General features: G+C 49.1%; 1 protein-coding gene and 1 pseudogene across 1 annotated transcript; both read right to left on the reverse strand.

The window, feature by feature from the left end:
• Positions 1 to 9,031: 9,031 nt before the first annotated feature.
• Positions 9,032 to 55,208, reverse strand: LOC109736176 (uncharacterized; annotated as a pseudogene).
• A 13,316-nt stretch (positions 55,209 to 68,524) lies between these two features.
• On the reverse strand, positions 68,525 to 69,634 carry LOC109736177 (uncharacterized). Its single transcript, XM_020295396.4, has 2 exons — positions 68,831 to 69,634; positions 68,525 to 68,724 (listed from the first exon to the last, which is right to left on the reverse strand). The coding sequence occupies exons 1-2, from the start codon at positions 69,536 to 69,538 to the stop codon at positions 68,704 to 68,706; spliced, it is 729 nt and encodes a 242-aa protein (XP_020150985.1). The 5' UTR covers positions 69,539 to 69,634; the 3' UTR covers positions 68,525 to 68,703.
• Between the last annotated feature and the right edge of the window lie 2,455 nt (positions 69,635 to 72,089).

A 72,089-nucleotide genomic window follows, 5' to 3' on the forward strand; every position in this document is an offset into this window, starting at 1 on the left:
CGCCCTGGTCACCTGCATGTGTGCGCCTCCAGGTTTGTAGCCTGACATGGTATGGGCCAGTCAGTTGGATAATGAAAAATGGCGTTTGTGCGCCGAGGCGTTTGAGCGCCGGGAAAATCAACTATTGTCTCCTCTTTCTTCTAGCTCCGTGTGTTTGTACGCCGAGGCGTTCGTCGCTGGACCGGGTATGTCCCAGCATTTGGTATTCAGAGCCACAAGATTCAGGGCCATGGCAGACGCGAAGGCGGCGCGCGTTGAGTCTGCGGCGAGCGCGATGGTCGTGGAGGCCTCGGCGGCGTGATACATCTCCAACGTATCTATAATTTTTTATTGTTCCATGCTATTGTATTATCTGTTTTGCATGTTTTATATGCATTAATATGCTATTTTATATGATTTTTGGGACTAACCTATTAACCTAGAGCCCAGTGCCAGTTTCTGTTTTTTCCTTGTTTTAGAGTTTCGCAGAAAATGAATACCAAACGGAGTCCAAACGGAATGGAACTTTCACGATGATTTTTCTTGGACTAGAAGACACCCAGAAGACTTGGAGTGCAAGTCAAAAGAGCAACGAGGCGGCCACAAGGGTGGAGGGTGCGCCTAGGGGGGTAGGGCGCACCCCCCGACCTTGTGGGCCCCTCGGTGACCCCCTGACCTAGATCTTCCTCCTATATATTCTCAAATACCCCAAAACCTTCGAGGGGAGCTACGAAACCACTTTTCCACCGCCGCAACCTTCTGTACCTGTGAGATCCCATCTAGGGGCCTTTTCCGGCATCCTGTCGCAGGGGGATTCGATCATGTAGGGCTCCTACATCAACACCATTGCCTCCTCGATGAAGCGTGAGTAGTTTAACACAGACCTACGGGTCCATAGCTAGTAGCTAGAAGGCTTCTTCTCTCTCTTTGATTCTCAATACAAAGTTATCCTCGATGTTCTTGGAGATCTATTTGATGTAATACTCTTTTGCGGTGTGTTTGCCGAGATCCGATGAATTGTGAATTTATGATCAGCTTATCTATGAATATTATTTGAATCTTCTCTGAATTCTTATATGCATGATTTGATATCTTTGCAAGTCTCTTCAAACTATCGATTTGGTTTGGCCAACTAGATTGGTTTTTCTTGCAATGGGAGAAGTGCTTAGCTTTGGGTTCAATCTTGCGGTGCTCGATCCTAGTGGCAGAAGGGGAACCGATACGTATTGTATTGTTGCGATCGAGGATAAAAAGATGGGGTTTTCATCATATTGTTTGAGTTAATTCCTCTACATCATGTCATCTTACCTAATGCGTTACTCTGTTCTTATGAACTTAATACTGTAGATGCATGCTGGATAGCGGTCGATGTGTGGAGTAATAGTAGTAGATGCAGAATTGTTTCGGTCTACTTGACACGGACGTAATGCCTATATTCCTGATCATTGCCTTAGATATCGTCATAACTTTGCGCTTTTTTATCAATTGCTCGGCAGTAATTTGTTCACCCACCGTATTATTTTCTATCTTGAGAGAAGCCTCTAGTGAAACCTATGGCCCCCGGGTCTATTTTCCATCATATAAGTTTCCGATCTACAATCTTAGTTTCCTATTTACTTTCTTTGCAATCTTTTACTTTCCATTCCATAAACCAAAAATATTACTTTGCTGTTTATCCATCTCTATCAGATCTCATGTTGCAAATAACTGTGCAGGGATTGACAACCCCTTTATCGCGTTGGGTGCAAGTTGGTGTTTGTTTGTGCAGGTATTCGGTGGCTTGCGCATTGTCTCCTACTGGATTGATACCTTGGTTCTCAAAAGCTGATGGAAATACTTACTCTACTTTGCTGCATCACCCATTCCCCTTCAAGGGAAAAACCAACGCAGCTCAAGGGAAAAACCAACCCTTTGCGTGGCGAGTCTGGCGGTGGCGGCGTTCGCTGGAGGTTGCATGATGAAGCTCCTTGCCGTGTGTCGGCCTGAGGAGATGCGCGACGCTGCGGCTGTCACCGGCATGTCTTTCCAGAGCCGGAGGAGATGGCATATGTCGCCGCAACCGAAGACGAGGAAGACGGTGTATGTCGCCGGAACGTCGGACATCGGTCACCGGCGGAAAAGGAGCTTGGCGTGTGTCGCCGAGGAAGAGGATGGAGGCTGCGTCACGAGTGGTGGAGGCCGTAGTGGTGGCCATGGCGGCGACATCGTGGTTTAGGAGGAGATTGTTAGGAATAAACCACGTTTCTCCCTGGTCACCTGCGTGTGTGCGCCTGGCTTGGTATGGGCCAGTCAGTTGGATAATGAAAACGGTGTCTGTCCACCGAGGCGTTGAGCGCCGGGAAAATCAACTGTTGTCTCCTCTTTTTCTACCTCCGTTCGTGTGAGAGAGAGAGAGAGAGCGAGAGGGAGCTGGTCCAGGGTTTGTCCCAATAGACAAGGCCTTACCGCCTAGCAGGAGGCGGCCGGATCCATCAACCTTTTCCACAAGAACGAAGCAGCCATCTTCCCATCCTCCCGGAGCAGACCACCTCCGCCGCCACGCTGAAACGCACCATCGAAACGAAGTTGCTCCATATGCCTGTCCTCCACAAGCCCCCCACCGACGCCGGCAAAGCCTCCGGCGAGCAGGAGCAAGGGCTGGGGGACTTTATTCCCTACTAAATCCGCCGACCACCGCTCCACCAAGAGGTCGACGAAGGGACCAAATATCCACAAAAGGAAACCTAAATCCCTACCGCCGACAAGAAGCCGGGGTCCGCCATGCCTCCCGGAGCCATAGTTCTTGATTCTTCATGACGTGCATTTAGTAAACTCCGTGATTTGGTTGACTAAGGGCATCTCTGAAGCGGACATTTAAATCGCCCACAATGCGCGGTCCGGACCACAGAAGTCATCCAACGCGAGGCTGTATCGGTTCGTCGAGCGGTCCGGACATAATTTTTCCAGAAAACATGAGACAAAGTGAGGGGAGAGGGTTTTGCGGAAGTCTTGACAGCAGATACATGGGGTTCCGACACCCCGGGCCCACCCAAAACCCCTCCTGACCCCGCGACTCCATGCTCCCACTTTCTCTCCTCAGTTTTTCTCTTTTGCCTTCGCCACCGCTCCACCACCCGGCCGCCACGCCGCACCCCTGTCGGAACTCGACGAGGCCGTCACCTCCAGCAGTACACCCGGGGTCCGCACCGCTTCTTCGCCGTCGACGTTCCACACCTCTCCTCTGACTGCCGCTCAGGTATCATCTGCTCCTAGGATGCTCACCATGCCCAGCTATTCTGCAGGCGCGCTTTCCAGTTGTTCGTGGATCCGCTAAACTATGGTATCCGGAAACCTTGTGGTAGGTGATGACCTGTTGTGTGATCATGCATAATATGATCGTGGAGGATGAGGGTGAGGATGCTACCGCGGGTCATGAATTTGAAAACATGGGTGATCCATCGAACTTCCCGACCAAAATCTGGCCACATTTGAAATTTTTGTTCAAATGCATCGACAAATTTGGCATCGAGCAACTCACAAGCAACTGAAGAAAGATCTGATTGAGCATCTGTGGACGGTCAAGGGGGACAACAATGTTGGAATGTAATATTTGAACTTTTTCCGTCTTTGCATTGATTGCAATTCTTTCTTCAACTACTATTCAAATTGGAATAGTTTTATTACTACAATGAAATCCAAAAAAATCGAAAAGAAAATAAAAGACTATTTTGATTCCTATATAACTCTTATGTATCAGAATATGAATTTTTTTGGTTGTTTGTGCGTAAACAATCTTCTTGCTTACCATTAGCATCTTCTGGAACTTTATCCAGAGCAATTGCAAGAATGGGGTTCATAGAATTACCGCTGCATGTGAACATTTCAACTATTTTAGACCATATGCTATTTGAACGTGCGTACTTTTAAAAAGTTGGGGTCGGATGTATGTGGGCAGTGTTGGATGGCCAGCTCCGGCATCAGTGTCTGTGGACTTGTCCCCCAGTCCGTGGACGGATGCCGGAGCAAATTTGTAGGTCAGCGTTGGAGATGCCTCTTAAGGAGTTAATTTGAACTGAGGGATACGTATGTGGATATAAATAGGACTCTACAATGTTGAACAGAGTTTCAATTGCTAAGAAAAGTTGAGTAAGACATTTAGTACTTGAGATGTTATTCGTACATTGATACTCTATTCCTTTAAATAAATGATTAATGTTATTCATTACTCTATTCGTTTAAATAAATGGTTGTGTGCATCATTTGATGCACAGGTTCCTCCTTTTCTAAAAAAAATGGAGAGATGCTCCATCCTACTCTTGCGGCGCCGTGGCCATGCGACACACATTCAGCCGGTATCTTTCAGGAAACGGCCATACTGCCTTCTCGTCACTACTACTATCAGCTGTGAGTCGGGGATTCTCAATCGCGTAACCTTCATAGAGTTGCTTTCTTACACAGGATCATGCTGATCGGCTGATGGCGACGCTACTTCTCATATCATATGTATAGTCCTTGTTGCTCCTTTTTGAGACATTCCTGTGTAATTCCACCTGAACATGTAATTAGTCATCTTTTCCATGTAACAACGGATGAGCCAGCGCACCTAACTAGAGTGAATTATACTAAAAAAGAATATAGAGAGAATTAGAGCAAGGCTAATAATAGATCCAGCAATCAGCTATATTAGACTGTCATGTCATTAAGAGACGGCATTATTAATAAATCACTCATATAAAATGGTTGACAATAATGTTGATTATTAAGTTAGTTATTTTTTTCAATTTCTCTCTCTTTCTCTCGTTACCCTTTTTACCTACGACCACGTGTAGAGATTAGCTCTCTTATGACAGCCCACTCTTTTCCTTTACTTTGACCCTCTCCTTCACATATCAAACGTGTCATGTAAGCAGCCTTATAGCCCCTTATTATAATTATTTGTGAAGAGTTGGGTGGAATATAGCCTTAAATTTTCAGATTTTTTTTTGAACTCTAGTTTTTGGAATTTGAAACTTGCAATGGGGGTTAGGTCTCTCTCAGTTGGTCATCATAACCTAATATATCATCTCATTCAATGCCAACTAAGAATATGTGGAAAGAGAGCATACTTGTATCATATCATGATACTATATATCATAATAAATAAAGTGCTAATATGAGCCATACAAAATCAAATGATAGCATCTAAAATACCAATATATGATGTTGTGCAGTGTGGAGATGGTATTATACACTAATATCGTATGCATGATAACAGTGTATGTCACTCCCCATTGTGGCCAACCTTAGATTTCTTTGCAACGTCCTTGTAGCTAATACATGTTACTAATTCATGAGAGCATTTCTTATTATACACTCCCTCCGTCCCTAAGTGTCTCAACTTTAGTACAACTTTATACTAAAGTTAATACAAAATTGAGACACTTATTTTGAGACCGCGAGAGTATATGGAAGAAAAAAAGAATTTCAGATCACATCTATGATTGTACTAAACAGCTCGTCCAAACAACGGTACCCAGGCATGTATACATAGAGCGATTTTTCTACCATGCAAGCTATATAGACAGAGTGTGTTGATTCCCCGCTCAATGTGTTGAAGATTCGTCTGTCTGGATTTTTCTTATATATGAATCAACATTAAGATACAATGGGAAAATAACAAAAGAGATGGAAATATATAAATTTTTAATAAGTGCGCTCTCTTTTCTGGTACATCATAAAATAGAACTTAAAATAAAATAGTGTAATGTTTTAGAACAAGACAAACGTCAACAAAACAAGGTGTGATACAAAGAGCTAGGTGATGACAGCCGGTGGATGTACATGCTAGAAAACCGTTCTCATCTGCATACATCATATATACCGTATCTTATTGTCACATATATCTCTTCATAGAATTCGCCTAGGGGTATCCAGTAATTATTAATAAAATATAGTGATAATAATAATAGTAGTAGTGGTGGTAGTAGTAGTAGTATAATTGATTCATCTATGTGGTACTGTGAGGAGTGGGAGTACATACTCACATACACACACAACCATTGAAAGAACACAACACAAAGACCGTACCATACTCTTCCTTCGTACAACAAAAACATGACGTTTTGAATATGGCTTCATTCAAAATTTTACAGAATCATACAAGCCCTTTATTGCTGCCTTTCTGGCATCTATATATCCCCTACGTTTTTACAACTATAAGTTACAAGCCTTTTATTTCTCTCGTTAACCCTACCCAAACTGGTAGTTGGCAAGCCTTGTAAATATGTACATTGTTCTTTGATTCATTAATACAAATGCAGTAGAGCCTCTCCCACTGTTTCAAGTGTCACAAAAAAAATGATTTGCAATACCATTTTCATCAAAAAAATACCATTTTCATCAAAAAAATACCATTTTTATTATTCAGATTAAAAACTGAAATAAAATCATATTTATAATTTTAACTCAAAAAATATTGTTATAATTTTATATTTTTCCCTTTTTGTTACAAACTACTCGAATATATCTTTTAGATCAGCTCTGTCTTAAAATATAAGACGTTTTGTAGGCTAAAAGCCTAAAACTATAGCCTAAAAAATGTTCTATATTTTGAGATGGAGGTAGTATATTTTATAAAATCTACAAATCGTCGTATTTTCGTAATACAGCAAGGGTATATTTACGAAAACACTAACGCCCCGTTAGACAACTCACCCACACGCCTGCATCATCGTCCAGCACCCTTTGCACGAATCTCGGCATGAAAAGGCTGATTTTGTGTGCCATGTAGGACAATCATGTGTGTGGGTGTGAGGGAGTTCGCCCGCATGCCGGTTTCTCTCCGCGGTCAACGCGATGAAACTGCTGTCGCGCCCGCACGCCGCGCACCATCTCCTATGACTGCCCATTCTCCCACTCTCCCACACCCAAGCTGTTATTTGCCAGGTTTTGGAATGGTACATGGCAACTGCCCCTATTTGTGAGCATGAGCAGATGGCAACTCTCTTTTATCCCGAACATGTTATTATTGCCACGTATGTTTTGTAGCGCTACATGGCAACTGTCTAGTGTTAGTAGGTGGCAACTCCTAAAGATACCACCATCGCCCACATGCCCGTCTCCTCTCCCACACACCAAAAGCTATCAGTTGCCATGTGTTTTGCAGGGTACATGGCAACTGCCCTATTTGTGAGCATGAGCAGATGGCAACTCTCTTTTTACCCCGAACATGTTATTGTTGCCACGTTTGTTTTGCAGCGCTACATGGCAACTGTCTAGTGTTAGTAGGTGGCAACTCCTAAAGATACCACCATCGCCCACATGCCCGTCTCCTCTCCCACACACCAAAAGCTATCAGTTGCCATGTGTTTTGCAGGGTACATGGCAACTGCCCTATTTTGTGAGCATGAGCAGATGGAAACTCTCTTTTTTACCCCGAACATGTTATTGTTGCCACGTATGTTTTGTAGCGCTACATGGCAACTGTCTACTGTTAGTAGGTGGCAACTCCCAATGATACCATCATCGCCCACATGCCTGTCTCCTCTCCCACACACCAAAAGCTATCAGTTGCCATGTGTTTTGCAGGGTACATGGCAACTGCCCTAGCGCGCTTGTAAGCAGATGGCAACTCTCTTTTTACCGAAACATGTTTTTTGCCATGTTTTTTAGTGCTACATGGCAACTGTCCAGTGTTAGTAGGTGGCAACTCCTAAAGTTTTTCAAATCATGGTATCTGTAGTAGACCAGACCATACATGGCAACAGCTGCAGTTGCCCAAAAAGGTATCCGACACTTTGACCTAAGATGGCAACTGCAGTTGAGCAACCATGGCAACTGTAGTTCAGCAACATGGCAACTGCAGTTCAGCAACATGGCAACATGGCAACCGAAGAGGTCCGGACCATGGCAATCGCGCCAGGACGCGTGGTTACTGACACGCGGGCGTGTGGCTCGCAGGCGGGGAGGGGCGACGACCGAGACGGGTCGTGCGGGCCGCACGCTCGCTCGCCCGGACGTGCTCGTGCAGGGGCGATCGCGCTGCACCGGACGTGCGGGCTGTGGCTGCGCGCGCCCGTACGCGATCGTGCGGGCGGGGTCGTCTCCGTGCCACACAGGGCGTGCGACACAACCACCCGATACACCACACGTGTGGCAATTATCGGCATCCGAAAACACTAACACCCACACGTGTGGGCGTTAGACAACTCACCCACACGCCTCCATCGTCGTACAGCGCCCTTTGCACGAATCTCGGCATGAAAAGGCTGATTTTGTGTGCCACGTAGGACAACTCATGTGTGTGGGTGTGAGGGAGTTCGCCCGCACGCCGGTTTCTCTCCGCAGTCAACGTTTCGCCAGTCGGGGCGTGGGATGAAACTGCTGTCACGCCCGCACGCCGTGCATCACTTCTGTTCCCCATCTCCTACGACTGCTCATTCTACCACTCTCCCACACCCAAGCTGTCATTTGCCATGTTTTGGAATGGTACATGGCAACTGCCCTATTTGTGAGCATGAGCAGATGGCAACTCTCTTTTTACCCCGAACATGTTATTGTTGCCACGTTTGTTTTGCAGCGCTACATGGCAACTGTCTAGTGTTAGTAGGTGGCAACTCCTAAAGATACCACCATCGCCCACATGCCCGTCTCCTCTCCCACACACCAAAAGCTATCAGTTGCCATGTGTTTTGCAGGGTACATGGAAACTGCCCTATTTGTGAGCATGAGCAGATGGCAACTCTCTTTTTACCCCGAACATGTTATTGTTGCCACGTCTGTTTTTGTAGCGCTACATGGCAACTGTCTAGTGTTAGTAGGTGGCAACTCCTAAAGATACCACCATCGCCCACATGCCCGTCTCCTCTCCCACACACCAAAAGCTATCAGTTGCCATGTGTTTTGCAGGGTACATGGCAACCGCCCTAGCGCGCTTGTAAGCAGATGGCAACTCTCTTTTTACCGAAACATGTTTTTTGCCATGTTTTTTAGTGCTACATGGCAACTGTCCAGTGTTAGTAGGTGGCAACTCCTAAAGTTTTCAAATCATGATATCTGTAGTAGACCAGACCATACATGGCAACAGCTGCAGTTGCCCAAAAATGGCATCCGACACTTTGACCTAAGATGGCAACTGCAGTTGAGCAACCATGGCAATTGTAGTTCAGCAACATGGCAACTGCAGTTCAGCAACATGGCAACATGGCAACCGAAGAGGTCCGGACCATGGCAATCGCGCCAGGACGCGTGGTTACTGACACGCGGGCGTGTGGCTCGCAGGCGGGGAGGGGCGACGGCCGAGACGGGTCGTGCGGCCCGCACGCTCGCTCGCCCGGACATGCTCGTGCAGGGGCGATCGCGCTGCACCGGACGTGCGGGCTGTGGCTGCGCGCGCCCGTACGCGATCGTGCGGGCGGGGTCGTCTCCGTGCCACACAGGGCGTGCGACACAACCACCCGATACACCACACGTGTGGCAATTATCGGCGTCCTATATTTAACCTGTCACGGATTTAGAAAATCATGTGGCTGACATGCGATTAGTCTCCTGCACACCTGATCCATGAAACAGAGATGAAATTACTCATTAATTAGCAAGCGTGAATGAGCGCATGTGCACGTGCGTGCGCTACTGTTGAGATGCACTTACACTGGATTTGTTGCAATAGAGGATGGCGTCATGGACGTCCGTGTCAGCACTGCCGTGGTACCCGACGCTCGACGTGGCCCCGCGCGCCGGGCTCGCCGCCAACGTGAACCTGCTGTGCCTCCGCGCGATCGCCCTGACCTTACAGCGGCATCACGAACCGCAGCACCTTCCAGGGCGACGACGACGCCACGCGGCGCCTCCTGGTCCTGGCACACAACGTCGACCGCGACATGGCGTGCTTGCTCGTCGGGCTGGAGCACGCACTCAGCGAGACTAGCGTGCTCCGCGCCGAGCGGGAGACCGGCGACGAGAAGGCTGACAACCACGGCGCGCTCGGGGCGTCCGCAGAGCGATGCCGACTGGTGATCACCGAGTCGTCGCCGTCTTCTTGATCTTGCGCGCCGGAGCCGCCTCCGGGCTCGCAGGGGAGGAGGCGGCTCGCGCTGATCTGCAGCATCGGGGACGGCGCGGCGTCTACTACCGGCAGGTCGGAGTCCAAGTCACTCGCCGCCGTGGCTAAGTCGATGGAGAAGAGATCGTCGTGGGGGTACAAGTCGATGAAGGAGGACGACCACGTTGAGATTCGGAAGGAATGACCGACGCTGTGGACGAGGCGGTCCAAGGACGGCGGCGAGTGCCGTGCGCTGTCGTCGAGCCACCCGAAGAAGAAGCTCTCGTACTCGACGAGGTGCCGCAACGACGTGCTGCCCTCCATGTGCTCACGCTCAGCGTTGGAGCTTGACGAGTGTGGTGGTGCATGATGCATCGGGCTGAGCACGGGCATGACACGCATATATGGGCAGGTGAGTCGTGTCGTCTGGTGCAAATCCGCTTTTTTGTTTTTGGAATCTACTACAGCGCGACGCCATGATCATGCATGCTCGTGGCCGCTAGCCAAATCGAGCGGTATGCACACCACGTCGCGCCAGAAGCATACATGGGAACGTTCAGTCAATAGAGGTGTTCGTACATGAACACGTTACCGTGTACCTCCAACACCGAGGGTGATGCATCACAGCTCACGTCGAAGGAGACTCGTCCGGAAGCGCGATACGCAAGCAATTCGGCGGGTGCTTTTCAGGACCTGAAACCCCACATGTCCGGGAGGGACCCATGAGGGCGCGTGGCGGCTATGGGCTGCCCTAGCTCGACCTGATCGCTCCTAGGGCCTCGAGGTTCGCCACCCTGCTTCACGAAGAACGAACGAAGAACGCGGAAGAAGAAGAACAAGGGAGAAGATAAAGGTAAAAAGTGACATATTGATAGATCGATTGTGTGTTGTTAAATCGGCCGTAGCCCCTTACATATATATGAGGCGGCTGGACTTTCCGTACAAGAAAATGACTCGAATCATGTCCAAATCATCAAAAGTTACCCTAACTCGCACTACGAGGGCCGGAGCTTCCGGTCTGGCCCGGAACTTCCGGGTTCAAATTATATCAAGTAGCCCTCTTGCATTGAATCTGCAGGTCGCATACGACTTCAGATCATAATGGTCCCAAAAGTAAAGTTGTAGATATTGCAATGGAGAAAAACTCTTTAATTGATCACTTTTTCATCAGAGGTCATATTGAGGCCCGCAAATCTGCAAATAATGTTCAAACTCCAATTTTCGGGCACACCGCGTGCAAACTTTCTGATTAGCCCGGAACCTCTCCGGAAGTTGCCCGGAACTTCCGGGGCAGACTTCTGCATCGCACTGTTTTGCCTCTAACTTTTAAATATGAACTTCGATTGGGTCAATTTTTATATCTAAATCGATCGTTTCGACGAGACGAAGACAATCCGCGTTGAAACTTTTCTCATATGAGGCCGTCTTGGAGGTTTAATTGGCCAAACAATACTCTGAATACAAAATCTTAGTACTTTGAGCATAGTTTCGGCCCTCGAGATGAGATCGGATGGCGATGGCCGAAACTTCAAAGATGCTCATGTCGACAATACGGAACTTTTTCATGTAGACCACTTCTCTATTTGAGGCCATCTTAATTAAGTTCTTGACCAAGCCAAAATTGGGTGTCAACACATGCCCCTCTATTTTTCGGCAAAACTTGTTGGGAAACGTAGCATGCAATTTCAAAAAAAATCCTATGCTCACGCAAGATCTATCTAGGAGATGCATAGCAACGAGAGGGGAAGAGTGTGTCTACGTACCCTCGTAGACCGAAAACGGAAGCGTCTGACAACGCGGTTGATGTAGTCGAACTTCTTCTAGCTCCGACGGATCAAGTACCGAACATACGACACCTTCGAGTTCTGCACACGTTCAGCTCAATGACGTCCCTCGTCCTCTTGATCCAGCAAGATGTCGAGAAAGTAGGCGAGTTCCGTCAGCACAACGGCGTGCTGACGGTGATGGTGAAGTGATCCGCGCAGGGCTTCGTCTAAGCACTACGAAGATATGACCGGAGGCGTAAACTGTGGAGGGGGGCGCCGCACACGGCTAACAATTGAGGTTGTATGTTCTAGGCGCCCCCATCCTCATATATATAGGTGGGAGGGAGAGGGGAGAGGCCAAGGGGCGCCCCAAGTGGGACCGAATCCCACTTGGGCTTCTGCCCTGGTTCGCCCCCCCCCCCTTCCTTGTATAGGCGACAGGGGAAGGAAGGGGGGGTGGCGCCCCCTTTTCCTTTCTCCCTTGTGGAGGGGAAGGAAGGAGGGACTTGCCCTCCCCCCTTTCCTTTCCCTAGGGCTGGCCGGCCTGGTGGAGGGGCGCACCAGCCCCTTGTGGGCTTGTCTGTCCCTCCCTTTGGCCCATTAAACCCATATCTTTGCCGGGGGGTGCCCGGAACCCCTTCCGGTGACCCTACATGTACCCGATACCCTCCGGAACACTTCCGGTGTCTGAATACTATCGTCCTATATATCAATGTTTACCTCTCGACCAATTCGAGACTCCTCATCATGTCCGTGATCTCATCCGGGACTCCGAACAACATTCGTTCACCAAATCACATAACTCATATAATACTAAATCGTCATCAAACGTTAAGCGTGCAGACCCTGCGGGTTCGAGAACTATGTAGACATGACCGAGACACCTCTCCGGTCAATAACCAATAGCGGAACCTGGATGCTCATCTTGGCTCCTACATATTCTACGAAGATCTTTATCGGTCGAACCGTTATGACAACATACGTTATTCCCTTTGTCATCGGTATGTTGCTTGCCCGAGATTCGATCGACGGTATCTTCATACCTAGTTCAATCTCGTTACCGGAAAGTCTCTTTACTCGTTCTGTAATATATCATCCTGCATACTCATTAGTCACTTTGCTTGCAAGGCTTCTTATGATGTGTATTACCGAGAGGGCGCAGAGATACCTCTCCGATACTCGGAGTGACAAATCCTAATCTCGATCTATGCCAACCCAACAAACACCTTCGGAGATACCTGTAGAGCATATTTATAATCACCCAGTTACGTTGTGATGTTTGATGGCACACATCAAAGGAATATGTATTTGACATGAAGAAAGCAATAGCAATAGAACTGAATGATCAATATGCTATGCTAACGGATGGGTCTTGTCCATCACATCATTCTCCTAATGATGTGATCCCGTTCATCAAATGACAACACATGTCTATGGTTATGAAACTTAACCATCTTTGATTAACGAGCTAGTCTAGTAGAGGCTTACTAGGGACATAGTGTTTTGTCTATGTATCCACACATGTATCAAGTTTCGGGTTAATACAATTCTAGCATGAATAATAAACATTTATCATGATATAAGAAAAATATAAAATAACAACTTTATTATTGCCTCTAGGACATATTTCCTTCAATCTCCCACTTGCACTAGAGTCAATAATCTAGTTCACATCGCCATGTGATTTAACACCAATAGTTCACATCTTTATGTGATTAACACCCATAGTTCACATCGCCATGTGACCAACACCCAAAGGGTTTACTAGTCAATAATGTAGTTCACATCGCTATGTGATTCACACCCAAAGAGTACTAAGGTGTGATCATGTTTTGCTTGTGGGAGAAGTTTAGTCAACGGGTCTGCCACATTCAGCTCCGTGTGTATTTTGCAAATTTCTGTGTCTACAATGCTCTACATGGAGCTACTCTAGCTAATTGCTCCCATGTTCAATACGTATCTAGGTTGAGACTTAGAGTCATCCAGATCAGTGTCAAAGCTTGCATCGACGTAACTCTTTACGACGAACTCTTTATCACCTCCATAACTGAGAAACATTTCCTTAGTCCTCTTTAAGGTAACTAAGGATAATTTTGACTGTTGTCAAGTGATCTATTCCTGGATCACTATTGTACCCCCTTGCCAAACTCATGGCAAGGTACACAACAGGTTTGGTACACAACATGGCATACTTTATAGAACCTATGGCTGAGTCATAGGGAATGACTTTCATTCTCTCTTTATCTTCTTTCGTGGTCGGGTTTTGAGTCTTTACTCAACTTCACACCTTACAAATACAGGTAAGAACTCCTTTGTCTGATCCATTTTGGACTCCTTTAAAATCTTGTCAAGGTATGTGCTCATTGAAAGTCTTATCAAGCGTCTTGATCTATCTCTATAGATCTTGATGCCCAATATGTAAGCAGCTTCACCGAGGTCTTTCATTGAAAAATTCTTATTCAAATATCCTTTTATGCTATCCAGAAATTCTACATCATTTCCAATCAACAATATGTTATCCACATATAATATCAGAAATGCTACAGAGCTCCCACTCACTTTCTTGTAAACACAGGCTTCACCATAAGTCTGTATAAAACCATATGCTTTGATCACCTTATCAAAGCGTATATTCCAACTCTGAGATGCTTGCACCAGTCCATAGATGGATCGCTGGAGTTTGCAAACTTTCTTAGCACCTTTAGGATCGAAAAAACCTTTTGGTTGCATCATATACAACTCTTCTTTAAGAAATCCATTAAGGAATGCAGTTTAGACATCCATTTGCCAGATTTCATAAAATACGGCAATTGCTAACATGATTCGAACAGACTTAAGCATCGCTAGGAGTGAGAAAATCTCATCGTAGTCAACACCTTGAACTTCTCAAAAACCTTTTTGCGACAAGTCGAGCTTTGTAGATAGTAACACTACCATCAGCGTCCGTCTTCCTCTTGAAGATCCATTTATTCTCAATGGCTTGCCGATCATCGGGCAAGTCCACCAAAGTCCACACTTTATTCTCATACATGGATCCTATCTCAGATTTCATGGCCTCAAGCCATCTGGCGGAATCTGGGCTCATCATAGCTTCTTCATAGTTCATAGGTTCGCCATGGTCTAATAACATGACTTCCAGGACAGGATTGCCGTACCACTCTGGTGCGGAACATGATATCTTCGACCTACGAGGTCCAGTAGTATCTTGATCTGAAGTTTCATGATCATTGTCATTAGCTTCCTCTATAGTTTGTGTAGGCATCATGGGAAAGGATTTCTATGATGTGCTCCTTTCCAAATTGAGAGAAGGTACAATTACCTCATCAAGTTCTACATTCCTCCCACTCACTTCTTTCGAGAGAAACTCCTTCTCTAGAAAGGTTCCATTCTTGGCAACAAAAATCTTGCCTTCGGATCTGTGGTAGAAGGTGTACCCAATTGTTTCCTTAGGGTATCCTATGAAGATGCAATTTTCCGATTTGGGTTCAAACTTATCAGGCTGAAGCCTTTTGACATAAGTGTCTCGACCCCAAACTTTAAGAAACGACAGCTTAGGTTTCTTGCCAAACCACAGTTCATACGATGTCGTCTCAACGGATTTAGACGGTGCCCTATTTAATGTGAATGCAGTCGTCTATAATGCATAACCCCAAAACGATAGTGGTAAATCGGTAAGAGACATCATAGATCGCACCATATCAAATAAAGTGCGGTTACGATGTTCGAACACACCACGCTGTGGTGTTCTAGGTGGCGTGAGTTGTGAAACTATTCCGCATTGTTTTAAATGAAGGCCAAACTCGTAACTCAAATATTCGCCTCCGCGATCAGATCGTAGAAACTTTATTTTCTTGTTACGACGATTCTCCACTTCACTCTGAAATTCTTTGAACTTTTCAAATGTTTCTGACTTGTGTTTCATTAAGTAGATATACCCATATCTGCTCAAATCATCTATGAAGGTCAGAAAACCCGCCGTGAGCCTCAATACTCATCGGTATGTATTATTCCCAATAAGTCACTAGCTCGCTCCATTGTTCTGGAGAACGGAGTTTTAGTCATCTTGCCCATGAGGCATGGTTCGCAAGTATCAAATGCTTCATAATCAAGTGATTCCAAAAGTCCATCTGCATGGAGTTTCTTCATGCGCTTTACATCAATATGACCTAAACGGCAGTGCCACAAATATGTTGCACTATCATTATCAACTTTGCATCTTTTGGCATCACTATTATGAATATGTATATCACTATGATCGAGATTCAATAAACCATTCACTTTATGTGTATGACCATAGAAGGTTTTATTCATGTAAACAGAACAACAATTATTCTCTGACTTAAATGAATAACCGTATTGCAATAAACATGATCCAATCATATTCAGGCTCAACGCAAACACCAAATAACATTTATTTAGGTTCAACACTAATCCCGAAGGTAGAGGGAGTATGCGATGGTGATCTTATCAACCTTAGAATCACTTCCAACACACATCGTCACCTCGCCCTTAACTAGTCTCTGTTCATTTTGCAACTCCTGTTTCGAGTTACTAATCTTAGCAACTGAACCGGTATCAAATACCCAGGGGCTACTACGAACACTAGTAAGGTACACATCAATAACATGCATATCAAATATACCATTGTTTACTTTGCTATCCTTCTTATCCGCTAAGTATTTGGGGTAGTTCCGCTTCCAAAGACCATTTTCCTTTATAGTAGAGGCACTCAGTTTCAGGCTTGGGTCCAGCTTTGGGCTTCTTCATAGGAGCGGCAACTTGCTTGCCATTCTTCTTGAAGTTCCCTTTCTTTCCCTTGCCCTTTTCTTGCGACTAGTGGTCTTGTTAACCATCAACACTTGATGCTCTTTCTTGATTTCTACCTTCGTTGATTTCAGCATCGCGAAGAGCTCAGGAATCATTTTCGTTATCCCTTGCACATTATAGTTCATCACGAAGTTCTAGTAGCTTGGTGATAGTGACTAGAGAACTTTGTTTAATCACTATCTTATCTGGAAGATTAACTCCCACTTGATTCAAGCGATTGTAGTAGCCACACATTCTGAGCTTATGCTCACTAGTTGGGCTATTCTCCTCCATCTTGTAGGAAAAGTACTTGTCAGAGGTCTCATACCTCTCGACACGGGCATGAGTATGAAATAAAAATTTCATCTCTTGGAACATCTCATATGCTCCGTAGCATTCAAAACGTTTTTGAAGTCCCGGTTCTAAGTCGTAAAGCATGGCGCACTAAACTATCAAGTAGTCATCATACCGAGCTTTGTCAAACGTTCATAACGTCTGCATCGGCTCCTGCAATAGGACTGTCACCTAGCGGTGCATCAAGGACATAATTCTTCTGAGCAGCAATGAGGATAATCCTATGATCACGGACCCAGTCTGCATCATTGCTACTATCATCTTTCAATTTATTTTTCTCTAGGAACATATCAAAAATAAACGGGGAGCTACATCGTGAGCTATTGATCTACAACATAATTTGCAAATACTATCAGGACTAAGTTCATGATAAATTAAGTTCAATTAATCAAATTACTAATGAACTCCCACTTAAATAGACATCCCTCAAGTCATCTAAGTGATACGTGATCCAAATCAACTAAACCATGTCCGATCATCACGTGAGATGGAGTAGTCACCAATGGTGAACATCTCTATGTTGATCATATCTACTATATGATTCACGTTCGACCTTTCGGTCTCCAGTGTTCCGAGGCCATGTTTGTACATGCTAGGCTCGTCAAGTTTAACCCGAGTATTCCGCATGTGCAAAACTGTCTTACACCCGTTGTATCCGAACATAGAGTCTATCACACCCGATCATCACGTGGTTTCTCAACACGATGAACTGTCGCAACGGTGCATACTCAAGGAGAACACATATACCTTGAAATTTAGTTAAGGGATCATCTTCTAATGCTACCGTCGTACTAAGCAAAATAAGATGCATAAAAGATAAACATCACATGCAATCAAAATATGTGACATGATATGGCCATCATCATCTTGTGCTTTTGATCTCCATCTCCAAAGCATCGTCATGATCTTCATCGTCACCGGCTCGACACCTTGATCTCCATCGTTGCGTCGTGGTCGTCTTGCCAACTATTGCTTCTACAACTATCTCAAACGCATAGTGACAAAGTAAAGCAATTACATGGCGTTTGCATTTCATACAATAAAGAGACAACCATAAGGCTCCTGCCGGTTGCCGATAACTTTTACAAAACATGATCATCTCATACAATAACATATATCACATCATTTCTTGACCATATCACATCACAACATGCCCTGCAAAAACAAGTTAGACGTCCTCTACTTTGTTGTTGCAAGTTTTACGTGGCTGCTACGGGCTTCTAGCAAGAACCGTTCTTACCTACGCATCAAAACCACAACGGTGATTTATCAATTTTGTTGTTTTAACCTTCAACAAGGACCGGCTGCAGTCAAATTTGATTCAACTAAAGTAGGAGAAATAGACACCTGCCAGCCACCTTTATGCAAAACTAGTTGCATGTCTGCCGGTGGAACTGGTCTCATGAACGTGGTCATGTAAGGTTGGTCCGGGCCGCTTCATACAACAATACCGCCGAATCAAAATAAGACAATGGTGGTAAGCAGTATGACGATCACCGCCCACAACTCTTTGTCTTCTACTCGTGCATATCATCTACGCATAGAACGGGCTCGGATGCCACTGTTGGGAAACGTAGCATGCAATTTCAAACAAAATTCCTATGATCACGCAAGATCTATCTAGGAGATGCATAGCAACGAGAGGGGAACAGTGTGTCTATGTACCCTCGTAGACCGAAAGCGGAAGTGTTGGACAGCGCGGTTGATGTAGTCGAACTTCTTCTAGCTCCGACCGATCAAGTACCAAACGTACGGCACCTCCGAGTTCTGCACACGTTCAACTCAATGACGTCCCTCGTCCTCTCGATCCAGCAAGATGTTGAGGAAGTAGATGAGTTCCGTCAGCACAACAGCGTGGTGACGGTGATGGTGAAGTGATCCGCGCAGGGCTTCGCCTAAGCACTATGAAGATATGATCGGAGGCGTAAACTGTGGAGGGGGGCGCTGCACACGGCTAACAATTGATGTTGTATGTTCTCGACGCCCCCCTCCTCATATATATAGGTGGGAGGGAGAGGGGAGAGGCCAAGGGGCGCCCCAAGTGAGGCCGAATCCCACTTGGGCTCCTGCCTCGGTTCGCCCCCCCCCCCTTCCATGTATAGGCGCCAGGGGAAGGAAGGGGGAGGTGGCGCCCCCCTTTTCCTTTCTCCCTTGTGGAGCGGAAGGAAGGAGGGACTTGCCCTCCCCCTTTTCCTTTCCCTAGGGCTGGCCGGCCTGGTGGAGGGGCGCACCAGCCCCTTGTGAGCTGCTCTGTCCCTCCCTTTGGCCCATTAAGCCCGTATCTCTGCCGGGGGGGTGCCCGCAACCCCTTCCGGTCACCCTACATGTACCCGGCACCCTCCGAAACACTTTCGGTGTCCGAATACTATCGTCCTATATATCAATCTTTACCTCTCGGTCATTTTGAGACTCCTCGTCATGTCTGTGATATCATCCGGGACTCTGAACAACATTCGGTCGCCAAATCACATAACTAATATAATACTAAATCGTCATCGAACGTTAAGCGTGCAGACCCTACGGGTTTGAGAACTATGTAGACATGACCGAGACACCTCTCCGGTCAATAACCAATAGCAGAACCTGGATGCTCATATTGGCTCCTACATTTCTACGAAGCTCTTTATCGGTCAAACCGTTATGACAACATACGTTATTTCCTTTGTCATCGGTATGTTACTTGCCCGAGATTCGATTGTCGGTATCTTCATATACCTAGTTCAATCTCGTTACCGGCAATTCTCTTTACTCGTTCCATAATACATCATCCTGCAACTAACTCATTAGTCACTTTGCTTGCAAGGCTTCTTATGATGTGTATTACCGAGAGGGCCCAGAGATACCTCTTCGATACTCGGAGTGACAAATCCTAATCTCGATTTATGCCAACCCAACAAACACCTTCGGAGATACCTGTAGAGCATCTTTATAATCACCCAGTTACGTGACGTTTGATACCACACAAGGTATTCCCCCGGTATCCCGGAGTTGCACAATCTCATAGTCGAAGGAAATATGTATTTGACATGAAGAAAGCAATAGCAATAAAATTGGACGATCAATATGCTATGCTAATGGATGGGTCTTATCCATCGCATCATTCTCCTAATATTGTGATCCCGTTCATCAAATGACAACACATGTCTATGGTTAGGAAACTTAACCATCTTTGTTTAACGAGCTAGTCTAGTAGAGGCTTACTAGGGACACAGTGTTTTGTCTATGTATCCACACATGTATCAAGTTTCCTGTTAATATAATTCTAGCATGAATAATAAACATTTATCATGATATAAGGAAATATAAAATAACAACTTTATTATTGCCTCTAGGGCATATTTCCTTCAAAACTTGTGTGCCAAATAATCTTTGGGTAACGTAGCATGCAATTTCAAAAAAAATCCTACGCTCACGCAAGATCTATCTAGGAGATGCATAGCAACGAGAGGGGGAGAGTGTGTCGACGTACCCTCGTAGACCGAAAGCGGAATCGTTTGACAACGCGGTTGATGTAGTCGAACTTCTTCTCGTTCCGATTGATCAAGTACCGAACGTATGGCACCTCCGAGTTCTGAACTCTTGATCCAGCAAAGTGTCGAGGGAGAGTTCCGTCAGCATGACGGCGTGGTGATGGTGATGGTGAAATTATCCGCGCAGGGCTTCGCCTAAGCACTACGTGAATATGACCGGAGGCATAAACTGTGGAGAGGGGCGCCGCACACTGCTAACAATGGCTGGTGTGTATTCTAGGCACCTCCCCCCTTCATATATATAGGTGGGAGGGAGAGGGAGCAGCCCTAGGGGTGCCCCAAGTAGGAGGGATCCTATTTGGGCTCCTGCCCTAGGCCGGCGCCCCCCTTTCCATCTTTTGGCGATGAGGGGAGGGAAGGAGGAGGTGCCCCCCCCCTTTCCTTTCTCCCACCAAGGGGGAAAGGCAGGAGGAGGTGGCGCCCCTTCCTTTCCTTCCTCTAGGGCCTGCGGCCAGGGAAAGGGGCGCACCAGCCCCTTGTGGGCTGGTCTATCCCTCCCTCGGCCCAATTAAGCCCATATCTTTGTCGGGGTTGCCCGAAACTCCTTTCCGGTGACCCGATATGTACCGGTACCCTCCGGAACACTTCCGGTGTCCGAATACTATTGTCCTATATATCAATCTTTACCTCTCGACCGTTTCGAGACTCCTCATCATGTCTGTGATCTTATCCGGGACTCCGGACAACATTCGGTCACCAAATCACATAACTCATATAATACAAAATCGGCATCGAACGTTAAGCGTGCGGACCCTACGGGTTCGAGAACTATGTAGACATGATCAAGACACCTCTCCGGTCAATAACCAATAGCGGAACCTGGATGCTCATATTGGCTCCCACATATTCTACGAATATCTATATCGGTCGAACCGTTATGACAACATACGTTATTCCCTTTGTCATCGGTATGTTACTTGCCCGAGACTCGATTGTCGGTATCTTCCTACCTAGTTCAATCTCGTTACCGGCATGTCTCTTTACTCGTTCTGTAATGCATCATCCTGCAACTAACTCATTAGTCACATTGCTTGCAAGGCTTCTTATGATGTGCATTACCGAGAGGGCCCAGAGATACCTCTCCGATACTCGGAGTGACAAATCCTAATCTTGATCTATGCCAACCCAACAAACACCTTTGGAGATACCTGTAGAGCATCTTTATAATCACCCAGTTACGCTGTGGTGTTTGATAGCACACAAAGCATTCCTCTGGTATCCAGGAGTTGCATAATCTCATAGTCGAAGGAATATGTATTTGACATGAAGAAAGCAATAGCAATAAAACTGAACGATCAATATGCTATGCTAACAGATGGGTCTTGTCCATCACATCATTCTCCTAATGATGTGATCCCGTTCATCAAATGACAACACATGTCTATGGTTAGGAAACTTAACCATCTTTGATTAACGAGCTAGTCTAGTAGAGGCTTACTAGGGACACGGTGTTTTGTCTATGTGTCCACTGTTGAATATATGGTTTTGTGCATGTATATTGTATAGCCTGGCCCACCTCCTAGTCATTGTATAGTTGAGGTTGTGGCCCACCTTGTACTATATATATACGTGCGCTTTGCACCGATCAATATATCGTGAAGAATTGCCAAACTCTCGTTTCCAACATGATATCATACCTAAGATCCTAATCCTAACCCTAACCCTGTCCCGCCGCCGCGATCCCATCGCCGCCGCCGCCCACCACCGCCGCCGCCGCCACCCCCTGCCGTCGTCGCTGCCGCGTACCCCATGCCGCCACGACCGCCGCCCCGTGTGCGCCGCCACCCCGCTTCCGCCCCCCTCCCAACCCGCCGCGCCGCCCTTCGGTCGCGCCGCCTCCCATCCGCAGCGCCGCTTCTCGCGTGATGCCGCCGCCCTCGTCTCCCCATGGCCTCCCATGCCTCCTCCGGCACCACCCGCAGCCGCCGCACCAATCCATTCGAAGGCCCCGATCCCGTCGTCATCCGCGACCTCAACATCCTCGCTCGGGTTCCCGTCGTCCTCGACCACCTCACCTCCACCTACTATGCATGGAAGACGTACTTCTCCCTTGTGTTCCGGGAGTACCACATCCGGGATCACATCGATGGCTCCGTGGATTCCCGCTTCATGGAGGACGATGAGGAGTGGATGTCCATCGACGCCACCCTCATTCGTTGGTTCTACACCACCATCTCGAAGGACCTCTTCCACATGGTGGTCTTCGCCGACGATGATGCTCACGCCGTTTGGACCAAGCTCAACGGCCTCTTCACTGACAACGCGCTCCAACGCAAGGTTTTCTTGCACGGCGAGTTTTTTGGGTGCCAGCGGCTTGACTCGTCTATCGACGATTACTGCATGCGCCTCAAGAAGCTTGTTGACGAGCTCCGTGACCTTGGTGAGAAGGTCTCCGACGAGCTCCTCCTCAGCACCCTCATCGCCGGCCTGAGCGACGAATTCGGGAACGCCGCCTCCAACATCCCCCTCATCACCAACCCGACGTTCCCCAAGATCGTCGCCTACCTGAAGTTGGAGGAGAGGCGGATGTGGATGTCACGCACCCGGGCCACCCACACCGCCCTCACCGCCGGTACTCGCGGCGGTGCACCGCCCACCGCCCCGCCGAGGCTCGCCCCGGGCCCCTTCCAGGCGCCGCCGCCGCCCAGGTTCCCCTGCCCGCAGCCGCAGCCGGCTCCTCCGCCGCCTCCTGCCGAGCAGCAGCAGCAGCGCCGCGGGGGCCGCGGCGGCCGCAAACAGCAGCAGTAGCAGCCGGCTGCGCCCGGCGGGGCACCGCGCCAGCAGCATCCGTAGCTCCCCCCGGCGCCCTGGCAGGCCGTCCAGAACCCCTGGACCGGGGTTCTGCACGCGTATTCCATGCCTATACCGCATGCCCCCGCTCCGGGCCTCTTCGGCGCCCGCCCGGCTGCTCATCTAGCGCTTCACGCGGGCCCTCAGGCGTACCATCCCGTGCCGCTCTACGGCCCCTCTGTGATCTATGGGCTGCCTCCGGCCGGTGGGTTTGTGGCGCCCCTGCCTCAGCCGGCGCCGTCCGCCCCGGCTCTCCCACCGGCGCCTTGGGACCCCGCGCTCCTAGCGGCCCTCCACACCGCCCCCACGCTGCAGCAGTACACTGGCGGTGGCGACTGGTATATGGACACCGGAGCCACGGCTCACATGGCCGCCAACCCCGGTAACCTTCTTGCCGCTCACCCCGTTCACACCGCTGCTCGCATTACCGTGGGTGACGGTTCTTCCATGCCTATTACTCATGTCGGCCATGCTGCTTTCCTTCTAACTCCATGCCATTATATCTTTCTAATGTGCTTGTCTCTCCTGACATCATTAAAAATCTTGTTTCCGTTCGTTCTCTTACACGTGAAAATCCTGTTACCGTTGAATTTGACATGTTTGGCTTTTCTGTTAAGGATGCCCGTACCCGGATGGTGCTCCACCGATGTGACAGCCCCGACGAGCTCTACCCGGTCCACTCATCTACCTCCTCCGTCGCTGCTCCCATGGCGCTTTCCGCCGGAGTGGACCTTTGGCACGCTCGTCTCGGTCATCCCAACATCGCCACCCTTCGTCATATTCTTAGGAGTTTTTCATTCAGGTGTAATAAGATCGACGATCACACTTGTCATGCTTGTCGTCTCGGCAAACATGTTCGTCTTCCTTTTAGCGCTTCCTCGCATGTCGCATCATACCCGTTTGAGTTAATTCATAGTGATGTTTGGACCTCTCCTGTTGCAAGTAACACGGGCTATCTTTATTACCTTGTCATACTTGATGATTTTTCGCACTATGTGTGGACCTTCCCGTTGCGGCGAAAGTCGGATTCTGTTGCCACTCTCACCGCTTTTTACTCCTATGTCTTCACGCAGTTTGGACGTCCCATTCATGCGTTGCAAATACACAACGGGAAGGAGTTTGATAACCTCGCGATCCGCAACCTTCTCGCCACACACGGCATGATCTTTCGTCTCACTTTCCCGTACACTTCGCAACAAAACGGCCGCGTTGAGCGTGTGCTTCGCACTCTTAATGATTGTGTTCGCTCCCTCCTCTTTCATGCCAACGTGCCACCACGTTTTTGGCCCGACGCGCTCGCCACCGCATCACTACTCATTAACATCCGTCCTTGTCGCACTCGCAGGAATTTTGCACCTCATCACCTCTTGTTTGGCACGCCACCTTCCTATGCTGAGCTCCGTATTTTCGGTTGCCTGTGCTACCCCAACATCGCTTCCACTGCTCCTCATAAGCTCGCACCTCGGTCTGTGGCCTGCATCTTTCTCGGCTATCCCCCCAACACCAAAGGCTACCGCTGCTATGATCCTATCTCACATCGGGTGATCACTTCACGACACGTTTACTTTGATGAGATGGTTTTTCCGTTTCAGCAGGTACCTTCGGATGTTGCGGCTTTGCCCGCTCCCGGTGACAGCCGCTCCCGTGCCTCTCTTGGGCCGCCTCCCGGCTTTGAGGGTGCCCCCCGCGTCACGGGTCGAGTTTCTCCCCGGTTGGCTGCCCTAGGGGCCGCACCTTCCTCGGCGCCCGCGACGCCCCTGGCGTCCCCGGCATCGACCACACCGGCGGCCTCACCCGCCGCCTCGCCCGCGGCGGCCTCGCCCGTGGCCGCTTCGCTCGCGGCAGTCTCGCCCGCCGCCGCGCCGGCGATCTCGCCTGCGGCCTCGCCCGCGGCGGTCTCGGAGGAGGCGGGCTCCTCTTCGTCGTCGCCCGTCTCCACTCCAGACCCGCTGCCCTGCCCGATGACTCGCTCTCGGGCTGGCACCCTCCGACCGAGCACACGGTACCCCAGCGATGAGTACCTTCTCGCTGCTTCCGTCTCTGAGCAGCCTCCTCTCCCATCGTCAGCTCGAGCCGCCCTTCGGGATCCTCATTGGCTCGCTGCGATGCAGGAAGAGTTCGACGCGCTCCAGCGGAACCGTACCTGGCAGCTCGTCCCTCGGCCGCCCCGTGCCAACATCATCATGGGCAAGTGGGTCTTTCGGCACAAGACTCGTCCGGATGGCACTCTCGAGTGCTATAAAGCTCGCTGGGTGGTTCGGTGTTTTCGGCAACGCGCAGGCGTGGACTTCACCAACACATTTGCCCCGGTTGTTAAACCGGGCATGATCCGTGCCGTGCTCCAGCTAGCCGTGTCCCGAGCTTGGCCTATGCATCAGTTGGACGTGTCCAACGCCTTCTTGCACGGCCACCTGGCTGAGCAGGTGTTCTGTGAGCAGCCCACCGGCTTCGTCGACGCCACGCATCCAGATCATGTGTGCTTGATCTCCCGTTCTCTTTACGGGTTGAAGCAGGCACCTCGGGCCTGGTACCAGCGCATTGCCACCTTCCTGCAGACGCTCGGATTTACATCGACTCGCTCCGATGTGTCCCTCTTCGTGTATCATCACGCAGTTGACACGGCCTACTTGCTGCTGTACGTCGATGAGATCATTCTGACGGCATCCACTGTCGCGCTTCTTCAGCGGTGCTCGTCTTCGCGATGAGTTTGCCCTGAAGGACTTGGGTCCTCCACATTACTTCCTTGGCATTGAGGTGGTTCGGCAGCCAGATGGGTTCTTCCTGCATCAGCAGTGCTATGCCCATGAGCTTCTCGACCGAGCTGGCATGCTTAACTGCAAGCCCGCTCCCACGCCCGTCGACACCAAGGCCAAGGTTTCCGCTTTGGAGGGTTCGACTGCATCTGATGCAGCATTCTACCGCTCCATTGTGGGCGCCTTGCAGTACCTGACCTTGACGCGCCTCGACTTGCAGTATGCTGTTCAGCAGGTCTGTCTTCACATGCATGCTCCGCGCGACTCTCACTGGACTCTGGTGAAGCGTATCCTCCGATACATACACGGCACCCAGTCCTTGGGACTTACGTTGACGGCCTCCGCCTCCACCGACCTCGTCGCCTACTCTGATGCGGACTGGTCCGGCTGCCCGGACACACGGCGCTCCACCTCGGGGTACTGTGTCTACCTTGGGCCATCCCTGATCTCTTGGTCCTCCAAGCGACAGCCCACCGTCTCCCGCTCGAGTGTCGAGGCTGAGTATCGAGCAGTGGCTAACACCGTTGCTGAATGCTCTTGGCTCCGTCAGCTGCTCCAGGAGTTGCTTTGTGAAGTTCACAAGGCCACGCTCGTCTACTGCGACAACGTCTCTGCCGTCTACCTCTCCGCCAACCCGGTCCACCATCGTCGAACGAAGCATATTGAGCTCGATATCCACTTCGTTCGTGAGCAGGTGGCTCTTGGGCGCATCCGGGTCCTCCACGTCCCGACGGCGCAGCAGTTCGCCGACGTCATGACAAAAGGACTGCCTACTTCTGTCTTCGAGGAGTTTAGGTCCAGTCTTTGCGTCTCCGGCGACGCTTCGACTGCGGGGGGGGGGGTGTTGAATATATGGTTTTGTGCATGTATATTGTATAGCCTGGCCCACCTCCTAGTCATTGTATAGTTGAGGTTGTGGCCCACCTTGTACTCTATATATACGTGCGCTTTGCACCGATCAATATATCGTGAAGCATTGCCAAACTCTCGTTTCCAACATCCACAAATGTATCAAGTTTCCGGTTAATACAATTCTAGCATGAATAATAAACATTTATCATGATATAAGGAAATATAAGATAACTTTATTATTGTCTCTAGGGCATATTTCCTTCAAAAATAACTTGCACGGAGTTTGTTCTAAGCACGATGTCAACACTCCACCGGCCATTTGTATGTGGTTAGGACGATAGATATATATCGGCCATTTTATTTCCTAGGGTGATAATTGTGTATTGGCCATTTAACTTAGCAACAAAAGTGAAGCTAATCGAACGTATGATGATTTGGTAATACCCTTTTATGATGTAAGAAATTATATTGCATCCATGGATTAAAATAAGCCCATTGAGGGTAACCAATCATACCTGACGACAAATTCCAGGGCATAGGCATTAATGGCATAGTTGATGAATATGGATAATGTGTGGACCGAAGATGTTGAAACCTTCGGCTTGGTCCTTCATAATTTTCACTCTTTTCCTTCTTCACCTTTGCCGCACTTCTTGTAATGGAACCTTGCACATAATTACTATTTTGAGTACTTCCTTTGGGAACCCATGCCATGTTCCTTTCTTCAAGTTCTTGTGCACTAAGTTTTTGTAATTTCTTATTTTGCCAATATGATAAGCGGAGTGGGCACCCTGACTGCGATTTTGTTTGAAGCAATGGCAATTCTTGTTTTACCTTGTGCACTCTCAACTTTTTCTCTTTAGATTTGGCACTTGATTGACTTGTCTCGTTGCCTTTAGTAGCCAATGTCAATACTTTAATTGGCTCTTTATTATTTGATATCAAATCTGAAGTAGCACACTTATGACCATCTTTCTTGACCCGGGATTGACCACCTCTTTCTTGTTCTTTGAGCTCCGGACCGATTCCTTATGATTGAAACGGTCTTTGTCGTGTGATTGTTCATCAAATGTTGATCTTTTTGGAGATGCGTATTGTTGGTGAGATGGTCAAAAATAAGATGGATAATGTGCCCTTGTATCATACCTGTCCCATGATGGATATGGATTTACATGAGCATAGGGAGGTATCCATGACATTGGCATTGGCGGCCCAAAGTAAGGATATGAATATGCTCCATTGAGATTCTCACCTTGCCAATACCGATCCTTGGATTTGCGCCTAGGGGGTGATCTTGATGCTTTTGCATTAGCTGGCCAATAAGCTATCTAATAATTGTGCAAAAGTGACTTTGGATTTCTTGCACTTGTGCTTATTGCGGCATTTATCTCCTTTGTCTTGACTTGCATCGATCTTTGAATTTTCTTGTTGCCCCGCAGTCCTTGGCGTCTTCACTGTAGCTTCAATGGAATTCTTGCCCTCGAGATTATGTTCATTGTGCTCTTCAACAACTTGATTACCTGAAAGATCGATCCCATTACCTGTAGTTTTTACCTTCTCTTTAAATGGATCGGCTTGAAGCAGCTGATGCAAAAACCTTTTGCCGTTGGGACCAATTGAAATAGACTCGTCATCTCTTGGTGTCTCGACAAATTTCAATCGTCCTTTATCAATGGCCGGTTTAACTATTTGACGAAACATGTTGCAATCCTCAATACTATGCTTGAATGAATCATGCAACTTACAATACATTCGTCCTTGGATAGATGGCTTGACATAGTGATCAAGAATTCTAATGTAATTATTTTTCAACAACAAATAAAAGATTTGATCACACATGTTTGAATCGAAGGTATACCTTTTGTTTTCTAGCCAATCTTGGTGTGCGAACGACTTTGGAGGTAAGCAAATGAATGGTTCAGATTTAGAATCTCCCCATTCCACTACTAGGGAAAAGCTTATAGCCAGACGCTTACTAGTAGCGCGGGTTTATACCCCCCGCTACTGCTACTTACTAGTAGCGCGGGTTTTTACCCCTCGCTACTACTAAGTTGATAGTATTAGCGCGGGTTGTTACCCCTCGCTACTACTAAGTTGATAGTAGTAGCGCGGGTTTTTACCCCTCGCTACTACTAAGCGGTCTCTACCGTGCCCCCCGGGGACATGCCATAGTAGTAGCAAGGGGTATAAACCCGCGCTACTACTAAGTTGATAGTAGTAACTTAGTAGTAGCGCGATTTTATACCCGTCGCTACTACTAAGTACGAGGTAGGAGAAGTCCCCATATCCTTGGCCGAATCCCTCACTCTCCCCCTCTCTCCATAGGCTCTCCCATGGTGCTCCTGCCCAAGCACATCTCCTCCTCCATGGCGTCCAACGAGTCCGCCTCCTCGCGTCGCTGGTGTCCAGGAGCTCGCCTGTCTCCCCCCTCGCCTCCATGCCACCACGACGGAGCACCTCACCACCCGTGACCAGCCCCGATGCACCCCCATCTCCTTCCTTTCTCCCTTGTTTCTCTTTTTCCCTCTCCCTCTCCCTTCGTTTTACTCACCTCCCATGCCCATGCCTGCGCAGGTCGTCGACATGGCCAACCAGGAGCTCTTCGCCTTGGCCGCGAAGAGGATCCTCACACCGTCATCTTGCTCTACACTGGATCCGGTCCCTCTCCAACAGTCGTCTCCGGATCTGTTCTGCCGCTACCCGTCCACACCTCCGGCGACCCCTGTCGTCGCAGGATCAAACCATTGACACCATTGACAGCATGCACGTGGTCGAGATTTCTTTTTTGGTTTTTGAAATTAATAGTAGTAGCGCGGGTCATACACACGGGCTACAGATAGTTAGTAGTAGCGCGTGTGGAACCCGTGCTACTACTAACACATGTACTAGTAGCGCGGGAAGCACCGCGCTACAACTAACAGTTAACTGTAGCGCCGTAGTAGTAGCGCGGGCACCCGCACTACTACTAGCTGTTTAACCCGCGCTACTACTAGGCTTTTTCCTAGTAGTGTTCGGCTATGCATCGTGTTTTGAACTCTATCTCCGATGTCTTTGGATAAGATATAATAATAGCATCAGATTTCTCAAAAGAATTTAACCTTGGCTTTATATTTCTGAAATGAAAATAGCTAGAACACATATGTCTCAATTGAGACCAAGTGTAGGCCAAGTAAGAAACAAGAAAAGCTACCCACTTAGATATAAACTTCACATAAAACAATGGGAAAAGCTTTGGCTGCAATAATAAGTCATTATCGGTCTCTTCGAATGGTACAATGTGTTGACCGATATGCTTTGTAACAGTTTTATTGCTAACAAGTAAATTACCCTTCATCATTGGTCTTTCAAAATTACTTATAAGATTTTTCCTAATAGATGCATCAACAATAAAGTTGTGACCAAATCTGAAAATAGGTAAATCACTTGTAGACATACCTCTTCATACACGTTGGGAGAGCATGATGGTTGTATCACTCGAATAATACTATGTTGCACTTTTGAATGACTCTCCAATGCCTTGGCATCCTTTTTTCTTTAATAGATTTGGTACACATACTATTTGATTCGGCTTTTTCAATAACCAAATTTTCTTTGTTACCTGAATCAATACTTTTCTCTTTTTGAATTTGCAAGGCTTCTCTCTCTTGTCTTATTTTAGCCCACATCTCAGTTTGGCAAGCTCTAAACTTTTTCATCTCAATTTGCATCCACTCCTCATGAGATTGCCCCCCAATGCTTTGAGACTCTTTCGGCAATGAGGTGCCAAAACTTTGCAATTGTTTAGTGGGTACATTGGTTGCTATAGAACTAGGCAAATGCATCATTTGTACAACTCTTGCTTTTACAGCAGCAAAGTCATGAGGCTTGCCGCCTTCTATTAATTCTTGGCGAATAGAGTTGCACAAATCCCAAGAGAATATAAGCTTGTCCTCAATTACCCAATCTGGATACGGTTGCCCCCCGATGCCTCTAGACTCTTTCGACAATGAGATTTTGCCAAAATTCTGTAATTGTGTAGGGGGAATATGATATGCTACGGTAGTAGGTGAACACACATGAGATCCTATAGAATATTCACTTATTCGACTATCAGCGTGAAGGTGCAAAGCCGACTTATGAATACCTACAGTTGCATATGGTGCCAAAAAATTAGTAGCATGAGGTGTAGCATGTGATTGTTGAGGGCAATTGGCTGAATAACTAGTAGTAGCATGGCCAATTCCCCTATCCACCGGCATGTTCATATTAACATGTTGCAAATTAGTTGCCGATGAATAAAAAGGTGAAACACTTTGTTGCCTGCTATTGAAAGTTCCTACGTGAGGTGTTTCAACTTGATTGACCGAACTCATCATGTTGTTCATCGGCATATGGATTTGTTGGGTTGCCGATGCATGAGGGTTGGGATACATATGTGTCATGTTGCTAAAATTGTAACTAGAAGCATGGAGATTATTCTGAATCGGCTGTTGCACATAATTAGATGCATGATTGATAAAACCAGGGCTAGCCGATGCATTATGCTCATTAAACGATCTAGCAATAACATATGCATTATTTTCATCTACATAAGTTAATTGGGTATACATATTACCTTCGTAGATTGCAAACCCTAGATGACGATCTCTTCGTAGCAAGAACGGGCCAGAAACCGTACAAAGCTTCGTCCCCGGCGGAGTCGCCAGAAGAGTGTGTTCACACATGAACACGTCACCGTGTACCTCCAACGCTGAGGGTGATGCACCGCAGCTCACGTCGAAGGAGACCCGTCTGGAAGCGCGGTACGCAAGCAATCCGGGGGGTGTTTTTCGAGTAGGTCAACCTGATCGCCCCTAGGGCCTCGAGGTTCACCGCCCTGCTTCACGAAGAACGAATGAAGAACGAGGAAGAAGAAGAACAAGGGAGAAGATAAAGGTAAAGGTAAAAAGTGATATATTGATAGATCGATTGTGTGTTGTTCAATCGGCTGTCACCTCTTACATATATATGAGGCGGCTGAACTTCCCGTACAAGAAAAGGACTCAAATCACGTCCAAATCATCAAAATTTACCCTAACTCGGCTACGAGGGCCGGAGGTTCTGGTCTGGCCCGGACTTCCGGGCTTAAAATATATCAAGTAGCCCTTTTGCATTGAATCTGCAGGTCGCATACGACTTCGGATCATGATGGTCCCAAAAGCAAAGTTGTAGATCTTGCAATGGAGAAAAACTCTTTGGTTGATCGCTTTTTCATCCGAGGTCATCTTGAGGTTGAATTCGGGGCCGCAAATATGCAAATAATGTTAAAACTCCAGTTTTAGGGCACACCGCGTGCAAACTTTCTGATTAGCCCGGAACCTCCGGGGCAGACTTCTGCAGCACACTGTTTTGGCTCTAACTTTCACATATGGACTTCGATTGGGACGATTTTTATATCTAAATTGATTGTTTCGACGAGACGAAGACAATACATGCTGAAACTTTTCCCATATGAGGCTGTCTTGGAGGCTTTGGCCGAACAATACTCTGAATGCAAACTATTAGTACTCTGAGCATAGTTTCGGCCCTCGAGATGAGATCGCATGGCGATGGCCAAAACTTCAAAGATGTTGTCGGGGAACGCAGTAATTTCAAAAATATTCCTACGATCACGCAAGATCTATCTAGGAGATGCATAGCAATGAGAGGGGAGAGTGTGTCCATGTACCCTCGTAGACCGAAAGCGGAAGCGTTTAGTAACGCGGTTGATGTAGTGGAACGTCTTCACGGTCCAACCGATCCAAGTACCAAACGTATGGCACCTCCGCGATCTGCACACGTTCAGCTCGGTGACGTCCCTCGAACTCTTGATCCAGTTGAGGCCGGGGGAGAGTTTTGTCAGCATGACGACATGGTGACGGTGATGATGAAGTTACCGGCGCAGGGCTTCGCCTAAGCACTACGACGATATGACCGAGGTGTGTAACTGTGGAGGGGGGCACAACACATGGCTAAAAGATCAACTTGTGTCTTCTAGGGTGCCCCCCTCCACACGTATATAAAGGAGGGAGGAGGGGAGGGCCGGTCGGCCCCTAGGGCGCGCCCAAGAGGGGAGTCCTACTAGGACTCCTAGTCATAGTAGGATTCCACCAAAAGGGAGAGAGGGGGAAGGAAGGAGAGGGAGAGGGAGTAGGAAAGGGGGCGCCCCCGCCCCTTCCCTTGTCTAATTCGGACTGCAAGGGGGCGCGGCCTGCCCTGGCTGCCCTCCTCTCTCTCCAATAAGGGCCACGGTGGCCCATTAGTTCCCCCGAGGGGGTTCCGGTAACCCCTCTGGCACTCCGGTTTTACCCGAAACTATCCGGAACACTTTCGGTGTCCGAATAACATGGTCCAATATATCAATATTTATGTCTCGACCATTTCAAGACTCCTCGTCATGTCCATGATCTCATCCGGGACTCCGCACAAACTTCGGTCATCAAAACACATAACTCATAATACAAATCATCATCGAACGTTAAGCGTGCGGACCCTACGGGTTCGAGAACTATGTAGACATGACCGAGACACATCTCCGGTCAATAACCAATAGCGGAACCTTGATGCTCATATTGGCTCCTACATATTCTACGAAGATCTTTATCGGTCAAACCGCATAACAACATACGTTGTTCCCTTTGTCATCGGTATGTTACTTGCCCGAGATTCGATCGTCGGTATCATCATACCTAGTTCAATCTCGTTACCGGCAAGTCTCTTTACTCGTTCCATAATACTTCATCCCGCAACTAACTCTTTAGTCACATTGCTTGCAAGGCTTATAGTGATCAGCATTACCGAGAGGGCCCAGAGATACCTCTCCGAAACATGGAGTGACAAATCCTAAGGCTTACAGTGATGAGCATTATCTTCCAGCTGTAGAACTTATTGGAGACTTTGTATCTCTCAATTCGGGCATTTGCTTGAAATATTAACTTCAACTCCTGGAACATCTCATATGCTCCATGACGTTCAAAACGTTGTTGAAGTCCCGATTCTAAGCCGTAAAGCATAGCACGCTGAACTATCGAGTAGTCATCAGCTTTTCTCTGCCAGACATTCTTAACGTCATCAGTAGCGTCTGCAGCAGGCCTAGCACCTAGCGGTGCTTCCAGCACGTAATTCTTCTATGCTGCAATGAGGATAATCCTGAAGTTACGGACCTAGTCCGTGTAGTTTCTGACATCATCTTTCAACTTAGTTTTCTCTAGGAACGCATTAAAATTCAAAGGAACGGTAGCACGGGCCATTGATCTACAATAACATAGACATGCAAAATAACTATCAGGACTGAGTTCATGATAATTTAAAGTTCAATTAATCATATTACTTAAGAACTCCCACTTAGATAGACATCCCTCTAGTCATCTAAATGATCACGTGATCCAAATCAACTAAACCATGTCCGATCATCACGTGAGATGGAGTAGTTTTCAGTGGTGAACTTCACTATGTTGATCATATCTACTATATGATTCACGTTTGACCTTTCGGTCTCCGTGTTCCGAGGCCATATCTGCATATGCTAGGCTTGTCAAGTTTAACCTGAGTATTCTGCGTGTGCAAAATTGGCTTGCACCCATTGTATGTGAACGTATAGTGATGCGGAGCATCCCACGTTCATCCCCATGTACACTCCGACTACTCTCCAAGCCCCAAGGATACATACGACGAGACCTCGAATATACGCCATTGGACATAAGGTGAACTCGCTCCTCTCCGAACCTTCACTTTCTACATGTGAGATATGGCTACTACCTCCAACGTGTGTGCTATGCATGATCAGGTACTTAGTGGAAAGCCACGGAGCCACCACATCCAACGGACGAGCTAGCGAGGACACCAAGTACAAGGACAAAACGGAGAAGCTGCCAGAAATCTACAGCCACCGGACGACCGGTCATTACCGGACGTCCGACGCCTAGAGTCTTCACCAGCCAGGCCAAGTCCTAGCCAACGAGACCTACAGCGGTCGGACGACCGACGCCGACCGGACGTCCGACATCCTCCAGCGCCTAGATGACCGGCCCCCACCGGACGACCGGTGCCATCACACCCGAGCCGAATTAGCGGAAGTCCGGAGACTACCGGACGTCCGGACGCCCACAAGCCACCGGACGATCGGTCCCCAGCGGACGTCCGGTTCCTGTCTGCGCATAGTGTATTGGGTCGAGCCCATGTACCCCTTCGCCCTCACTTACCCCTTCGTGGCTCTAGACTATATATACTCCTCCACCTCCTCCTAGTCAGGGTTAGCAAAGGATTAGCTCATGTTTGTGTGAGAGCTTTGCTCATCCACTTGGTTTACCTTCTCCTCGGAGATCGCGCCTCCTCGGAGAAGATCCTTCCAAGTGGATTCAAGACCCCCTCTTGGGTGGCCCCATCAAGACCTCCTCACGGAGAAGAACCCGGTTACCTCTTGTATCGTCCTTTGTTGATCGTGGATCGTGTATCTCCCCTTGTGTTCTTGGATCTAGCGCATGTGTAATCGAATCTTGTTGGTTTGAGTGATTCTCTCGTGTTTCCCCTCGTGTTTCTCCTCGTTTTCCCCTCGTGATCTTCGTGTTCTTCGCGGGATCCGCTCCTTTCGTAAAAGATCGGGCCGTTAGGGTTCTACCCTACATCATCTTGGTATCATGAGCCACGTTGATCACGTATTTGGAGCCCCTACCCCGTGTTTTCTAGCTTGATTTTGTTGTGTTCTTCCCCAATTTCGAAAATCCCCACCAAAAATAGCCCCAATTTTTTTGTGATTTGTTGGTTTGAAGAAGTTTTGTTGATTTTGATCCATGGATTTGCTTGGTTTCGAGTTGATCTAGCATTTCCCCAAGTTTCCCCATATTTCATCCACGAAATCTCGTCAATTTTGACCCCAAAATCCCAAAATTCCGCCCAAAATCGCATCCCGAAACTCGCATCTCGCGTTGACCCCGACCCACCGGACGACCGATGTTTTACGGACGTCTGGACCCCCTCGAAGCACCGGACGTCCGACCTTTCCCGGACGACCGGAACCCCTAACCCGAACCGAATTTACGGATTTCCGAGCCCGACCGGACGTCCGACCACCGGACATCTGTCCTTTCCCGGACTCCATCATCTTGGTATCTACATCAAGAACACCGCCACTCATCATCGCAACGGACGGTAACCTCGACGACATCATTGTATATTCCCCTTGCAATTTCATTGATAACCCCTAGCCCATTTTGCGTCACTTGCCTATCAAGACTAGCCATTTGAGTATTGCCGGCAACGTTACTTGTGCACATTAGTGATCTACACCATCCATTTCATACATACCATATCATATTGGTATCATATCATCTCATGTGCCTCAAGCTTGTTCCCGCATATACACAATTGCTATCTTGGTTTGTGCATTGTGCAAAAGTGGCCATACAAAAAAATAAGCTTTTAAGAAAAGAAAAAGAGAAAGAGCAAAGAAGCTTGTAAGCAAGTGCCATATCATCATACCACATTGCATAAGATTGTCATATCCGATCATCTTGGATCATCTTGAGAGAAACACCGGGAACCATACATATATCGCATACTTGGGATAGAAAGTTTATCCATTTTGCATCTTATAGGTTGTGCACAAGTGTCGTATCCGCCTATAGAGCAATCGTGCTAGCGTCTCTCTTGAGTTGTGCAACACGAGCGTTTTCCGTGGATTCCACATTTTGTGCTCATTCCTTGGTTGCACGACCCCATTTATCAATCCGTGTGTGTGTTTCCATGTGCCACATATTGCTATTGGTCTACTTGTTTCGCTTGCGAATTTGTGAATTTCTTTCAACATTATTGACTCATGCTAACATTTTGCATCAAATTTTTGTGCCACTATCCTCACCGAGCTCCACTATAAGCCTTACTTGTGTAGGTGTGAGAAATCGACGAGATTGGTACCAATTGTGCTATTTCCTTGTTACATCATTGAGTGATCATTGATCCATTTTCAACATCGGTCAAGGTACATTTGGTATAGTTCTTCTCTTTCTCCCACTCATATTTGCTCGAGTCTTGTGATGGATAGGCAAGGCATTTCATCTCCGGTCTTCGACAACAACGACGGCGTGAACAACTACATCACCAAAGCGTCCATCTTCGATCTACAACGACAAATGCAAGGCGCACAATCAAGATTGCGAGAGCGCATCGAGAACCTTTCCATCGACATTCGTCACTCCGAAGCAAGGAAAAGGGACTACATCGACAACAAGCTTTCCGCACAAAAGGAGGAGCAAGATGCAAGGATGGAGGAGATTCAGACCTTGTTGATCAACCGTTCTTCCCCTTCATCATCCTCAAGGCGGCGACGTTCAAGTCACAAGTCTTCGGAGCGCAAACAAGATACAAGCGCAAGTCGTCCACATCCACATCTCCATGGCGACCATCGCCAACATCGTCATGAAGGGCAAGTCACCTCCAAGCATTATGTGCACGACGACGACGAACGACATCTACTACGAGCTCAAGTGCGACAAGGACACCATCAACATGAAGATGCTCCACAAGCGCAAATGCAAAAGTCCCAACAATCCCTACTTCACGCCAAGTCCAAGCTTCATGAGCAAAAGAGAAGACCGTGAGACAAGCACCACCAAGACGGAGCTACGGCTACAACAACCACTTCGGCATCTTCGCCAAGTGCTATCAAGGCATCTTCGCCTTTGGACGTACGGCATCTTCGCCTACTTCCCACGAGTTTGCCTACATCGACATCTTCAACAACGAGGCGACCACCTACAAGTGAGGGAGAAACTTCCATCTTCAGAAGCCCCTCAAGGACGATGGCCGAGCATGGGAAATTCCCTTCGGTCATGGAGACGAGCTACGAGGTGCCACATCATATGGGCCTCCTACAACACGACGGCGACAAGACGGTTGAGCAAGGGCCATCCCCTTCGACCACGGCGACGAGCATGAACCTCTTCAACAACATGAAGACGGCGCCCATATTGGACTCATTCTCCGAGTCTAGCTACGACACCGCACATGAGACCTTATCTTTGGTCTTGGAGGAGAATGATGATGTGCCATCTTCGGCCTTCATCCACGGCTACGACTACGACATGATTGAGCATGGAGACGTTTGCACCTACACCTCTCCAACACCCACATTTGATGAGATGTCCCAATTGCCATGTGAGGAGAGCCACCAACCCATGAGTGAGATGAGTGACTCCACCATATATGACATTGAGTGCATTTCCTATGAGAGGATGAGTGTGACCACCACTAGTCCCACACATGATAGTATGCCACACATCCTATGTGAGGTTGAGAGCCATTCGAGTGACTCCACCAACCATAAGAGTGAGAGCATCTAAGAGGGAGTGAGTGAGCCACACCACTTAGAGAGTGAGGTAGTTGACACGGCATGTGAGGCCACTATGATTTCTAACAACTTAACCTCTACTCCGAGTGTGTTTTCTTTGGTGCTAGGTCTCCAACATGACGACATGCCTATCCTCGACGAGTCCATACCTCCAATGGAGACGACGATGGCCATGGTGGACGACGATGCACCACCCACATGGTTCCATCAAGATGAAGATGACAACGAGTGGATCTTCGACACCTCACCTACAACACATGAGAAATGCTCCAAAGGTAACATAGGTGATGGTGCTTCTCTTGTCCCACTAGTGGACAATCTCACCAATGATAGCTTGCATGATGTTGATCCACCTATTCCCATGCTTCATGCTAGTGCGACTTCTTCATGTCATGACTTACCTATTTATGATGAATATGATGATGAGCATGTTGAGTTGCCTAGTTGTGATGCTATGCTCCATAGGATATCTTGTGAAAATTCTTTTGGTCACATCATGTTTGACAATCCTTTGAACTTGTCATATGCTATGAGTGAGATCTCCCATATTGCATCATTTCAATCTCAACATAGTAACTATGCATGCCCCATTAAAATAAATCCTATTTGCACTTATGGCATAGATGACGTGATGATGGTCATTGGTTTTTGTTTTTCATGTGATGATTTGTCATGCTTCCTTTACATGATTTGCGCAATTCATCTACTATGTCATGCCATAATCATGTAGAACCAAATATGCTTTGTTTTGGATGTCGTCAATATTCTCCATGTGATGTTTCCAATAATGCTCATGAGGAGACCCCCATAGTTTCCTCATACATAAGATTTTGATGCATTCCATACTTTGCATGAGTCCCATAATTGCGAGCACCATATGCATTCCATGAATAACAATGCTCTACATATTTCTCATGATGCATTACACAATTTGAGTATCCATTATGCTATACATAAAAACAAGCCTATCATGATGGATGACATGTTTCTATACCATGCATATCATTTATTTGAGCATTGGATATTTTGTGCTAACCAACACAAGCACGTGTGCATCATGATGGATGATGTGTACATATACCATGCACACACAATTTTCCCTTGCCTTTGTTTTGTGTAGGTACTCATGTACACTCCTCAACCTCTCTATCCCAAGAGTTGACGAAACGAGCTCTTGAGAACAACGATGATTTGGGATCCCGAGGATTATATATCATTCCCACCATTCCCTTTGCGCAAGGACTACGCGCATCTCTTCTACTTGGCTCTCACACGGCTTTGGGCTATATATCACTTGTTACGTTATGCCCATTTTCTCGTGTTCACTTTGCATGATATGCCTCTTTCCATGCCTTTGACATGCAATTGTGACCCTTGCTTGCACTTACATATGATTCACCATTATGCTACTTCTATGTGTATTTGCATGTTTGGTCCGGTGGAGACCCTTGTTGCTATTGCCATGTTTATCATGTGCCTCGTGCTATTGATGCTTGTTGTGTTGGGAGAGTCATGATGTCCCATTTCTATTTACATATGGCCTCTCGCCAATACATTGATGCTATTTTCCTCATATCTTGGTTTCATGATTGTGATATGTCATGTGCATTATATATGCCCACTAGTTGCACCCATGACATGATTGCCATGATTACCTCTAGTATGTTGCATCTTCGCACTACTAGCTTGCTTGACTTGATCAATATGATTGCTTGCTTTGTCGCATCACCCATGTTCCACTCTTACTCGCTTTCTTGGGTTGATGACATATATTTTGATGCCTCTCACTTGATTTCTCATGATCATTGTCTCTTGTCTCCATTAGTTGCATCTCTCACATCACCTTGTATTGAGTGCAACCATGCTATGCTTATTGATCTTGGAGACTTGGACATATTACTTGTGATGCATGCTTGTTTGATTGAGCCTATTGTATTTGGTTGTTCTCGCATCATATGCCTCCATACTATGAAATGCTCCCCTGTCCTTTCTTATGATGAGCATGATGCATACACTTGTTGGGTATCTTACCACACGAATGATAGGTTTTGCACTTCCCCTAATCTCATTTGTTTTTCCAAGTGTTTGTCATGTTCTTTCATTTTGAAGGATTCACACGGCGGTACCATCACGAGACATATTGGTTATGTGAAGGCATACAAGATGCGCAACTCCATCATCCTTGATACACTCCTAAAGGTGACCTCCTTCCCTTTGAGCCACCCTCACATATGCATATTGGATGGGTCATTCTTTCATTGTTGTTTCCTTCTTGTTGCATACATGATACATCTCGCGAATGGAGGAGCGACATTGGAGATTGGCTCTATGGACCTTCAAGTTGAGGAGTGCTCGGACTTAGTGGATTCACCAACGGACCACCATTTCTACCACGACATTGAGCCATGGTACAACAACTCCCATAACAAGTTTGCACTTTATACATGGATTGACTTGCATTATGATTGCCTTGGTGCATCTTGTATTTCTATGTGATCCATGATATATGAGCTTGAGCACTTTCTTAGCAAATTTGTTGTGATCTTCCTTGATGGCATATTCTTACATCATGATCATATTGCCTACCATCAATTGCATGATAACATAATCATATTGAGCATCCATTGCCATATTCATGCTTTTGATAAACCGTCTCACTATGACATCATTTTGCACCGTGGTTGCATTGATCACATTCACAACACCTTTGTGTGCCCAATGAATGAATTTTCTCTCATGAATGCTTCACATGTCATTTTACATCATTTGGATAAGCATCTCGTGCCTTTTCATGAAAAATTCCTTTGGACGAACTCATGCTTATTTGATGGACATCTTGTGTGCACTAACCATTGTATTTCCGAGTGTCGTTTGTGTTTGCTCCTTTTACATGTATACCACTCCGGCGACACCTTGGAGTACTTGGATTGCGCCATGTCTTCAACTCCGTCCAACTTCAAGTCCGTCCACAACAACCATTTCCATGGTGATGAGGATCACGATCCGAGGTCGGATCTTTCCCAAGGGAGGGGAGATGATGCGGAGCATCCCACGTTCATCCCCATGTACACTCCGACTACTCTCCAAGCCCCAAGGATACATACGACGAGACCTCGAATATACGCCATTGGACATAAGGTGAACTCGCTCCTCTCCGAACCTTCACTTTCTACATGTGAGATATGACTACTACCTCCAACGTGTGGGCTATGCATGATCAGGTACTTAGAGGAAAGCCACGGAGCCACCACATCCAACGGACGAGCTAGCGAGGACACCAAGTACAAGGACCAAACGAAGAAGCTGCCAGAAATCTACAGTCACCGGACGACCGGTCATCACCGGACGTCCGACACCTGGAGTCTTCACCAGCCAGCCCAAGTCCCAGCCAACGAGACCTACAGCGGTCGGACGACCGACGCCGACCGGATGTCCGACATCCTCCAGCGCCCGGACGACCGGCCCCCACCGGACGACCGGTGCCATCACACCCGAGCCAAATTAGCGGAAGTCCGGAGACTACCGGACGTCCGGACGCCCACGAGCCACCGGACGACCGGTCCCCAGCGGACGTCCGGTACCTGTCTGCGCACAGTGTATTGGGCCGAGCCCATGTACCCCTTCGTCCTCACTTACCCCTTCGTGGCTCTAGACTATATATACTCGTCCACCTCCTCCTAGTTAGGGTTAGCAAAGCATTAGCTCATGTTTGTGTGAGAGCTTTGCTCATCCACTTGGTTTACCTTCTCCTCGGAGATCGCGCCTCCTCGGAGAAGATCCTTCCAAGCGGATTCAAGACCCCCTCTTGGGTGGCCCCATCAAGACCTCCTCACGGAGAAGAACCCGGTTACCTCTTATATCGTCCTTTGTTGATCGTGGATCGTGTATCTCCCCTTGTGTTCTTGGATCTAGCGCATGTGTAATCGAATCTTGTTGGTTTGAGTGATTCTCTCGTGTTTCCCCTCGTGTTTATCCTCGTTTTCCCCTCGTGTTCTTCGTGTTCTTCGCGGATCCGCTCCTTTCGTGAAAGATCGGGCCATTAGGGTTCTACCCTACATCATATAGCTTATCAAACCCGATCATCACGTGGTGTCTCGGCACGACGAACTGTAGCAACGGTGCATACTCAGGGACAATACTTATACCTTGAAATTTAGTGAAAGATCATCTTATAATGCTACCGCCGTACTATGCAAAATAAGATGCATAAAAGATAAACATCACATGCAACCAAAATGTGTGACATGATATGGCCATCATCATCTTGTGCTCATGATCTCCATCACCGAAGCATCGTCATGATCTCCATCATCACTGGCGCGACACCTTGATCTCCATCGTAGCATCGTTGTCGTCTCCCCAACTATTGCTTCTACAACTATCGCTACCGCTTAGTGATAAAGTAAAACAATTACACGGCGCTTGCATTGCATACAATAAAGCGACAACCATATGGTTCCTGCCAGTTGCCGATAACTCTGTTACAAAACATGATCATCTCATACAAAAATTTATATCACATCATGTCTTGACCATATCACATCACAGCAAGCCCTGCAAAAACAAGTTAGACGTCCTCTACTTTGTTGTTGCAAGTTTTACGTGGCTGCTACGGGCTTCTAGCAAGAACCGTTCTTACCTACGCGTGAAACCACAACGATTTTTCGTCAAGTGTGCTATTTTAACCTTCAACAAGGACCGGGCGTAGTCAAACTCGATTCAACTAAAATTGGAGAAACGGACACCCGCCAGCCACCTGTGTGCGAAGCACGTTGGTAGAACCGGTCTCATGAACGTGGTCATGTAATGTCGGTCCGGGCCACTTCATCCAATAATACCGCCGAATCAAAGTAAGACATTGCTGGTAAGCAGTATGACTATTATCGCCCACAACTCTTTGTGTTCTACTCATGTATATAACATCTACGCATAGACCTGGCTCAGATGCCATTGTCGGGGAACGTAGTAATTTCAAAAAAATTCCTATGATACGCAAGATCTATCTAAGAGATGCATAGCAACGAGAGGGGAGAGTGTGTCCACGTACCCTCGTAGACCGAAAGCGGAAGCGTTTAGTAACGCGGTTGATGTAGTCGAACGTCTTCGTGATCCAACCGATCCAAGTACCGAACGTACGACACCTCCGCGATCTGCACACGTTCAGCTCGGTGACGTCCCTCGAACTCTTGATCCAGTTGAGGCCAAGAGAGAGTTTCGTCAGCACGACGGCGTGGCGACGGTGATGATGAAGTTACCGGCGCAGGGCTTCGCCTAAGCACTACGACGATATGACCGAGGTGTGTAACTGTGGAGGGGGCACCGCACACGGCTAAAAGATCAACTTGTGTCTTCTAGGGTGCCCCCTCCCCACGTATATAAAGGAGGGAGGTGGGGAGGGCCGGCCGGCCCCTAGGGCGCGCCCAAGAGGGGAGTCCTAAGTCCTAGTAGGATTCCATCAAAATGGAGAGAGGGGGAAGGAAGGAGAGGGAGAGGGAGTACGAAAGGGGGGCGCTGCCCCCCTTCCCTTGTCCAATTCGGACTGCAAGGGGGGCGCGGACTGCCCTGGCTGCCCTCCTCTCTCTCCAATAAGGCCCACGGTGGCCCATTAGTTCCCCCGGGGGGGTTCCAGTAACCCCTCCGGCACTCCGGTTTTATCTGAAACTATCCGGAACACTTCCGGTGTCCGAATAACATGGTTCAATATATCAATCTTTATGTCTCGACCATTTCGAGACTCCTCGTCATGTCCGTGATCTCATCTGGGACTCCGAACAAACTTCAGCCATCAAAACACATAACTCATAATACAAATCATCATCGAACGTTAAGCATGCGGACCCTACGGGTTCAAGAACTATGTAGACATGACGAGACACATCTCCGGTCAATAACCAATAACGGTACACGGATGCTCATAATGGCTCCTACATATTCTATGAAGATCTTTATCAGTCAAACCGCATAACAACATACGTTATTCCCTTTGTCATCGGTATGTTACTTGCCCGAGATTCGATCGTCGGTATCATCATACTTGGTTCAATCTCGTTACCGGCAAGTCTCTTTACTCGTTCCGTAATACTTCATCCCGCAACTAACTCTTTAGTCACATTGCTTGCAAGGCTTATAGTAATGAGCATTACCGAGAGGACCCAGAGATACCTCTCCGAAACACGGAGTGACAAATCCTAATCACGATCCATGCCAACCCAACAAATACCTTCGGAGACACCTGTAGAGCATCTTTATAATCACCCATTTACGTTGTGATGTTTGATAGCACACAAACTGTTCCTCCGGTATTCGGGAGTTGCATAATCTCATAGTCTGAGGAACATGTATAAGTCATGAAGAAAGCAGTAGCAATGAAACTGTAACGATCATAACGCTAAGCTAAGGAATGGGTCTTGTCCATCCCATCATTCTCCTAATGATGTGATCCCATTCATCAAATGACAACACATGTCCATGGTTAGGAAACATAACCATCTTTGATAAACGAGCTAGTCAAGTAGAGGCATACCAGGGACACTTGTGTTTTGTCTATGTATTCACACATGTACTAAGTTTTCGGTTAATACAATTCTAGCATGAATAATAAACATTTATCATGAAATAAGGAAATAAATAATAACTTTATTATTGCCTCTAGGGCATATTTCCTTCACATGTTCATGTCGACAATACGAACTTTTTCATGTAGACCACTTCTCCATTTGAGGCCATCTTAATTAAGTTGTTGACCAAGCCAAAATTGGGTGTCAACAAGAGGACCGGCCCAAGTGACTTTCTGCATGATCGTTCGCTTTTCTTCTCTGCCTCTTCATTAGTTCCTTTTTTTGCTTTTCAATTTTCTAATCATATTGAACTAGTTCTAAATACATACATTCCCAATTTTAATTTACTAATAAATTTTAAGTGTTTCAAATGTATTAGAAAAATGTTAACGCAGCATAAAAGTTTTGTAAGCAAGACTTTTAGAAAATTTTGATAGCAATTAAACAATGTTCATGACATTTAAAAAATACTCATGTGTTTCAAAAGAATGTTCATGCCAATTTAAAAAAAAAGTTCAAGAAATTACCATGTATATCAAAACTATATTTCACACCATTCAAAAATATATGTGTTACTTGAAACAAATTTCACACGTTTCAAACATAAAGTTTGCAATAATTTAAAAATATACAAAATGTGAAAAACTATCATATAGATTAAATAATTAGCTTCATATCATTTAAAAAATGGTCAATGTGTGTTTGAAAAATTGTGTACATGTATTTTGAAAAAAATCATCATGTATTTCGAAAATATTCAATGTGTATAACAAGAATCTTCCAGATGTACAAAAAATGGAAAACAAATGTATTGAAAAAGTAGACATATATTGAAAAAAGGAAAACCAAAAAACCAAAAAATCCCAAAGGAAACTACTCCCTACGTTCCTAAATATAAGTCTTTCTAGAGATTTCAATATGGACTACATATGGATGTATATAGACATAGTTTAGAGTGTACATTCACTCATTTTTCTCCGTATGTAGTCCATGTTGGAATCTGTAAAAAGACTTATATTTAGAAACGGAGGGAGTAGTACAGAAATCTAAAAATGGAAAGAAAAACTAATAAACACCGGCACAGAAAACATGCAAAAAAAAAAACACGGAAGCCTCTAAAACATGTTTGAACCGGTCACAGAACCTTCCGAAAACCCGCTCCCCAGGGAAAACAAATTGGGCCGACCCATCTGGTGATCGCCAACTGTGAAACGGAGCGAGATATAGCTCTTGCGTGGTAGGGAGGTCCTATTCATCGCTCTTAGCGATTCTTGGAGATGGATAGTGGCCGAACGCATGGATGGCCCAGCTCAAGTAGCCCTCCCGCTTTTGGATAAAAAACTGGCAGCTAGTAAGATTTACAAACCGGTTACCCATTTCTCAAAGATTTAAATGTATTGTTAAAAAATGCTCATGAACTTCAAAATGTTCATACAATTTTGAAATGCTCATCTTTACAAAGAAGTTCATCATTATATGTATACACGTGTTCATGAATTTTCAAATTATTCACAAATTAAAAGAGAAAAATGAAAATAAACACATACAATTAAAAAACTAAAACGAAAATGAAAATAGAAATTAAATAAAATCAACCAAAACCCATCAAAACCGGTAAGAATTCAACAGAGAAAAGAAACAATCACAAAAGACCATAGACGAAAATCAATGGGAACCAGCTATGGTTTACAGATGAAGCTCCCAAATGGCGACGTTCCATGGTGGGAGAGGTGCGCAATATAGAGATTATTCATTGCTATGAACAATGAATAGCATTTCCCACATGGTTCGTTTAAAGAGAATGTCCCATGGAAATTAAGTTACGGTGGAAAACTGGTAAACCCGAAATAGAAAAGTATGTTTTGAAGTTTCAAACATTCTAAAATATGATATGTTAAGAAGGTGGTATTGTATTAGCATGTAAAATTCCAAGTTCAAAAATAAATTCATTTTGAGGTAGTGTGGCCGCTTTTGGGAGCATCGGTAATGTTCGCTGCAAATCCACATATCAAGAGAGTGTTCGTAGTTTCAGATTTCTGGTCTGTTATAACGCATATGTAAATTCGCAGCCCCCCAGACAGGGGCTAAAATATTAGGCCCTCATAACTGCCCAGCCAAACCCTACCTTTCACCCAAATATCACATTGGCCTAAGAAAAATTGTCACATAGTTTGGGGGCTTTGTCTCGCTTCATGCATGACCAAAGGATGTCACACCTCAAAGGCACGTCGCTACAACTGAACTGGCCCAGGTAGGTTGATGTAGATCCGTTCATTTTTTTCTCTCCTTCTTCATTCGTTCAATTTTTTTTGTGTTATCCTACTTTTGTTTGTATTATTAAAAATATATAAAAATAATTAATTACTCCAAAAATAAATGTTCAGTGCACATTAGACAAAGCTTTACATTTCGATAGCACTTAAATAATGATCGTGAAGTTTAAATTTCTTTAAAGCACTTCAAAAAATGTACATGCCGCTTCTAAAAATGTCTATATAACTTTATAAAATGTATGCATGATTAAAAAAATATTTTGTACCATTCAAAAATGTAGGTGACACTTAAAAAAATGTTAACACGAAAATGTTCATGATACTTATACAATGTAAAACAATTGTTCACATTGTTTTAACAAAATAATGTTCAGTGTGTATCAAAAAGGTTCTGTGTGTATAGAAAAAAATGTATAACATGCATTGAAATTAGGAGACAAGTATTAGAAACATGAAGAAATTTAGTACAAAAATCGAAATCCTAAAGAAAATTATATGAAAACTGACACAAAGAACACACCAAAAAAACATATAGAAACTTCTAAAACCGGTCCGAGCCAGCCATTGAAGCTTCCTAAAACGCGCTCCCCAGAAACCATTATTGGACCGGCCCATCTGGCGATCGTGTACTGCGAGACGGAGTGAGATATAGCTCTTGCATGGTTCGGGAGGTCCTATTCATCGCTCCTAGAAGTACTTAGCGACGGATAGTGGCTGCACGGGTGGATGGCCCGGCCCAAGTAGCCCTCCTGCTTGAGGATAAAAAACCAGCAGCTACTCATACTGAAAAAGGGGCTACCAATTTTTCACTGATTTGTGTATTATTAAAAAAAATGTGACTTAAAAATGTTCATAAATTTGAAATGCTTCTTTTTAAATGAAAGTCATGAATATATACAGGTGTTCATGAATTTCTAATTTATTCATGAATTAAATGGGAAAAATAAAAATAAAACCCATAAACATTAAAAAGAAAAAATGAAACCAAAAATAAAAATAAATAAAAACCCAAAGGAATCCCACAGAAAAAAAAGGTGAGAATTAAACAGAAGAGGGGGGATCACAAAAGGTCGTAAATGAGAATTAGTGGGAACCAGCTATTGTTTACTGCTGAAGGGACCGGACGATGTTGGGAGAGGCAGACAATATAGCGACATTTCATTGCTATGACAATGAATAGGATTTTCCACATGGTTGGTTTAAAGAGAATATTCCTTGGAAATCAAATTAAAGTGGAAACCGGTAAACACCATGTAGAAACTATGTTATGAAGTTTCAAAAAATCTCAAAAATGGGTATGTTAAGTAGGTGGTATTCTATTAGCATGTGAAACTCCAAGTTGAACCACAAATTAATTTACGAGGTATCAAAATAACAAATTCAACAATAAATTATGCCAAATAGTAAATTTCACTATTTATTGTTGAGTTTCTTTTGTAGCGTGTAAATGAACTTTTGCTTGAACTCGGAATTTCACATGCTAAAAGAATGTCAACTTCTTAACATGTCGTGTTTTTAAAGAAATTTTCTAACATGGTTCTCATGTAGTTTTCGTTGTAATTTACTCCCTCCGTTCCAAAATAGATAACCCAACTTTATACTAATTTTGTACTAAAGTTAGTACAAAGTTGGGTCATCTATTTTTAGAACGGAGGGAGTAGTTTCCACTAGATGGTCTTCCGTTGGATTAGGAGAGAGTGGTGGTTGGAAGACCCGCGTGAGCTCACAAGATACGGTCCGACGGTGGTTGGAAGAACCGCGCGAGCTCACGTTATACAGTCCGACAGAGAAGTGCTCGTTAAATATGGCCCTGAGGCCTTGACACATGAAGAAATGCTACACGGGCCACACATGAATGCCGATAAGCTGGTACAATACCTACCATTTTCTTTATAAATCTGAAAGTATTTACTTTTATTTTATCTGAATCTGTTTGATAGTGGACAGAAGTTCTTGTATCGTTGTTTATCTGCCTCGGAAAAAAATGATCATAGTGAAATAATGTTTATGTATCTCTGAATTTTTTTTAAAATTTTCTGGAAAGCAAAAGAAAAATCTATAAATAGTCAAAACCAACATAGATAAAAAAAGATAGATAAAAAAGGAAAGTGAAAGGAGAAAAATACTAATGACTTTCCTTCTACCCGCCATTGACAACTGATTGGCAATGACCCTTTTTGGAGTGGTGAAGCAGTCATAAATCTACCAGTGGTATTTGCTAGGCCTGATAACGAACGGTCGATGGTTGTAACATGCTGGCAGAAGACCACAAGGCACCGAATTTTTGCTACAATGGAGCCTTCTCATGTATCTACTCCCTGTCTCGGAAGGTGCTATCAAAGCTTGCCGCCATGGCCACACTATAGTGATAGCTCCGGGCTTGCCGGATCTAACAACGACGGGACTCTAAAAGCTAGGTTCATCATCAGCGACCCCGATTTCCGACATTGCCCAGAAGCTTTTGTGTCATGTGTGTTTTCCTACAAAGACATGGTGGACATGCTGCGGGGATTTTGGAGGTCTCGTGCACATGTTGCGTGCATGCTGCGAATCGTTGGTTCAGGGTTTAGGGTTTAGGGTTAGCGTTAGGGTTAGGGTTTAGGGTTTACGCGCCCCCGGGACAAGCCGGCGCTAAAATCAGCGCGGGGCGAGCGGGTTCCCAGCCGCTCGCCCCAGGGTCGCCCCCAGACGCGGGTTTTTTATTTAGAAAAATAAATAAATTCGATAATGTTCGGCTAAATTCGGCAAACTTGACATAATTTTGAACATGTTCGGCGTTACATAAGTTATTTAAAAAAACTACGGGGCGAAGAAGTCTCTGAGCGCGGCGAAGTTGCCTACGTCGCCGCCGTCGTCGTCGGCGGCGGCGGCCTTCTCCATCTTGATGGCGCGGCCGCCCCAGCTGGACCCCTGCCTGGCATCTCCATGGCGGACCGGTGGCGGCGGCACGTCGTCGTCGTCGCTGTCGTCGAGGACGACCACGCCTCCCTCGTCCCGGCCATGACGCTGAGCTTCGAAGCGCTCGAAGGCGAGGATCTGGCACTGTAGCTCCGTCTGCGCCCAGTCGTCGCGCGCCCACTTCAGGGCCGCCGCGTCGTCGAGCTCCTCCTCCTTGACGCCGCCGGTGAGCCCGGGCTCCTTCTTCACGACGGGGAGCCCCGGCTTCGTCTTGACGGCGGCGAGCCCCGGCTCCGTCTTTGGCTTGACGAAGTGCGGAGGAGCCAAGGAGGGGGCGCGCCTGCCACCCTCGTTGATGACGATGCCGGCGCTGCGGGTGCGCCGGCCGAGCGGCGTCTCCGCGGCAGGCTCGTCCTTGACGCCGAACAGCGCCGGCGAGCCGGAAGGATGGGAGGAGGAGCGGGAGGATGACTGAGAGGAGGAAGAGGAGGAGGAGCCGAACCACCTGGGCGCCCATGGCCCGGCGCTCCGGCGGGGGGGGGGGGGGGGGGGGGGGACGGCCGCGGCAGGGTATGCCAGCGGCGGGTCATTGCCGCCCTCGAGGTACGCCAGCACCTCGTGGAGTGTGCGGCCGGGGACGCCCCACCAGACGCGGCGGCCGTCGCTGTTCTTGATGCCGCCCACCATCGGTGCCCCGTTCGTGGACGCCAGCCGCTGCCCCTGCAGGAGAAGCGTTCGGCCATCGGGAAGGGAAGGGGAGGAAAAGGAGATAGGCGACGCTCGGCGGCGGACGGGAGAGAGGCAGAGATCGGCGGCGGGTTTTGGCTCGGGATGGTGTGGCCAGCGGCGAGGGGGAGCCGCTGGTTTTATAACCCGCGCCGTGTGTACGTGTGGCGGGAAAAGAGGCGTCGCCACGCCGCCCGTGACACGTCGTCCGTGAGGAATCAATGGCAAGGCTGACCGCCTGCCATTGATTTCCCGCAGGAAACAGAGGCGTTCTGGGGGAAGACGAGGCGTCGTGTCGCTGACGCGGCTGGCCCGCAGGTCTTTCGCGCAAAAAACCGCTCGCCCCGGCACCCCCGGCACCCCCCAGCGTGCCGATTTCGGCCTGGGTCCACCGACACCAGTTTCAGCCCAAACCGATGAAAAACGGGCTCCTGAAAGCGTGACTGGACCAATTTTTCAGCGCCGGCGCAAAAAAACGCCTGAGAAGGGTCTATTTGGGGCGCGGCTGGAGATGCTCTAACCTGCAGCCGGCCGGTTCTCGCCATGTTGCGCTCCCGCTGCTCATGGCCTTCACGTGGGACTGACGTCGACCAGCACACCGTCGCCGCGCGTAGTACGTCCGGTCCGGGGACCAGACCGGAGCGTCTATCTTGGCAGCCTACGCATGATCGATGTGTACGTGCTCAGGCTACCACGTCCACGTCCACGTACGTCGCTGTTCAGCCTGGTAGGTTTGTACCCGGCCCGGGCAGTGTTTCCATTCCTAGCTAGGTAGCTAGCTAGCTACTTGTTGTGAATGAATCCAGTGCACGCAAGACCCACTTTGAAGTAAGTAACTTGGCATCTGTATATCCTTCTAGCTACTTTTACTACGTGGCCTCTTGGGTTGCCAGAACACTCGCACCTCTCGATCGATCTCACTCTTCGTCTTCCTCTCGCTCTCTGTTCACCGGCTAGCTGTTGGGCTGTGGAGCGTCCATGAGAGCCCCCCTGGCATCGCGCGACACGACACGAGGCCACAACCGAGGCGTACCCGGCGTGGCGCGCTCGACCGCGTCCCCGTCGGCCATGGCACCATCACCATGTGAGATGGAACGAACGAGCGACACACCACATGGCCCCGGCCGTGCCCCCAACGCCCGCACATGTAGGCCCGTCACATCTTTGCACGCGTGCAGGCACGCCCGGCCCGGCCTCACCTCCGCTCCGGCGAGAGCGTGCATGGCGACAAACCACCCCGGCTTTCGCCTCGTCCGGATCGCCGAGGCTTGGACGCGCTCGCCGCCGTCGCTGTCCGGCGCGCGCAACCTGTCGCCCAAATGCGAGTGCAGCCTGGCCACGACGTTACGTCGCGACAACCAACCAGCCCTGCCCGATCGATCGCTCGATCTAGCCAGTTTTAGCACGAACTGCTGCTGCATGCCTTTCGTGCCTGTGCCTGGTCCCGGCAGATCGATCGGTCGAATTATTAATCCGTGTGCGTTTGAATTTCAAAACATCCGACCGTTCCATTCACCAGTAGGCCTATAGCTAATAATCGTTTTTAGCGTACGGCGCTGTATCATATGCAGAGGCGTACTACAAGATACTGTACGTGGTGTACACCCTGCAGTCCTGCACTGCACACGCATGCATGCACGTGGCTCTGATGCATAATTGCATGTGCGCGCGCACGGAGTACCGAAAGCAAGGCAGCATTCAGTAGGCATGCACGATGGGTTCAGGTGGACTGTCTGATTGATGAACCGACGCAGACGTACGTATACGTTTGCATCTCCGGCGACCGACGCGACGACAAAATGCGGAATGCAATGCAATATGGTTACGCACGCACCATGGCCTCCAATTATTTAACGCCGATTGTACGTAGGTCTTGTGTTTGTTTATTACTCATTCCATCACGGGTCGCAATCCAAACAATTGCTTATTACTAGCTGCGTCTATAATTTGCCATATCTTATTAGAGCCAATAATAGATGGCAGTGCCAACACTTACGCCCCAAAAGGGTTCGAAATCCTACTCTTGCATCCACGACCGGCGACCATGGGAGACGCCACCAGCCGGCTCTCTTTCACTCTTTCAAGTAGACGAGAAACATTTTGCCGCTCGCAAAAAAAAAAAAAAAGAGAGAGAGAGAGACAAGAAACATTTTGCATATGCGTCGTGTGTACGTGTGCATGACAGCGTGCACTTGCACTGCCACTTTTTATTGTTACCGCAGCTATCATTCCACAGTCCGGCATCTAATCTAATCTAATCCAATCTATCTACGTTGCATCCGCCGGTACGTGGACGTGGAGTTGCTCTCCTCCACGGATCATCTCATCCTGCTGCTGCTGGCTGACGCGGTAGATCATCGTGTAGACGTACGTATAGTCCCTCTCCCCCTCTCGACATTCCTGTGCAGTTCGACAGGGACAACACGTAGCCAAATGTATCCGTCTCCTCTCTCTTTCTCTTGGCTGGTGGGAAATACGAGCCACGGGATCGATCGCGATCCGAGTAACTTTTAATTTTTGTGGCCATGCCATGACATGGATGATGCATGGGTGGTGTTTTTTGTCAAATTTATTTATGCTTTTATATATAGACAGAGATGGATGACAAGTACAACTCTGTTGTTTAATTTCTCCTCCTTGATAGGATATTAGTGCTCAGAACAATATTTTTGGTATTTTTAAGTGCCTGAACCCTGAATGGGTACTGTATGCTGTCCCTACGTACGCGTACGGACTGCCCGATCTGTTCTGTTACACTGACCCCCTAGCTACCAAATCAACACATAATATGTTAACCACTTCTACTTATCAATAGAAGCCAAAGGTAACACGCTAAACGAGCACTAGGTCAACACCACAGAGACATTTGGGCTTGATCCTCAAAAAAAAAAAAAAAGACATTTGGGCTTGGGATATAGTGCACCATGTTAATGCACGCAACCCCTCGAATATGTTGATCAGAACACAATATGTTCCTCAAAAGGACATAATTCGAGTCCACAAATTGCATTCCCTTGGTCTCGTAGATTAGATTAATCCGAACATTATGAACGTGATCATATGTAAATCTTCAGATCAAAAAAGCTCGCATAACTCGAGCCGACAAATTATATTCTTTTTTTGTTTGTTTCTGAAAAGACTAAATATATTCGCTTAATCACCATGACTAATTATATTCGGGCCGCGCCGCCTCGTCATCGGGCGCTGCCCAGCGTGCTTGCTCGTCGCGCTGGAGCATCCGCTCAGCGACAGCGGCGTGCTCTGCGCCGAGTGAAACAATGGCGATGGCGGAGGTGACAACCGCGGCACGACGTCCATAGCACGACGGGCCACCGAGCCGCGGCCATCTTGTTTCACAGAGGCACCGTAGCAGCCGCTCGGCTCGCAGGGGAGGAGGCGGACCCCGCGAAAGATCTGGCTCGCGATGACCAGCTGCTCGGGGGAGGCGGCGCCTCCTCCAGGCACCAGGACGCCGAAGTCAAAGTCGCTCGGCGTCACTGTGGTCCACCGCATGGAGAAGAGCTCGGTGAGATCCTCCATATAGATGAAGGAGGACCTTGAGCTCCCGAGGGCGTCGGCGGCGAGGCGGTCCAAGGAAGGCGGCGCCTGCTTGAGCCAGCCGTAGGAGAAGCTGTCACCGAGCTTCTTCACCGAGCCGCTCACCTTCATGAGGCGCGTGCGTGCGTGAGTGTCGACCCTTGAGGCCTTGACGCGTGAAGAGATTCTACACGGGCCACACATGGCATGCCAATAAGCTAGTACATTCCCTACCATATTTTCATTTTCTTTTACTTCATAAATCTTAAAAAATGTTATCAGTTTGATAATGGAAAGAAGTTCATGCATTGTTGTTCATGTACCTCAGAGAAAATGTTCATAATGAAATAATGGATGTGTTCCCCTTGAAAGCATTTTTATATTTTCTAGAAAGCGAAAGGAAATTTAAAAAATAGTTAAAACCAAGCATAAATGGTGAGAAAACAAAATATAAGGGGAAAAGGCAAGTGAAAAATAAAAAATAAAAAATGGGTTTTCGCCTACCCACCAATGACGACTGATTAGCAAAGACCCTTTTTGAAGTGGTGTGTGCTTGAAGCACTCATAAATCAACAGTGCTATCTGGGTCAATGGTTGTTACATGCTGGAAGAAGACTAGCATTGCGCCGGATTTTTACTTCAATGTGGCCTTCTTGTTTCTCTCCGTGCTGGTTCGCAAGGTGCTACCAAAGCTCCGTGCCATGGCCACACTATGGGGATTGCGTTGGAGGTCAAACCAGAGTTGTCTATGCCATAGAGGTCGGGAAGATGAAGGTGCCATGATGGATGGGTCTAGGCCTAACACTGCATACGCTCTTTCGACATTCTAGAAGCTCTCTGTGTGTGTTTTCCTACAAACACATAGGCGACATGCTGCGAGGATTTCCTACAAATCATAGAATTTCTACATTTCCACAAGAACCAAACTACCGCAGACCTGACAGTAATTAAAGCAGAGTTTTTATTATTAGATATCCAAAATCTTGCAGTGGATTCAAAGCCATCACCAACAGTGATTCCAAAGTGATTTTTCACAAAAGATCAAACGTTTTTAGCAACCACACAATCAAAAAAAAAAAACAAATGACAGTGGTGCAAGAATAAAATCCTGGCAGTGGGAGCCCATCGCTGTTGCGGGACTTGACTAGGATCTGACTGAGGAGAGGCTGCGAGCGACATGAGACGGACGTGGCCGCGCAGCTTTGTCCCCGTGTGCAGTGCAGGTGTGGAGCCACGTAACGTACTGCCTCGCGGCCGGCTCGCCATGTTGCGCCCCCGCTGGCCGATGGCCTTCACGTGGGAGTGAGGTCGACCGGCACACCCGCGCCCGGGGACCAGACCGGAGCGTCTGTCTTTGCAGCAGCCTACTTATGAATATGATCGATGTGCACCGTTGAGTAGACTTTTACGTACCGGCCCGGCCACTGTTTCTATCCCTAGCTAAGCTAGCCAGCAGCCTGTTCTGAATGAATCCAATGCTTGGCATCCTTCGACTTTTACTGTTCGCCTTCCTCTCATTCTCTGTTTGCCAAGTTCCGAAGAGCCGCAGCTGGGCCGGGGAGCGCCATGGCCATGGGAGCGTCCATCAGAGGCCCCCCTGGCATCGCGCGACACGGAGCCACAACGGAGCAGTACCCAGCGTAGCGCGCTCGGCCGCGTCCCCGTCGGCCATGCCAGCATGTGAGATGGAACAACGCCGGCCGGTCCCGGCCGCGCCCCAACGGCCGCGCATGCAGGCCCGTCTCGTCTTTGCACGCGTGCATGCCCTGCCCGGCCCCGGCCCGCACCAGGTCCGCCTCCCTCCCTCCGCTCCGGCGAGAGCGTGCGTGCATGGCGTCAAACTACGTAGCACACACTGTACGCCTTTCTTCCGAATTGTCAAGCAAGGCTTGGACGGGCTCGCCGCCGTCGGTGTTGGACGCGGGCAACCTGTCGCCCAAATGCGAATGCAGCCCGGCCAGGCCACGACGTTGCGTCGCGCCAGCCAGCCAACCCTGCCCGATCCATCCATCCATCCATCTAGAGCTAGTTTTAGCACGTACCCGCTGCATGCTTTTCCTGCCTGCGCCTGGTCCCGGCCGACCCATCGGTCCAATTATTAATCCGTGTGCGTTTGAATTTCAAAACATGCGACCGTTCCAACATTCATCAGCAGGCCTGCAGCTAATTATTTTAGCCTATCTCCCTATGGCACTGTATCACGTGTCACGTAGACGCGCAGGGACAAGATACTACGTACCTTTGTTCCCCTTAAACCTTCTTCAACGCCCGACCCTCAAGCCTCCCGCGACCGTTTGAATCACGCTGTCCGGATCGCGAAAACCATCCAACACGGTTCAATACCAGTTTGTGTAGTGCCGTAGTCAGGATATAGCTACGCCTTGGCCGGGCCAGCTTTGTTGGAACAGTAAACACTATAGCTACAGTAGCTAAAGTATACGATGTGTTTTAGTTCCACGCCCCAGGCCATGGCCCGGGCAGCCTGGGGCCTGGCTACGCCCCTGAATTTGTGTCACGGTCCGGACGTGTTTTCTCCCGCAAACCGAAGACAAACGTGGAGGAGGTTTACGGGAGTCCAGACACCTGAAACGTAGGTCTTCGACACCCCCGGCCCACACAGTCCCCCTCCTGGTTCCATTTTCTTTCACTCCGCCCCTTCCCCCCTTGCTTTGCATGCGCACCCTCAACCTCAGTCGCCGCTGCTGTTCGTCTCCGGCTGCCACAGAGGCATTGCCGGACATTCGCAATCAGTACTGACGCGCCCGCTGGAGCTTTCCACTCTGGAGCCGTTTGTACCCAGGTGCACTCTGTCCCTGTCGACGGCCTCCATGGCGGACACCACGTCCGGCAGGTATTCGGTCAAATGTCATTGAGCTTATTTTCAAATGCTCTGTCATTTTTTAGAGTACGAAAGATGGTGAGCTACTCGACCATGGAGGATGAGTTGTTGTGCGACGCGTGGCTGAACGTATCCGCAGATTTCATAGGCAGGAGCAGAGGGGAGCCCTTCTGGGAGAAAGTGCATGAAAAATTTCACCCACGAAAGCACATTGCGCCCTAAGAGATGTACATCATTCAACAACGCAACGTTAGGTCGTTGCCGTGTCACTGGCGCGCTATCCATGTCAGCGCCATCAAGTTTTACTACTTGGTTACTCAGCTCGAGGCAAGGTGGCCATCGCACGCGGACATGGAGGAGATGGTAAATTTTACTTTCTCTTTTTTTTGAAGCCGAAGTTTTACTTTCTCTTGCTTAACTTGTTGATTGATTCGTTCACTCAATGTTGGTCTACACATTTCTACACGCGCCGCCATGCTGTACCACGAGACAGGGGACAACCATTTACGTCCACACACTATTGGATCATGGATGAAGCCGATGGGGAGTTTGTGTGGAACGACATGATCTGTTCATGAAAACTTGCTGGACATTTGGGATCTAGTCGCATTAGAGATATTGTTGTACTAAACTTAATTTGCATGCTACGTATGGATGATTTGTACTATTTTCTATCCAAACTTTGATGAATATCGGCCACTTTCCATGAATTTTGTCCGGTTAATTAAAATGCGGTTTGAAATGTATGGGGCTAACGTTGGATGGCATCCTCCACATCCATGACAGCGGACTCCCCCCTCCCTCCCCGCCCCGTCCGCGAGGATTTTTGGGATATGTATGCAGTTCAATCCTCTGTCTCTTTAACATAAAGACGCTTTTGCAGTTCAGAGGGATCAGTAGATCCTATGGGGCCTTAGGGCATCTCCAACACCGACCCTCAAACCGTTCGCATACGTCCGGATCGCCGATGAAGAGATGAGTAGATCGAAAGGATCCAACCTGAAGACACATGAACTTCGATGCACAAAACCAAATCCGAGTGGATCCATCAAAGACAACCACCAACCAAATCCTGCAACATCTGTCGCAGACACATCTTCACACGCCCTCCGACGATACTAGACGCACCACCGAAACAGAGGGGGGGCCTTATTTACGAAAAAGGGTTTCCCCCCGCTTTACATTATATAGCAACGGACCAAGCATCCAACATCACAGTACATAAAGTAGTCAAGTCAAAGTCATGCTGGGGGCACAGCAAGACAAGCCCCAAAGAACGCTAAAAAAGAAGCTAATCCGGCTCGGGAGGTGGCGGAGGAGGTGGTGGGAGCGGCGCGAAAGCTGATGCCGACAAACGAAGACCCGCTATGATGATGTCGATGGCGTCCTGATCTCTCCGCTTGCTAAGCGGTCTCCAAAGCTGTAGAAGGCCACACAATTTGTAGATAGCATCAGTCACACGCCGGGGGGTCACGCGTTCTATGACAAGCTTATTACGATTACACCAGAGGGTCCATGCTAGGGAGCCAAAGACCACCCACATGGATGGACGACTAGAAACGGGGAGCCTAAGGACCTCCCCAAACAAGTCCGGAGGTTGTTATGGCACCAGTTGCCACCGACCACCTCCCGGAGGCAGCTCCATAGGAATTGTGCCACCGGGCATCGGAAAAAGATGTGATTGCAGTCTTCCGGAACCAGACAAATGGGGCATAGACCATCTCTAGGGCCGTTACGTTTGCGAACCTCTGTACCCGCGGGTAGGCGACCGCGGACTCATTGCCAAAGGAAAATGCGGATCTTCAAGGGGAGTTTGATCTCCCAGAGCACCGAGAGTTCCGCCGGGCCAGGGGTGGGGACAATCGCCTGATAAAGAGATCTTGTTGAGAAGCGGCCACTTGACTCAAGGTGCCAAGAAATAGAATCGGGCTCCAGGGAGGGGGGGTGTAAGGCAATACACTCGAGCAATTCGTCCCATTGCTCACGTTCCACCGCCCCAAAAGTACGGCGAAAGGCAATAGCCCCCAAATCAGCTAATGCCACAGCCACAGAAAGCTGTGGGCGGACGCATATCGCGAACATCGCGGAGAAGCGGTCCGCAAAAGGGCGGGACCCTGCCCAATGGTCTAGCCAGAACAGGGTGCCCGTGCCAGAGCCTATTTTAATGGAGGTCCCAATACGTAAAACCGGCATCAGACGAATCACCGATTGCCAGAATTGGGAGCCATCAGATCTATATGCAAACGCCAGTGGCTGCGCGCGCAAGTATTTTGCGCGAATAATGTCAAGCCACCGACCACCCTCAGCAGTCAGAATCCGCCAAAGCCATTTGGAAAGGAGGGCAATATTCATTCGCTTGGACGAAATAACCCCAAGACCTCCTTGGTCCTTCGGCTTGCAGATCTCAGACCACTTCACCATGTGGTACTTCTGTTTGTTGTTCTCTCCTGCCCAGAAGAATCTGGAGAGGAGTTTGGTGACCTCGTGATGAAGGGATTCGTGCAGACTATAGAATCCCGTGATATACATCAGTAGGCTAATGAGGGAGGAGTTCATCAGAATTACTCAAGCGGCTTTCGATAGCCACCTCCCCTGCCATGGCTCCATCCTAGGTTGGAGCTTGGCGATTATTGGATGAAAGTCCTTCTCAAGTAAGCAAGTATCACTAAGAGGAACGCCCAGGTAGGTAGTCGGAAGGTCCCCAAACGGCAGTTCAAGCGGTTGGCAATGCGCTGAGCGTCCGTCGGGGTGTATCCCATGACCATCACCTCACTCTTGGCGAAATTAATCTTGAGGCTCGACATTTCCTGAAAGCAGAGGAGGAGGAACTTGAGATTCCGAATGTCCTCATCCGAGCCTTCCACCATCATAATGGTGTCATCGGCATATTAGAGATGGGTCAGACCCCCATTCGCTACCGGGTGGGGGCAGATCCCCCTAATGTGACCGGTGCTCTTGGCTAAATCAAGGATTGAGGCGAGTGCATCAACCACGAGATTGAATAGAAAAGGGGATATTGGGTCCCCCAGACGGACCCCTTGGCCCGTCAAGAAGTACGGCCCAACCTCCCCATTTATGTTAACCGCAGTCCGGCCACTCGTGACCAACTGCATAACGCGCGCGACCCAGTGGTGATCAAACCCACGTTTGAGCAACACTTCCCGAAGGAAGGACCAATGAACAATGTCATAAGCCTTATGGAAATCAATTTTGAAGAACACTGCACGGAGGTGCTTCGACTTGACCTCATGGATCACCTCATGAAGGACGAGGACCCCGTCAAGAATAAATCGGCTTTGGTGAAGGCCGATTGGTTTGCGTGATGAATCCGTGGCGCAATAAGGGCCGCCCTAGTGGCGTATCCTTTGGCCAGGATTCTAAAGATCACATTCAGGACTGTGATAGGGCGGAATTGTCTAATATCCGCCGCACCCGGAACCTTGGGGATCAAGGAGATAATCTCATAGTTAAGGCGGGATATGTCCAATGTTCCCCTAGCGAACTCACGGAACAACTCAAGGATGGTTTCCTTGACCATAGGCCAGAATGCCTGAAAGAGACGGACCGGTAGCCCATCGGGGCCCAGTGCCGAGGCTGGATTCATGGCTTTGATGAAAGTCTCTACTTCCTCTGCGTCAAAGGGGGCGAGCAGGGCTGCATTTTCCTCTGGGGATACCTGTTGATCAGGCGACCAAATATGGTCCGCAAGAGCGATCCCACTCCGAGGTCGCCCCTGAAATAATGACTTATAGAAGTTGTCGACCAACGAGCAGATCGCCTGGGGGTCCTGGAACAACTGCCCCCCTTCCCATAAGAGGGGGATAGAGCAGCAACGTCTACAGCCATTGGCAATGGCCTGGAAATAGGCGGTGTTGGCGTCACCAAACAATACCCAGTTCATAGAACCACGCTGACGCCAGTATTCCTCCTCCTTGGAGTAGATCTCCATGAGAGAGTCCTCCAAATTATACCTATGAGCCCATTCCTCCGCGGAGATCCCCGCAGAATCTGCCCAAAGGTCCAAGACCCGGATCTCCTCGAGGAGGGAGGTCTTCAGGACCCGAAGGTCCCGTCCTATATTAGCCCCCCAACCTTTCATGAACTGCCTAGAGCGCTTGGACAGGTGGTGCCACTCGTCCAGGATCGACATCTGTCTATGGGGCTCGGCCAGAGCCGAGGCCTAGTGAGCCTGGACGGCAGCCACAAAACCTGGCTGTAGGAGCCAGAAGGCCTCGAAGCGGAAACGCAGAGGGGGACGGGGTCTCTCATCCCGAGAGGACAAGAGGAGAGGGACATGATCCGAGCCTATGCGTGTGATTGCCTAGAGAGAGGCCAAAGGGAATCGGAGTTCCCAGTCTGGGGAGACAAACACACGATCCAATACACTAAGGGTCGGGGAAACCTGTTTATTGGTCCAGGTAAATCGTGCCCCGACCCTGTCCAGCTCAAGGAGACCGAGGTCCGCTACCCAGTAGTTGAAATGACGAATTTCCGCAAGGTCTACGCGCGAATTACTCTTATCCTCTGGAGCGCGCAGAAGGTTGAAGCCCCCCCCCCCAACAACCACGGGGAGGGTCGCAGAGGAGATCTTGGTGCGGAGCTCGGCGAAGAAAGCGGCCGAGCAGCTATGGTCGGCAGGGCCATAAACCACAATGATCTCCCACTTGAAGTTCACATCACGTTCCCACACCTCCATGCTAACGAAGTGGGATCCATGGTCCATGGATCCCACCTCAAAGGTCGCATCTTTCACCCCTAGGAGGATGCCACCCGAGTGACCTGTCACTCCACTAGATGGCAGCCAATGCCATGCAAACAGATGTCTGCTGAGTCGCTCAAGTTCAACAAGAGAGAACTCGGTGCGCATCGTTTCTTGAATTGCTACCACATCAATGGACTCATCGCGCATGTAGTCAATGAGCTGCCTGCGGCGGCCATCGTGGCCAAAGCCCCGCAGGTTCCAAAAAAGCGCGCGCATGATCACTCGCCTAACGGGTCCTCCCGGGACCCAACAGTAGAAGCAGCACTAAGGGCACAGCGCAATTGAGAAGTACGAGGACGAGTCCGCCCACGGATCTCACCCGGGTCATTAACGTGCTGGTCCCGACCCCTGGGCCGATGAAGCGTATGGAGCGGGACCTCAACTGCTGCAGCCGCCTCGCGAGCCCTAGTGGCCGCGAGGTGGCCCTCCAGGATCTCCTTAGCCTGAAGGGACGCAAGCTGCTCTAAAACCGGGCCCTTCTCGCCACGGAAGACTATAGCCGAATCGGCTGCGACCTTGGCCAAGTGGCCAAGGGGTACTCCAGCAAGAGCAGAAAAGGAATTGTCACAAATGTCATCAGAATCAGAACACGGAGCCTGAGAGTCGGACGGACCTGTGTCGCGACGAGAGGCCTTCTCCACCGCGGTCGGCGAGGCCCCAGCCAGACGAGGCGCCGCCCCGAGACGGGCACTCTTCCGGGCAGACGAGGCCGGAGTAGAGGCCGAGCGGTGGCGGCCCCGGGGAGCGGGAGGTCACGCCAACGTAGGAGAGGAGGCCGCAGCAGGATCAGGCACCGGAAGCGCCGACGTTAGAGGGTCCGCCCGAACCGCCAGTGGGGACATGAGCCGAGGGGAGGACGGGGGCCGGACCTCCATGCTACCTCGGCTGTCCCCACTCCCCTCCTCCCCCGACAGGTAGAGTGGAGGGAGGAAGGGGGGAGGGAGGGTGGCGCCCGGGGGGAGAGTGGCAGCCTCGTCAAGCATGGCTGCAATAGCCTCGATGTCCTCAGGCTCATCCCCCGGGAAGTCGTCGAGGGACCCGGGGCCAGAGCAGTGAGCAGACGGGGGGCGGGAGGAGCCGGCGGGTGGGGGAGCATCTCCACGATCAGTCGAGTCGTCGTCGGAAGCCTCGGAGCGTGGCGAGTGGCTTCAGGGACGGTGGGGGAGTCGTGCGGGGCAGCGCCACCACCCGACCCCGCAGCCGGGTCAGAACCCCCTCCGTCATCCGGGCTGAGGCGATCAGTGGGAGTCCCACCCTCAACCGAGATGCGAAGGTCGTACCCGACGTCGTTGAAGAACATCCCGATCGTCGTCTTGAGCTTGGTGGGGTTTGGGGACTTGATCTGAACACGCACAGCAGGGCCCTTGGGTAGAGACGCCGCATCAACAGCCACAAACTTGCCCAGGAGACGGGACAGACCACGGATGACCCCCTCGTCCCGGGCCGGGGGAGGGAGTCCACGAATCTGCACCTAAACCGTGGACAGGGTGGCGACTGCCAGCGGGTCCACAGATGGGACGGAGATGCGGACGGAGAGCTGGTTGAGGGCGAGCGTGAGTTTGGCACTGTGAGTGCCGTAGCGGAGGCTGACCGGGTCAGGGAACGTCGTAGTAAACTCCCGGTCTGAGATCGGGGTCACCTCCCAATCCCAGTCCGGGTTGAACAGGTGGCGAAGCTCCTCAGAGATGATGGCCGGAGACGTCGTCTTGCCATCCAAGACCGAGATGAGCGCGGTCATGGGCGGGGTCGCCCGGGCCTCGGGGATATCCATCTGAAAGAAGCCCAGGTCGTCGAGGGCATACCCGAATAGCCCAAGCGCCCCGATGGGCTGGTGGTCAGGGCAGAGCGCCGTGGGGTGGTCCGTCCGCTTGCAGTGGAAGCAAGCCGGAGGCTGAGTGCAGACGGTCTGGCAGTGGCCGGCGATCCCACAGTTGAAGCAGATGGCCGTCGCCGCCGGAGACGGCGCCGCGACAACCACGGGGTTGGAGACCGAGGAGGCCGGACCGCTCGGGTGAGCAAGAGCACCACGCTTCTTCTTCTTCTTAGCAAAAGCACCCCGGCCATTGCGATTGGAGTTGTTGGACGGACCGGGCGGGGGGGGGGGGGACTGCGGATGCCGCCGAGGAGGATCATAACGGCGGGGCGGAGAGGCCGGCTCACGCGCGGACCGGGCAGGTGAGCGGCAGCGCCGAGCGGGCGACCGGCGGTCGGGCTCACGCTCACGGTCCCTGCCACGCCAAGGGGGCGAAGGGTCACGGTCGCGGTCGCGAGACCCACGCCAGCCGGACCCAGCAGCCGAGGCGGTGGCCTTTCCGCGGAGGATCTCCTCCCGGAGCTCGGCCTCGCGGCGCGAACCATCCGGGGAGGGGCAACGGTGATCCGGCGGCGGCAGGGGATCACGACTAGCGGCCCGGCGCTTGGGGCGGGGCGCACCATCACCAGCATCCCGCACCATGGTGCCGGAGGAGAGCGGCTCGGGGGCAGCGAGGGGGGAGGGAACTGTTGGGGAACGTAGTAATTTCAAAAAAATTCCTACGCACACGCAAGATCATGGTGATGCATAACAACGAGAGGGAAGAGTGTTGTCCACGTACCCTCGTAGACCGATAGCGGAAGCGTTAACACAACGCGGTTGATGTAGTCGTACGTCTTCACGATCCGACCGATCAAGTACCGAACGTACGGCACCTCCGAGTTCAGCACACGTTCAGCTCGATGACGTCCCTCGAACTCCGATCCAGCCGAGTGTTGAGGGAGAGTTTCGTCAGCACGACGGCATGGTGACGATGATGATGTTCTACCGACGCAGGGCTTCGCCTAAGCACCGCTACGATATTATCGAGGTGTAATATGGTGGAGGGGGGCACCGCACACGGTTAAGAGATCAATAGATCAATTGTTGTGTCTATGGGGTGCCCCCTGCCCCCGTATATAAAGGAGCAAGGGGGAGGCCGGCCGGCCCTTGTTGGCGCGCCAGGAGGAGGAGTCCTCCTCCTAGTAGGAGTAGGACTCCCCTCTTTCCTACTCCTACTAGGAGGGGGAAAGGAAGGGGGAGAGGGAGAAGGAAAGGGGGGCGCCGCCCCCCCCCCTCTCCTAGTCCAATTCGGACCAGAGGGGGAGGGGGCGCGCGGCCCCTCCTGGCTGCCCCTCTCTCTCTCCACTAAGGCCCATAAGGCCCATTACTTCTCCCGGGGGGTTCCGGTAACCCTCCGGCACTCCGGTTTTCTCCGAAATCACCCGGAACACTTCCGGTGTCCGAATATAGTCGTCCAATATATCAATCTTTATGTCTCGACCATTTCGAGACTCCTCGTCATGTCCGTGATCACATCCGGGACTCCGAAAAACCTTCGGTACATCAAAACATATAAACTCATAATATAACTGTCATCGTAACGTTAAGCGTGCGGACCCTACGGGTTCGAGAACTATGTAGACATGACCGAGACACGTCTCCGGTCAATAACCAATAGCGGAACCTGGATGCTCATATTGGCTCCCACATATTCTACGAAGATCTTTATCGGTCAGACCGCATAACAACATACGTTGTTCCCTTTGTCATCGGTATGTTACTTGCCCGAGATTCGATCGTCGGTATCTTAATACCTAGTTCAATCTCGTTACCGGCAAGTCTCTTTACTCGTTCCGTAATACATCATCTTGCAACAAACTCTTTAGTTGCAATGCTTGCAAGGCTTAAGTGATGTGCATTACCGAGAGGGCCCAGAGATACCTCTTCGACAATCGGAGTGACAAATCCTAATCTCGAAATACGCCAACCCAACAAATACCTTCGGAGACACCTGTAGAGCACCTTTATAATCACCCAGTTACGTTGTGACGTTTGGTAGCACACAAAGTGTTCCTCCGGTAAACGGGAGTTGCATAATCTCATAGTCATAGGAACATGTATAAGTCATGAAGAAAGCAATAGCAACATACTAAACGATCGAGTGCTAAGCTAACGGAATGGGTCAAGTCAATCACATCATTCTCCTAATGATGTGATCCCGTTAATCAAATGACAAGTCATGTCTATGGCTAGGAAACATAACCATCTTTGGTCAACGAGCTAGTCAAGTAGAGGCATACTAGTGACACTCTGTTTGTCTATGTATTCACACATGTATCATGTTTCCGGTTAATACAATTCTAGCATGAATAATAAACATTTATCATGATATAAGGAAATAAATAATAACTTTATTATTGCCTCTAGGGCATATTTCCTTCAGGAACGAGCAGTGGGGGCGGAAGGGGGGGAGACGCAACGAGGCTAGGGCACGGGGAGTCGCCACTCCAAAAGGGACGAGATCCAGCCTGCCATCGGACTGGGCCGGCCCAGCAGAAGGGGAAGGTGGCCCACTACTAGAGGCCACCCAAGAGGCCGGCTCAGCGGCGCCAAATCGCTCCCCGTCTCGACCCGAACAACAGGCCCAGGACGGCCCAGCCCACCCGACGTGGGGGAGGGAAGGGGCTAGGGCAGGCAGCCGTCCGACCGCCGCCGCCACCAGGGGCACGGACGTCGCCGGACGCGCCGGCCGGAAAGGCCGGAACTTGGAGGACGCAGCAGACCAGGAAGACGTCGCCAGCGACGACGGGAGAAGTGCCGGGGTCTCGCCGGCACGCCGCCAAGACACCGCCGCGTGGCCCAACTCCGCCCTTCCAGCCACCCCCAAGCTCTAGCTCGGGCCCTTGCGCGCCGGCGGCCGGCGGCCCCGTGCGGAGGGGAAGGTGGTGCGGGACGGGCCGGCAGCCGCGTCCGCAAGGGAAGGGGAGGAGTGGCAGATGCAGGGGCGGAGACGGAGGGCGCGGGGAGCAAACTGGCGACGACGTCGGCCAAGCGGTCGCCGAAGCGACGAGGCAGCCGGGGGAGGCCGGCCGCGGCATCAGCCCGGTCCTCCTCCGCCGCCCAATCCGCCCAAGAAGCCCGGCCTGCGGGCACCGGCGCGGGGGCTGGCACCAGGGCAAGGCGCGGAGAAGGGGGAAGGGGCGGGGAAACGGGGAGGGGGGCGGAGCGCCGGCGGAGTCGGGGAGCGCGCTAGCGGTGGCCAGCGGAGCGGGGAAGGAGGGGGGTGCCGGCGACGGGGGAGGGGATCGCAATCGCCATCGCCGCCCCCATGCACTGCTTACCACTTGAATGATTCTTGCCTGCAAATTGGGGGGCTTATTCCATCTCCGGAGAGTCGCCGCCGTCTCGCCTTACTGAGCAGGACACAAAGCCTAACAAAACTAAAAAAAAAACATGTAAAAACAACGCCCTCCCGCCGAAAAGGACCGAAATCCACCACGCCATCATGGCCCTAGGGCCACAGAAGACGACGCGGACCAGCAGCGGCTTCGGCGGAAGGCAGAGGAACCCTAAGATTATTTTGGAAGAGGAGGCGGCGCCTGCAGAATGCAATATGATTACGCACGCACGTACCATGGCCTGCAATTATTTGACGCCGATTGTACGTAGGTCTTATGCCTGTTTACTCATTCCATCACGAGTCGCAATCCAGACAATTGCTCACTAGCTGCGTCCATAATCTGCCCCGTCGATCTTATTCTAGCCACGAGAGTTACTTGAATGAAAAAGAAAAAAAGAGTTACATGAATGAGACCAATAATAGACAGCAGTGGCAATGCTTGGACGCCCCCAAAAGGGGCCGAAATCCTACTCTTGCATCGACGACTGGTGGCCACGTGAGACGCCACCAGCCGGCTTTTCTTTCTTTCTTTCTTTCTTTCTTTCTTTCAATTAGACAAGAAACATTTTTGCATATGTTGATCATCCTGCTGGCTGACGCGGTAGATCATCGTGTAGACGTCCGTATTGTCCCTCTCCCCTTCTCGACATAACATTCCTGTGCAGTTCGACAGGGACAAGACGTAGCCAACTGCATCCGTCTCCTCTCTTTCTCTTGGCTGGTGGGAAATACTTACATAAATTTTAATTTTTGTGGCCATGCCATGACATGGATGATAGTAGATGGGTTGAGTTTTCTAATTGAGTTTTTGGTCAAATTTATCTATGCTTTTATTGAGAAAGATGGATGACAATTGCTACAACTCTGTTATTTCTTCTGCTTAGGATACTAGTGCTGAGAAGGGCGCCCAATAATTCGAGTATTTTGTGTCTAGATTGATTGATACAGTGTTATGTCCCTGCGCATGCCTGCAGATTGCCTCATCTGTTCAACCCTATTTTTGTTAGTCTGACCCCTCCCAAATCAACACAAATATCTTAACCATTTCCACTTATCAATAGGTGCCAAAGGCAACACGCTAGACGAGCACTAGGTCAACACTATAAAATGATTTCTCATTTTCTATACTGCAGGGGCTTGGCACATAGCAGCACACGCGATACAGATGCTCGCAATGCCTTGAATATGTTAACGAGAACACAATATTAATCTACGGACATGGGTGTAATTTTTGTTATTTCTGTGTTCTTTGTACTGCCATGACACGATGAATAGATAAAAGTTTTCACGAAAGAAAAGACGACAATATTTTCGTAAAAAGGATATAATTCGAGCCCACAAATTGCATTCCCTTAGTCGAGCCGTAGATAAGATTTTTTTTTTCTTTAGCGAAAGGGGTTTCCTGTCACAGATTGTGCTTTAGCAAAACTGTATATATAAATCTTCGGAAAACAGCTCGCATAACTCGAGCCGACAAACTATATTCGCTTAATCATCGTAACTAATTAACGCAAGAAATGGTGTCCGTGCGCAAATAAGAAAGAAGAACTAATGGAGGCATGGAGCCCATCCATGAGACACAGCATTCATACACGGTTAATTAGGCATACATCTGTAATACTGTCATATATACACACACACCAAGGCATTTGAAGATCAGAACACGCACAAAAATAAAAATCGGATACGGGCTTGAGCTTGAACACACAGATTCAGGAACTCATGCGCTGGGTGACTTGCGATCTCCTTCATGGCAGTGCATCTTTTCCCTGATATCAGAGACCGAATTGAAGGTGTTAATTAGGAGAACATGTCGATCGATACTGCTAATCAGCACGTGTGTATGCTTTGATTTGAGGAGAAAGGTGCACTTACGCTGGACTTCTTGCAGTAGAGGATGGCGTCGTGGACGGCCGTGTCGGCATTGCCGTGGCACCACTCGACGGCGCTCGACGTGGACCCGCGCGACGGGCTCCCCGCCGGCGCGACCCTGTTGTGTGCGTGCCTCGCCCTCGCCTTCCGGTACAGCGGCATCAGGAACCGCACGTACCTCAGCAGCACCTTCCACGGCGACGACCCGCGGCGCCGCCTCGCCATCGGGCGCTGCCCGCCGTGCTTGCTCGTCGCGCTGGAGCACGCGCTCAGCGACAGCGGCGTGCTCTGCGCCGAGTGGAACAGCGGCGACGACGGAGGCGACAACCGCCGCACGGCGTCCATGGCGCGACGGGCCACCGAGCCGTCGCCGTCTTCTTGCACAGAGGTGCCGGAGCAGCCTCCGGGCTCGCAGGGGAGGAGCCGGCCGCCGCGGAAGATCTGGCTGGCGCTGACCAGTTGCGCCGGGGACGCGGCCCCACCGTCGGCCGGCACCGGGAGGCCGAAGTCAAAGTCTCTCGCCGTCGGCGTGGTCCACCGCATGGAGAAGAGCTCCGCGGGGTCCTCCATGTCGATGAAGGAGGACCTGGAGCCGCCGAAGGAATACTGACCGGCGTCGGCGGCCAGGCGGTCCACGGAGAGCGGCGCCTGGTTGAGCCAGCCGTAGGAGAAGCTGTCGCCGAGGTCCTGCGGCGAGCCGCTCACCTCCATGGGCCGCGTGCGCGTGTCTATGCGAGCAAGTTAGACTGGTTGTACGCGTGGTGTGCGGGGTGCAGCACGCGCGCTGTCTGAGTCTGAGGAGAGGAAGCTCGGCATGGCGCAGATATAGTCGCGCCGCGCAGGCCACTCGCCCGCCCCACCGCCACCGCGCAGGCCAGGCCGTTGGGTGCAAATGAAATGCCCATGTTGCCCCTGCCCCCAGTGCCCTTGTCCTCTCTCTTTCTCGTACACTATATTTTTTCGTGCTTTTGGCTGCTTGATAACGTGGGCCGGAAATATGCTCCAAGATTTAGGACGTAGCACTAGCGGGCATAAACGACCGGACCAAGTTGAACTAGTGACACAACGGCTGCGAAGGGTGGCTGGTCATTTCCTAGCTACCAAAAGCAAAGCATCCGAAAATGACAAGCATCCCAACAAACCCTCGAACCAAAACCGATGTGGTCTCCGTCAAAGACAAACTTATGTTGCCACGCGACGAAGACGAAGCGCTTATTATACGGGCGGGTTAGTCGGGTGGTTGGGATAATCGTGACAAAACCCAGCGATCGATCGATCCATCGACGACGTTGCCGCACGGGCACCTGTCCCGTCCGTAGCACAAGTAGAGTTTAATTAGATTAGGGTAGGACTTGAGTCCTGTCCTGCACGCTGCCGGTGAGTTTCTCACACACGCTCTGCTTGTAGATCCGAGCAAACCCTAAGCTTTTCTTGGACAGGGCATGCATATTGAATTCATACTCCAGCCAACTCATCCAAAAGTCCGAACTGATGGAGAGAGGCGGGCTACAAGGGATCTGCCCTTGGTGGATTTGTTCGGAGCTGGTCGTAGTTTGTCTACGTTTGCGTTTCTTCATGCTGGATCCTTTCGATCTACGCTACTCTTCATCTGCGATGGTTGTTGTTCTGTTGCGCTGGTCCTATGGAGCCTTATCACGACGACTTCCCGACTGCCTACTACAACAAGTTTTGCCCGGCTCCGAAGAGGGAGCGGCGATGACGGCGACGGGCCTTCGGCTCGCTTCAATGCTTGTAGTCATTGCTAGGTGGTTTACGGACCTAGATGTAATTTTTATCATTTCTGACGTTCATTGTATTGCCATGAGTGTAAAGATGAATAGATTTGAAGTTTTCTCCTTAAAAAAATAAATCAACTGGACACGGGAGGACGAGCAGTATCCATCCATCGACCGAAACCAATCCTGGATGGATTCCGGGGAAGGGAAAAAGAAGCGGGCGAGACAGGCTGATGCGGCCCTCACGTTGGGAGATCTCCAAAGGCTGCTCCGAATTCGGCATATGCGTGGTGCTACGCTACGCCTCATCATCATGTCACATCACAACTTGCAAATTAAGCAGCATTTCGTAGCAACCCCATGAGGGCAGGAGGCGTGTCGCACAACTGGGGAAGCTAGGCTAGGCGCTGTCGAGGAAGACAAAATACGGTTCTCCAATCAAGAGCCCTGCCCTGGCCAAGGAGGGGTTTGAGGCCCTTGAACCAGGGGAAAGTGTCTGCCTCAGCACACGCAACAACAGCGGTAACGACGCCGGGACACGCTCGCTCGCTCGCTCGCCGTGTTCTTCTAATCTAGGCCCAGGTTCCGGTCCCGCTCGTGCGCTTGTCCCGGCGTGGCGACAGCCTCAGTGTTCATGGCGCTCCAGCTGTATAGTAGTACCCCTAGTACATACAGTAGAGTATTATCGTTGTTGCATGTGGGAGAGGCCTTGGGCTTTGTTTATGTCCGAAAAATGTTGAAGCGGTGACAGGAGAGCCAATGCTAGTACTCCGTATCATCATCCCAGTTTGTGGAGGAAGGGAATCCACAAACTGGCTATATGTAGCGCATTGCGTCTTCAAGCTGTACATACATATGCATCGTCAATCGCCTTTTAACGTCTCATGGTTGCAAATTGCCAAAGGAGATATTCACCTTGGGCGTCTCCGCTCAGCCGAGGCATCAAATTAATGGGACGCAGCCACTAGCTAGACAGAGAATCTCAGCACCTCGGCAGTGGCCAGCTGGTGAATGAGAATCGCTCCGAGCTTTTCGAAAGCGTATTTCATTCTTACCAACGGTCGGGAATCGTGGCTGCAACTGGAAAATGGAATACCTGCAAAGCGTATCCCCCTCCTCCTTCTATCTATCGACAAAACAAACAAATCTTCGCAGAAATCTTTTAAAGAGCTTTTGCCACAAGCAGGCATCTAAAATGGACCGCAACACGGAGATGATTCGACAATAATGTCGTTCTGCGCTCCAGAAGTATATGCTTGTGTGCAAGACCATGGCCACCAAAAAATGCTCATAAAATAAATAAATAAATAAATAAATGCAAGGTAGCGAAGAAAACACGATTGACACGTATGAAGAACAAAAGGATTCAATGATATATTTGATAAAAGTCGAGCGGAGAGAAACCGACCACAAGTTTCTTTTTCTTCCTACGCTGCATTTCACCACAAATCTCGTTTCTAGTGCTAAAGCATTGGACAGAGCAACCACACATGAGTAAGTGCCGAGCATCATATGTGCTCCTTCCG

Source organism: Aegilops tauschii, chromosome 4, assembly GCF_002575655.3.
Source record: "Aegilops tauschii subsp. strangulata cultivar AL8/78 chromosome 4, Aet v6.0, whole genome shotgun sequence".
In the NCBI taxonomy this organism is placed as follows: Eukaryota; Viridiplantae; Streptophyta; class Magnoliopsida; order Poales; family Poaceae; genus Aegilops; species Aegilops tauschii.

Excerpts from the sequence above, each read along its gene's own strand:
- LOC109736177 (XM_020295396.4), bottom strand. The coding sequence starts at position 69,538 with ATGGAGGTGAGCGGCTCGCCGCAGGACCTCGGCGACAGCTTCTCCTAC. Across the intron at positions 68,725-68,830 it reads TCTACTGCAAGAAGTCCAGC|GGAAAAGATGCACTGCCATG; the intron begins GTAAGTGCACCT and ends CTCTGATATCAG.